The sequence below is a fragment of the Sciurus carolinensis genome, chromosome 8 (assembly GCF_902686445.1).
Source record: "Sciurus carolinensis chromosome 8, mSciCar1.2, whole genome shotgun sequence".
NCBI lineage: Eukaryota > Metazoa > Chordata > Mammalia > Rodentia > Sciuridae > Sciurus > Sciurus carolinensis.
The window spans coordinates 12,081,655-12,153,743 of NC_062220.1; the positions used below are offsets into that span (position 1 = coordinate 12,081,655).

A 72,089-nucleotide genomic window follows, 5' to 3' on the forward strand; every position below is an offset into this window, starting at 1 on the left:
GCCCCAAAGGATGCGCGGCAGGGGATTACTGTTGTTGGAGGAATGTTCGCCCTGAATATGGTTGACTGGAGACTTGAAGTTTGCTTTTCGCACAAAGGGCGACTGCAAATTTGCACCGATCCATCTCCTGCGAAGGGGGGCCCCTCCTCTTGCAGGCGCTTCCCAACCCCCGGCCCCGCCCAGGTGAGGTACAGCGTGGGCAGGGAGAGCAACCGCACAGCGGAGGTTCGACTTCGGTGCGGTGATGATCCGACTTCGAAAACTACCCCACCTTAAGTGAGAGCCCCTTACGGCGTGGCTCGGCTCCTGGGCCGTCGGCCGGTCACAGGATAACCCCGCCTCTGGACAGTCCCGCCTCTGGATAACTGATGTGTGGACAGCCCGCCTCTGGATGACCCCGCCTCTGGACAGCCCGCCTCTGGATAGCTGATGTGTGAACAGCCCGCCTCTGAATGACCCCGCCTCTGGACAGCCCGCCTCTGAATAGCTGATGTGTGGACAGCCCGCCTCTGGATGACCCCGCCTCTGGACAGCCCCGCCTCTGGATAGCTGATGTGTGGACAGCCCGCCTTTGGATGACCCCGCCTCTGGACAGCCCCGCCTCTGGATAGCTGATGTGTGGACAGCCCCGCCTCTGGACAGCCCCGCCCCTGGAACAGCCTCGCCTCTGGACAGTCGCGCCTCTGGATAGCTGATATATGGACAGCCCGCCTCTGGACAGCCCCGCCTCTGGATGACCTATGGCTGATCTATGGACGACAGATCTATGGACAGACCCGCCTCTGGATGACCCCACCTCTGGACAGCCCGCCCCTGGGACAGCCTACACTGCCAAAGGCTGACCACCAGAGGGCCCCAACTCTGGGTAGCTCACCCCGGAACCGCTCCGCCTCTGGACCGCCCTCCCCAGCACAGCCCGCCCCTAGGATAGACCCGCCTCTGGACACCACGTCTCTGGACATCGCCCCAGGACAGCCCAGCCTCTGGGTAAACCGGCCCTGTGCAGCCTACCTCTGGGCAACACCCTCCCGGGACAAGCAGGCGGGCTCAGGGAGCAGTCCCGCCCCAGAACAGCCGCGCCTTTGGGCAGCCCCGCTCCGCGACAGCCCCATCTCTAAATAGCTGGACCCTGGAATAGCCCTGGCCCAGGACAGCCACGCCTTTGGAAAGCCCGGCTGCGCCTCGGCAGCGACAGTCCTTCGGGTCCCGGGCCGCCGAAGTGTAAGTATTATCAGTCCAACTACCTCTTAGGGTGGAGGCGGGTGGCCAGCGCCTGGGGGACTCGAGGGCGTGCGCCCCAGGTGCCAGGAGGATGCTGGATGCTATTCCCAGTGGTCGGATGGCTGTTCGCTTAGGTCCACGTTTTTCTTTTCGTTTCGTTGACCTGGTGCCATTTGCCAGTTGTCTTAGAACATATTTCTGTCCTCTGAACTTAAGAACCACAAAGGTGTGCGTGTTACGTATCAAGCGCGGGGCGGGGTACGCACATGCTCGCGCGTTTAGTCGTAGAGTCGCGGGGTTGGCGTTCTAGGGCAGATTTGTTATCTGGGTTTTTTTGTTTATTTGTTTGTTTCTTTCTTGTCAAACTACGGAAAAATGAAAGACTGCTTGCCTTCTCAGAGGTAGTTAGCAGGATCTTGAACTCCGGATACTTGATCTCTCTCGGCTGCCCTTTTCCACTCTAAACCCTAGGTTGAGATGAGCCAAAGCCCTCACTCTCCTGGAAGCAGTTCTATTGAAAGAGGAGGCAGATGGGAAGCGGCACCGGGGAGAACTAGACAGGAAATGCAGGGCACGCTCAGGGAGGTCAAACCTGAGAATTCCTGAAAGTGACGGAAGAAAAAAAAAGTCTAGTAAACAATGGAGTGTCAGACCTGGAGGTCTCAAAAACCAGGGTGTCTCACAGCAAATCTCACCTCGGGGGCAGTGGACGCCACCTTGGGAGTTCCAGTTAGACTTCTCAAGGAAGAATATGGTAGATCAGAATGCAGCCTGGGGACTAGAGCCAGGTTTAGTCTAGAGATATTGGAGAGAGAAGATGGGCAGAAGGAACAAGTTGGAGACAAAGGGCTCAAGCTTTTGGCACCTGGTTTAGGTACTTCCCTCAAAGCAAAGCCTGACGCAAGGACTGGCCTACAGGTAGTTTATTTGGGAAGAGAGCCCAGAAAGCCCTGGTGAGGAAGTGGGAAAATGATGCAAGGAAAAAGGGAACCCAGCAAGGGGTTGTGGCTGAGCTCAGTTCCTCCAGGGGCCCTCTGAGGGACTCTGTGAGATACCCCTCAGGACAGATGCTGGGCATGTATCCACGGCTCCCTCCACTGGGTGAAAGTGCCTGAGATGTCCACTCACCACACTGTGGGACTGCCCTGTGCATCTGAGTGCACAGCAAAGTCCCCCATCGGGAGGGGCCAGAGAAACACCAAGGACTCCCAGAGCACCAACTGCATTGCTGGTGTTGCTTGGGGAAGCTAGAAAGGGCAGAAGCCGGATGAGCAATGTGTTTACTCAGTGTTCACTGTATACCATGTGTTCTCATCTTTAGAAACGGTCCTCCAAGGGTTGTTACTCCCTTTTTATAGATGGGAAAACTGAGGCCAAGTAATGTTATCACAAGGAGCTGCTCTAAAGAGGGCAGTGTATTGAGTTCAGTTTTAGGCATATCAAATCTTAAAGACTTCCAGAAATTACAGAATACCATTTGGGCAGATATGATACATTCACAGGCCTTTCCAACTCACGTAGTCAAAGCTCTCAGAACAAATTCTGTTTCTGGCAGGTCATGTGACCCTCCTGTCCAAAGAAATCAAACGTTAAGTCAAACCCATGCGTGTCACCTTAACCCTTGCCTTGACCTGAGGGGCATGGGAAGGAGCTGGATCCTGTCCTGCCTCGGTTCTCCAGCCACCCTGGTGCCTCTCTCGCTGTACTGCTGCTCCCCTGCCACATTTTGGGTTCTCACTTCAATACCACCTTCTCATAGAGGTCTTTCCTCTCATCCAATCTGAAATAGTCCTCCAGTCCCTCCATATCTCACTGCCATGCTTTGTTTTCATGCGAGTTATTACTGATTGCTGCATTGTATACCTCTATTTACCTTCCTGTTTCTTCATTGTCCTATTTGGGGTCCTCTTCTGTTTTCTTCCTGGATTTACCCCTAGTGGGAGAACAGTGGTTGGCCACAGTGGGGAACCTGGTAGAGTTTTGCAGGTGAATGCATTTAGTCCTTTGCTTCACTCCTCCCTCCATCTGTTATGACCAACCTGAGACTTTGCTTTTCTCTGCAGCAGCTGGTGGAACCATGGCAACAACTTCTGATGCTGCTTTTGAGGCCCTCATGAATGGAGTGACAAGCTGGGATGTCCCCGAAGGCCCCATCCCCAGTGAGCTCCTTCTTATTGGAGAGGCCGCCTTCCCAGTGATGGTGAATGACAAGGGCCAGGTTCTCATCGCTGCCTCCTTTTATGGCCAAGGCCGCCTCGTGGTCATGTCCCACGAGGGCTACCTGTTGCATGCGGGCTTGGCTCCATTTCTTCTCAACGCAGTGGGCTGGCTCCGTTCCTCCCCAGGGGCTCCCATTGGAGTGCACCCATCCCTGGCATCACTAGTAAGCCTCCTGCAGGACTCTGGGGTTGAGGCCCAGATTGAGCCAGAACCTAGAGAGCCCCTGGGGGTTTACTGCACCAGTGCCTACAATAACACCTTGCCTGCCAGGCTGGTCCAGTTTGTGAAACGTGGAGGGGGCTTGCTGATCGGGGGCCAGGCCTGGTACTGGGCCAGTCAGCATGGCCGTGACAAGGTGCTCTCCAGCTTCCCGGGGAACCAGGTGACAAGCATGGCTGGAGTGTACTTCACTGACATCTATGGGGACAGAAACCAGTTCAAGGTCTCCAGGAAGGTGCCCAAGATCCCCCTGCACGTCAGGTGAGTGTGCCTTCCCTAGTTAAGGAGTGTAACTCTTGTTAAACAATTGGGTTGATCCCCTCACCTTCGATGAGCTTCCATTTCAAGACAAGTGGTTTTCCACACAGGTTTGGAACCACCGCAAATCCAAAACAGGATAGTCAAAATGCACCAAAACACAAGAGGGGTTGGTCGTCATTACCAATCCCCCCCGGGACCAAAGTAGTAACCCACTTAATAGAAGGCTTGTCTTAGAGTCCATCTCCCTGTGCAGTGCCTGAACACAGGGAGTGCTTATCAACTTCCCTTCAGCCAAAGAAAGAAGTTTGGTTTGCTTGAGCACTTACCGTGGGTGGGGCCCGTTCTTTACAGCAGAGGCCTACTAGAGATCAAAAGAGTCAAACCACGCTGTCATGAAGCTTTATTCCAGTGAAGAATTAGACAATTAGGGAACCAATTAGAAGGTTCTCTATCAGGTGTTGATAAGAACCACAAGGGAAAATAAAGCAGGGCGCAGAGATAGCCTGCTGTGACAAGGAGCAGGTAGAGGCTCTTGTATTTAGGGTCCACGGGGAAGGCATATCAGTCAGGCTGAGCCAGGATTTGATGGTGCTTCAAACAGAAGGAATTGACTATACAGAACTGATCACACAGGGGACGAAAAAATTGAAATCCACACTCGGTCATCATAACATGAGGAAGAGCAGGACACACAGAGGAGGGTGGTGGTGTTACTGGAGCCCAGGAGCTGTGACCACCTGGCTGGCACTGCAGCCATGCTGCACCTGGCCAGTAGGGCTGGGTCCATGGATGCGAGGTCAGCGGGAGCTGGAGACTTGGAGCAGACGCAGTGGTTTTCAGCGATTTGACCTGGAGAGGACATGCACCTTGGGTTCTTCTTCCTTCCTGCTTTCAGCCAACAGTCTGCCAGTCTTGAGCTGAATCCACAGGATCCAGTGGGCATGGAAATCCAGGATATGTGTGCCAGCAAGCAAATGGCCAGCTTGAAGGGCTTCTCTGGAAGGTAACATGTGGAAAGACAAGTGAAGGAAGTAAAGGCATGAGCCATGTGGACATCTGTCAGAAGAGGAGTCCAGGCAGAATTAGAAGCAAGGGTGAAAACCTAAACCAAAGCCAGTTCAGTGTGTTCCAGGAAGATCCAGGAAGCCAGAAAGATTGGAGCTAAGTGAATAAAGCCTGGATCAATAGGAGATGAAGGTATCTAAGAACTGATTGTCCACCGCTAGAACCCTAGATGTTCATCATGAGATGGAGAGACGGTTTGGAATTTGCATAGAGGATTGACATGATGTGACTTTTATTTCCAAAGGAACCCTCTGCTTGATGATGACTATAAGAAGCCAAGGTTGAAGCAGGAGATCAATCAAGGGGCCCCTGAAATAGACCCTGTGAGAGGTGGTGGTGCCCTGACTAGGGTGTAGCAATTAAGCTACCAGGAAGTGGTTCACTGTTGGGTACCCTTCAAAGGTAAGCAACACGCATCTCAGCTGGTGTGCTGTATAAGGAGCAAGAGGGTTAAAAGAGCAGTTGAAATGTCTGGTCAGAGTGACTTATGGATAAGTATTTCCAAATGGGACATAATGAGAAGACAGATTGGAGGAGCTCAGGTGTTTAATTTCAGGTGTTTTGGAATCAAGATTTAGTGACTGTGTTTTTCCACCTTTAGCAAAGTCTGCCTACAGAGAATTAACCATGAAGGAGTATTTTTCTCATGTCACATCAAGTCCATGTAGGTAGTCCAGGCCTGTGGCCGTGCCTCTAGGATGTCCCTGATCCATTCTCTCTCTGTCTCCCCCCTGCTCCCCACTCCTGTCATGGAGTGTTGCTCTTATCCTTATGGCTACAAGATGGCCAGTGCTCCCTCAGGCACTGGAATTACACCCAAGCAATAAGCTGGCATGGGTGCAACTGCTGGGTCTGTCTTCTTTGGAAAATCATATTTTCTGGTAGCCCTAACCATTAGACTTCCATTTATATTGTAGTGGCCAGAATTAAATCATATGGCCAACCTTAGCTACTAGGGAAACTGAGGGTCTGAATGTTTTTAAATGGGCCCGAGTATCTTTGAAACAATCAAGATCCTGTATTAATATTGATTGAGGAACTAGCAGTGTCCTGGAGCCTCAGCCCCAAGCCGTGACACACTAGGAATTTCCTTCCTTCTGGATGGGTGGGGGTTGGGAAGTGATGTGATTACCAGGGACATTGGGGTGGATTTGATTTGCTCCAGCTTGTTTTTTATTCTGACATGAAGAGACAGATTAAATCAGATCAGCATAATTCCTCTTAATTGCTCCAAGGGACTCCCCTTTTCAACAAACTAAACCTGTTTGTCTTCATCTACAACTACATTTCCTATCTCTGCCACTGAATCTGAGTCATGTTTTGTGAATTTTTTAAGTTTTTAGTTATGGTAAACTTCAAACATAAGCAAAAGTTGAGAACAGTGCTCTGAACCGCACTACCCCACCCAATATTAGTCTTCTCAAGGTCAATGTCATTTCCTCTGCAGCCCCGCCCCTCCCCACCTCAGGTTATCTTGAGGCAAACAGCAGCCTTATCACACCATCTGTATTTCACTATGTATCTGTAAAGAAATGAACTCTGGAAAATAAAACCGTAAGGCACCATTAGGACACCTGAAAGAACAGTTCCTGAATGTCACCACTCACTTCCATGATTCTCTTTTATTATTTCAAAATTTGTTGGCATTTGTATTAAAATAAAGCCCAAGTACTTTGATTTCTTGATAGAACTTTTATGTCTCTTATAAAACTATGACTTTCCTTTCCAACTTTTGGGGTGTTTTTGTTTTTAACACACCAGGTACTCTGTCCTGAACAGTTTCCTTCAGTCTGAATTTTACTGATAGCGTCTCTGTGGTGGTGTTTGATGTGCCCACTTTCCTTCTCCATTCCTGGAAATTAGAAGTGAACTCTAAATTCCACAGAGGATTGACAAAGCCTGTGGCAAGTCCCCTGTTTTTGTAAATAAAGGGTTTTGTTGTTGTTGTTGTTTAACAGAGCCATGTCCATTCGTTCCCCAAATTATCTATGGCCAAATTGGGTCATTGTAGCAGAGACTTCATGACCCGAAAACCTAAAATATTTATCTGACCCTTTAAGAAGTCCCCCAGCTCCTGATCTAGAGGTTGGGTCCATGTTTTGGCCTGACCACTCTGTAGGTGGCAAGTGTACTTCCATTGGGTGGAACACAATTTCTGGCTTTTCTTCCTCTCTGTGAGGTTAGCAGGAGTTAGTGACCATTGCTTAGTCCTAGATCTGTTGATTCATTAGTGATTATAAAGGGTGAACTAATCTTCTCATATTCCCTTTATGTGATATTTAGAATAGTTCTATAAAACAAACTAATTCATCAGTGATTTGCTTACCCTGAGGTATAGTTTACATAGGAAGGTAAGACAACTGCCTAATTATTATTCTTCCTCATTTTGAAACCAGTTCTCAAAATATCAGATTGATTCCCTTATTTCTTCCAAAGGTCACCAATGTTTTAATTTGTTTCTTACCATGTTGAAATGGTGTTGGAAACATACTTTATTATCTTTATTGATCTGAAATTGTCCTATGTCTGGTCACAGTGAGGCAATTCAGGTAAACTCCTAAAGGGCTCTGACCTAGTCTTCATAAACTTCCTTGCTTTTTGGTATAATAGGAGGTCCCAGTCTTTTCTCATGTATTTCTCTGTCTATGCCCAGGATCAGCCATTTCCCAAAGATCTTTTAGTGGAAAATGGTATTTAGAAACCACAATCTTGGTGTTAGGGATGTTCATTGCTACTTAGTTGATCATTGTTTCTAGGAAATTTTTTTGGTTTGTTTTTTAAGATAAATACATCATAAGCTGATACTTCTCATTCTAATTCAGGGCTAAAGGATTTTTATTACTTCAACAATCTTGTGTCTGTTTCTCCTTTTTTTCTCTACAATGAAAAATCCTAGTTCTATAATACCAACATAAGGACTCATTTGCTTCATTCCACAATGTACATACAACAGTCAGAAAATTTAAATAACAATAAGTAGCCATATGATTACTGAAACAAGTAAAGATTATTTTCAGTGCTTTTTGCCTTATGCTGTATTTTATTAGGTATATATAAAGCCAAGTTTACCATTCTTTATAGTCCTTAGAACAGTTCCTCTCTTTGTGCTTATATCACTAGGTGGTTATAAATGTCAACTCATTTGTTTATTTTGCTTTGTGAAATTGCTTTTGTAATTTGTTTTATAAATATGCAGAACAGTTATGGATTCAAAATGAAATCTTATTTTTCTGTCCCTGTCCCCTTCATACAATTCCCTTCTTCCTGTTCTCCCCTGTTTTATGGATTAATACTTTATTATTTGTTTATATATAAGCAAACATATACACACATATTAATAGACTTCTCTTTTTTGGATAAGGCAGTAGCATGCTCTGTACCTTTTTCTCCACCTTACTTTTTGAATTCAACATTATCACATGCATATGGCTCCATAAAAGTATATAGAAATTCACTCAGTACTTTGTTATACTATACTGTATAGACATAATATAGTTTCTTCATAAATTTCTTATTGATAGACATTCGTGTTTCCACTACTTTTTTGTTTTTCCACTATTTTTGCTATTACAAGTATACTGCAATGAATACTTTGGTGCATAAATCTTCATGTTTTTGCCACATCACTGGAAATGGGACTTCTGAGTGACAGGGGAAGATCATGTGTAATCTTGCTGAGCATTGCCAAGTCCCCATTGTTGCAGACTGGCTTCCTAAGAAGCAGATTCAGAGATAGAGATTAGGATTCGGAAATGTTATTATGGAATATTCTTGGTAGGGGGGTGGAGGGGAAAGGAGGTTATGAGGCAAATATTTAATAACACATATTGATATTTTCACTTTTAAGTGAAGCACTAGAAGAAACACAAGTGTCTGTAATAGATTCTTAAATAATGTATGGTGTATCCTCCAGTTACAGCATATCTTTGATTACATAATATTTTGTTCAAATACCTCTTAAAAGGAAAATATCCGTGATACAGTAGACACCTATTAAGATATGAATCTCTGTTAAAATGATGCCAAATTCAATAAAACAATATATATAGGTAGCAATGCAAAATGCTAGAAGAAAATATAGTCAAATATTGACAGTGTGCTGCTGGTAATAAGTTGATAATGATTATTTCAAACATTTCTGTCCTCTCCAAATTTTATATCTTGAGAAGCAGCCATTTTTTACATTACCACTTTGCCTTCCTAAAACTTTCAAACTCTAGAAATGTGCTCTCCGGGGAGTTGTATTAATATATCTTTCTTGACTCAGTATCATTTATGTTGTTTTCATTGTGCAACGAAAAGAGTAAAGAAATCGATTTTCACAACAATTCCACTTTTCCCTCTTTCCCTGCCTGGCATCCATTCTTTCATTCTTCTGAAACACATGAATGTCTGTTAAATTCCACACACTGTTCTAGGCACTGGGAGATTTTTTAGGGCTGTACTCCCATGACTGACAGAAGAGCGGTGACTGCATGGGTAATATAATGTTCCACATCGCTGGATTTTGTTATCAGTAAATTTTTCATCCAAAAAAAGTATGGTATTAAAGTAATTGAATATTGCAGTTTCCATAATGTTTTACCTTTCTAAATCTTCGCTCTTCATGTACCATTTTCTCTAGTTATGATTGCATACTTGTACTTTATATTCTGTTTTAAAACATTTTTGTTCTTACAAATAATCTTTTTAATAAGATCTTTTAGTTACAAGTTACATAAGTTTATGTAACTGTCTTCTTTTAGGTATTTTCTAATTTATGCTATTTGGAGGGAAGGAGGCTATAATTGATAGATCATCCCTATATGTCTTTAAAGTATTTTAGAATTCTCCCTGTTACAGTTTGGATATGTGGTGTCTCACAAAATCTCCTGTGTTCGTGCAGGAAAGTTCAGGGTTGAAATGATTAGAGTTTGAGAGCTATAACCTAATGAATGAATTGATCCATGGGATGGATTAATAGTTTGAATGGACTAACTGGGTGATAATGCTAGGTAGGCAGGGTGTGGCTGTAGAAAGTAGGTCACTGGGGGTGTGCCTTTGGGGTTCATATTTCCCTGGCGCCTTTCTATCTCCCTCTACTTCTTGGCTGCCATGAGCTGAGTAGCTTATCTCCACCACACCCTTCCACCAAGATGTTCTGCCCTCCTCTCAGATTCAGCAATGAAGTGAGCCTTCCATTGACTGAACATTGGAAACTATGAGCCAGAGTCAACTTTGCCTCCTTTAAATGCTTCTTGTCAGATATTTTGGTCACGCCAGCAACATGCCAGCTATCACACTCCCTAGATGCAGAAAACACCATTAGATTGTAACATTAGATTTCCCGTTTAATAAGCTATCAAGATATTTGGACTCTAGTTCTTCAGAAGAAAGAAAGATCACTCATAGCTCAATATGAAGGAAACTGGTTCGCAAATTCCTCTTGCTATTTTGGATCTTCTCTCAACCTTTTAAAAGCCAATTTATCCTGCTTATTTGGTTTCAATTCAAATACCCTCCTCAGAGGAATCTCTATCAATGGCCCTATTAAAACTAGGACAGTCCTTCCAGTTTAACTTGAGCACATTTCTCCATTTGTTCCCTAGAAATCCATTCTCACAAGCTATACATACTTTACCTGTTCACTTGCTAATGCCTGTCTAGCCCACCAAAAGAAAGCACTCCAGGTATGCGTAGAACTTGCCAGTTGTATTTATTGCTTTATCCTCGCGGCCGGGTGTGTGAAGCAATAGAGATGAACACATATTTGAGAATAAGCTAGTGAAGATATAGATGAATGATTATAAGAGAAAGGGTGGTCTGCCGTCCTCAGGTTAGCCCTGCAGAGAACTCGGCGTTGTGCCACGTGGTGCCAGAGGGCTGAGTTTCAGCAGGAACAGAAGCTAACAGGGGCTGTTAACTCTAAACTCCCAATCTGTTCCTGCTGCATATTTCTGCCCCATAAGGAAGTCTCTGTGGAGGCTTTTAGTGAATTTTTCTGCCATTATTCTTGATCATAGGCCTCTGGACTGACCCAACAGGTTCTTTAACTTCAAATCCCTCCTGAAAGACACTGAATTCCTGAAGGGAGTTTTCTCTGCACACCCAAGCTTTGTCCAACAAGGGCAGGGGCCAACTAGAGATTCTCTCCCATCTTATCCCCAAGGGCAAGGCCTATTTGCATAACCGAGGCAAACGCTGGAGTGAGTTGACTTTAATATTCGCAGGCAGAATCTGGCTACTTGGACACCAAGACAAGAGTCTGGGGGAAAGTTAACCTCAGATCAACAGCTCCTTATGCTTATCTGTGGTATCATCTTCAAGGATATTGGAAGCATCTTGGAAGCTGCTAGTATAAAAGTAACTGTGCATGAACCTCTTGAAGACTGTGTATTATCTCCCTCACCACGGTCCTTCTTCAGTAGGGAGGTCTTTGTCCAAGGGCTTCCAGGCTCAGGGAAACACAGTTCTGTTTCCACAGTTCTGTTCTCCACGTGATCCATAAACGGAGAGCGCCCAGGTAGAGATTGCGTGAAATGAGGCAAGATCCTGGCCTCGCCTCTCCACCGAGTCTAATAAAATGAATGAAAATAGTGTATCAAGAGCAGAACAGACAGTTTTGATGATGGTGCCGTCCCTGGCTAAGCTCTGGCCGAGGCCTGTATAGCTTCCTAGGGCTGCGGTAGGTACCGGGGCAAATGTGTCATCTCATGGGTTCTGGAAACTGGAAACCCAAGGCCCAGGCTTCACCAGGGTGGGTCCCTTCTGAGAGCCATGAGGAAGAATGTATCCCGTGCCTCGCTGCTGGCAGTCTTTAGCATGGCTTGGCTTGTGGGAGCCTCGCCCTTGTCTCTGCCTCATCTTCGCACAGAGTTTTCCGGATGTGCCTGTCTGTGCCCAGGTCTCCCTCTTTTAAAGGACACTAGTTATATTGTATTAGGAGCCCTCCCTATTTCACTGTGAAAGGTGGGGGCAGTGTCAGGATTCCAATAACAAATGAATTTGGAGAGGAGAACACAAGTCAATCCATAGCAATAGTATTAAGGTCACTGTTTATCATCTGTAAAGTCCCTAATCATCAGATAAATTTTATTCTTTTTTTTTTTTTTTTTTTTTTGTGGTGCTGGGGATTGAACCAGGGCCTTGTGCTTGTGAGGCAAGCACTCTATCAACTGAGCTATCTCCCCAGCCTATCAGATAAATATTCTTTATGTGTTTATGTATGTTAAATAATCACTAAAGCCAGGCACAGTGGTGCACACCTGCAATCCCAGCAGCTTGGGAGACTGAGGCAGGAGGATCAAGCATACAAAGCCACCCACAGCACCGAGGCACTAAGCAACTCAGTGATACCTTGTCTGTAAATAAAATACAAAATAGGGCTGGGGATGTGACTCAGTGGTCGAGTGCCCTGGAATTTAATCCCCAGTACCAAAAAAGAAAAAATCACTAACATTTTAAAGATTTACTATGTATCAGGCACTATCTTAGCCAAATTACAAATGTTCATTTAATACGCCCAGAAATAAATAAGCCAATGGTGAGTTTGAAAGAACTTTTCATGGAGTTATATGACTGTTCTGCCAAGAGAGGATGCAGGATCACACCCTGACCAATCAAAATCCAGAGTCCAAGTGGGGACCCTCTGAGTGGATCATGGAGGTTAGACGTGTTTGCAACCCCAAGTGTGAGAACCTCCAGGTGAAAAATCTTCAACAGCTGCCCGCCATGTTGGGAGTGTTCTACCATTTGCTGAGATTTGCAGGGGTGTCAGGAGATGCCAAAGAACTCTTAGAGTGGAATGTTTTATTAGCAAGTCTTGTAGCTTAGTGTCATTACCCCCCAAATTAGATTTGTGTCTCTTCAGAGGAAAAAAAGGCCATAAGCAAAACTGGTAACTATTGCCTTACAATATCTGCCATGTTTAAAAATGGAATGACAAAGTAAGTTGTAACTTCTTTACATTTTCATGCTGAAAGGAAATTAAGGAGGAACTATCCATACAAGAGAGGTAATTTTTTTCACTGATGTTTTCCTTCTTAAATAAATAATCTATTTCCTTTTAAAAAGAACATGAGTTTTATTATAAAATAAATACACTAATTTTTATAATTGAGGCCACAAAGTTTTATAAATGTCATTAAATGACCTATAACCCCACTGGTCAAGATAACCACTGAAGATGTTTGATAACTATCATTTAGATACTGTTTACATGTCTGGTCGATGGTTTTCAGTATTTTTTTCAAAATTACACTTATTTAGAGAATAGCATCTTGGAATCTAGTTTTTACTTCCCATTAAGCCTTTCCCAATATTATCTAAAATATTTTAATTATGCAGTTTGCTCTGTATGGTTAACCATAATTTATTGAACCAATCTCCTATTGTTTGACTTTTAGTATATCTACAAATTCATTTTTAAAAAAACCTCTTGAAATATAAAACTTCTTTTGAATTCATCACATTTTAACCACTTCTCAGTAAAAAGTAATACATACTCCAGTGAGATTTAAATAGAATCTTTTAAAAGGATGTTTGTATAAATCGAACACCTGAGAGGTGTTCCTGGCTCCAAGTTAGCCCCATGGAGAGAGCAATTTGATGTGTTGTATAGCTTTCCTTTGCAGAAAATTAGCTCTAGGAAATTCATAAGCAGAACTATCTTCTCTAAACAGCCAAGTTTTCTAAACTTTTCCATATGTCTAATAATTTTAAAAGATACAAAATTCAAGCCAGAATATTCAATACTTAGCTAACTAAATTGGAAGAATTTCTGGAAGTGTTCATTTGGAGAATGTGGATCTTAAGATATGCAAATAGGGCCACCAACTCCCACTCCTGTGTTTCATCAAGTCTATGACACCAGCGATCAGAAGCAGCAGCATTTTATGTACCACTAAGAACAAACACTGCCAATTAAGCAATGATATGCCATCAGTTGTAACAAGTGAAAGAATATGTCTTAGACCTGATAAAGCAAATTGTGTTACATGCTAAAATCCTAAATGTTATTGGCAAGAATGAAAAACGGAATGAACCATGTGCTCTTTCTCTGTTCAGCAAGCTCTGGTCCGTGGTTCATTAACAGACTGTGTCCCTCTGTCTCCTGTGTCTCTCCCAGGTGTGGAGAACAGCTTAGGCAGGACCAGCAGCAGCTCCTGGAAGGACTCTCTGAGCTGGACATCCAGATGGGGGGCGTCCCCTCTCAGTTGCTGGTACACGGGGCCCTGGCCTTCCCTCTGGGGCTGGATGCCTCCCTCAACTGCTTCCTGGCAGCCGCCCACTATGGCCGTGGCCGGGTGGTCCTGGCTGCCCACGAGGGCATGCTCTGTGCTCCCAAGATGGAGCTCTTTCTGCTCAATGCTGTGCGCTGGCTGGCCGGAGACCAGAAGGGCAAAATTGGGGTGAACACGAGTCTAAAAGATCTGCATCCCCTACTGCTGAAGCATGGCCTGCCGTGCAAGCTGGAGTCCCATCTGACCGGTGACGTATGTGTCTACTGCTGCAAGGCTTACAGTGACAAAGAGGCCAAGGAGCTACAGGAGTTTGTGGCCGAGGGTGGGGGGCTGCTGATTGGAGGCCAGGCCTGGTGGTGGGCCTCCCAGAACCCAGGCCGCTCCGCCTTGGCCGCTTTCCCTGGCAATGTCGTCCTCAACCACTTTGGCCTCAGCATCCTGCCTCGAACTCTCAGCCCAGGCTGTTTCCCTGTCCCTACGCCTGAGATGAGGAGCTACCACTTCCGAAAGGCCATGTCTGAGTTCCAGACTGTGCTGAACCACGGCGGTGGGAACTTAGAAAAGAGCAGTCTGGCAAAGCTGGGAGCAGACGGTGCCGCCTTCCTACAGATTCCTGCACAGGGCGTTCCTGCGTATGTCTCCTTGCACCGGCTCCTGAGGAAGATGCTGCGACGGTCGGGCCTCCCAGCTGTGAGCAGGCAAAATCCAGTTGCCAGTGACTCCTGTGCAGCCACCATGCTCTGTCTGGCCACAGAGTTGGCACACTCTGGGACTGACTGCTCCCAGCTGGCTCAGGGCCTTGGCACACGGACCTGCCCCTCCCGTGTGCAGGCTTCTGAAGACCCCGTCACGGTGGAGATCAATGGAACCAATCCAGGTATGACATGAACAGAGTTCCCAGAGCATCCTAGACCAGGGGGCAGGTGGGCTGGGCTTCCTTCACAGGACCTGGCAGGTACTGACCCTCAGGAAAGCTGGCTCCATGCTTTATCAGGTACTTGCAAGAAGATAGAGGTTGGGGTTTTGCTTAAGGTTTCAGAGAGGTGAGTCTTGCTGGGAAAAGCCAGACCTGTGGTAGGGCTGGGAGGGTCCCGGAGGAGATGGAGTCCTGTAGGAACCAACGACTCAGTCTTCTCTTTGACCTGTCAGGCGACGGGGATTCCTGGGTGAGCACTGGGCTCTACCTCTTGGAAGGACAAAATGCAGAAATCTCCCTGTCTGAAGCTGCAGCCTCTGCCGGCCTGAAGGTAGGGCCAGTCCCCAACATCAACACCTCCCCAAACTGCCTCATCCTCACCCTCCGTCTTGATCAGCTCCCGGAACTGCACAGGGAAGGATTATCCTGCCCTCTTAGATTTCACAGCTGAAGCAGCCACATTTTAGGGAACCTAAATGAGGGACTGAGGTCTCTGCTCCTAATTTCAAGTCTGGAGCTCACGCCTAAGCCTTCTGACTTCCACATGTGGTGATTTTCCCAAGTGATGGAACGTGGAGGAGGAGGGGCACCTGTACCACGGTGGCGCTCACCCGTTTCCCAATAGCACAGGCCTCTCTCTGTTCCACCTCTTTACCTTGACACCCAAAGAATCTGCTTGATCCCGTCACCCACAATAACAGGCCCCACATTCCAAGTCTGAATGCTTCTGCCTTCCCGTCTAAGGGCCACTTCCCACCACAGTGAGGGTCTCTTGTTAACATCCTCTCTGGAGCTCACTCACATCAATCCTAAGAAAAGCAAACAAGGACTCCAGACAAAACGAGGAGGAGAGTTCTGAATGAAAGGGGCAGAAACGATCCTTTTGCACTCCACCCCGACCCCAGGCGTGATTTTGCTACCTCCAACTGAGCCTCCTGTCTGCTCCCAAGGGGCTGACTGGGATCCCATGGTTCATTGGCAGCATCAGAATCTCCGTTCTGCTTAGGCCTGGTGTGGACGGCCAGGACCTGCCTGATAAGAGGCCACTGCGAGCCCCTGCTCAGTTAGCCTTGGGCTGTGCCTGGCGTCTCAACAACTCAGGTCTGATGGAGATCCTCCATGGAACCTAAACTATTATTACCTGTGCCTTTTAGTCCATATGACTTTAGAGTGCTACCATTTCATAGGTTTCCATGCATCAATCATGGAAAAGGGAAGTTGGAGTTTTGTGCTGACAGCCTCCGTCCACACAGCCCCATGCACAACCCCACACCCACATCAGGAACCCTAGCTCCCCTAACACATGGTGGAATTGCCTGTCCAGGTACAGATCGGCTGCCACACTGATGACCTGACCAAGGCCAGCAAGCTCTCTCGAGCCCCTGTGGTGACTCACCAGTGCTGTATGGACAAGACCCAACGATCAGTCTCCTGCCTCTGGGGTGGCCTCCTCTATGTCATCGTGCCCAAAGGCAGTCGACTTGGCCCTGTGTCTGTCACCATCAAGAGGGCTGTGCCTGCCCCGTACTATAAGCTGGGTAAGTGGACTGGAAATTTAGGGAGGAAGGATGGCTGCAGGTACCATGGTGACTACGGACTGGTTGCTGGAAGGGCGGAGGGAGAAAGGTCAGTGGAGAAAAAAAGGAAGAACTATTAGAGATAAACTTGGAGACTGGAGATATGGACCACCTGTGTGTTCCCGGGCAGTAACCGAGAAAGGGTCTGGAAGCTTGTCCTTCACCTTCCAGGCTGTCGACCTGCATGATAATAGTTCAGTATCTGGGTATTTTTCCCCTGGAGTTCAAGTTGTATTTTTTCAGCTCCAAGGAAGTTGGGGTGGAGAGTGGCAGGTCCCGTGTCATGCATTCCCAGGTAAGACATCTCTGGAGGAGTGGAGGAGCTGTGTCCAGGAGAACCTGGCTCCCTGGGGAGAGCTGGCCACAGACAACATCATCCTGACGGTGCCCACTGCAAACCTCCGGGCCCTGGAGGACCCCGCGCCTCTGCTCCGCCTCTGGGATGAGATGCTGCAGGCCGTGTCCCGGCTGGCCGCCCAGCCTTTCCCTTTCCGCAGACCTGAGAGGATTGTTGCCGACGTGCAGATCTCAGCCGGTGGGTACCTGGGAGAATGTGCCTGGTCATCTGTTGTCATTTAACTTGTTATTTTGTCTATAATCCCCAAGATGTGTAAAGCATAATTTGATTAGTAAAATAAAAGGGAAGAAGACATAAAAGACACAGACCATGATGAGGATGAAAAGTGTTGACCTTGAAAGGTAAATTTGACATCTGTCAGGTGAGATTTCACACGTTGGTAGAGCAACCTCAGAAAATCGGTGCTAGGAGTTCAAGATGGCAGCCAGGGTCATTTCTAGGAGAGCATGCACCATGAACTGCTTCTTTCAGACCTAACAGGGAGTTGAAATGAAGAGGGGAAATAAATGAGTGAAGAGGTTTGTGTTATGTACTGAAAGGTTTAGAGCAAAGAAGACCAGGAAGAGAAATCAGGAACTCCTGTTCCTTCTTAGGGAGAATTCCTTTGGATCTCAATATTTTTACCTTTAAAAAAGGATAAAAATATTTCTGTCGTAGAGTACAAATCTGGACAATGGTGATTTACACGGGGGGAAGAAAAGCCATCACTGTGACAGCCTCCAGGATCTGAGATCCAGGTGCAGGACGCCATGTCAGAGATTTCGCAAGAAACAAAGCACTGAATCCTGGCAAGGATGATTATGTACAGTGTGTCCCGTTAGGGCCAGAGTGAGGAGAAGGGCCAAGCTCCAGGTGGAAGAGCTGGGCAGGGGAGCCCGTGCTTTAGCGAAGTATCTCCTTCCCAATCTGCACCGAAAGTTCCCCAGTCTGCAGAGGCGAAGAGAGCAGGCTCACCTCCATGCTCTGCCTCTTTCTTCTGTGTCCCTAGGCTGGATGCACTCGGGGTACCCCATCATGTGCCACCTAGAGTCGGTGAAGGAGCTCATTGATGAGACGGCCATGAGAAGCTCCGGCCTGTGGGGACCCATCCACGAGCTGGGCCACAACCAGCAGCGGCATGGGTGGGAGTTCCCGCCCCACACCACCGAGGCCACCTGCAACCTCTGGTCCGTCTACGTGCATGAGATGGTCCTGGGGATCCCCAGGGCCCGGGCCCACCCTGCTTTGAGCCCTGCCGAACGAGAGAAGAGAATCAAGGCACATCTGGCAAAGGGAGCCCCGCTGTGTGACTGGAACGTGTGGACAGCCCTGGAAACATACCTGCAGGTACGGAGCTGCCAGACCCCTCAGTCCTACAGCGTCCAGGCTCCCAGGAGCTCTCCAGGCCCTCTGTGACCCCACCCGCCTGGGATCACCCCCTCCTGTGTGGTGGTGCTCTTCTCGGGCTGTCCACCTGTGTGATGTGGAGGGAGTGACTCTGTGATGTCGCAGCAGTGCAGGAGAGAATGAAAAGTGTCACGGCGGCGTCAGCAGCCTGCCCATCTCCAGCACACAGCACACGGGTTAAGAGCAGAAGCTCTGGGCTAGGCATTCCTGAGACTGATCACGGCTGTCCTGTCCATGGTCCCCAGTAGGTGTCCCATCATGGTTGCTGCTCTGTCGTGCTGGTTTTCCTCACCTCCATTGTGTGGGTTAAGTGAGCGCTGCATCCCTTTATAAGAGCAGGGGCCTGTGACAGGTCACCTGCATCACCAGGAGGCCTTGGAGGAGACAGACCTGCTAACAAGGCTCTCAGACTTCCATTGCCCCCGTGGAACCGAAAACATGTTAAGAATAAATAACCAGCCAAGCCAGTAGAGCAGCAAAGTCATTGAGCAGGTCCCCGACCCCCTCCCCACATCCAGCTTTCTGCACTGATGTTTTCAAGCGGTCAAAGCTGTTGCTCACCTCAGATCTCTTGTGAGGTGGACCGTGGCCCCACGGACAGGTGCTGCCTGGCCCGCTCACCAAGGCACACACTGAGTGAAGGAATTAAGCAGCCTGTCCAGCAGCACCGGCTTCAGCGATGGACCTAGAACTTAAACTAGGAGTTGATGACAAGCCCCAGGCTTTTGTCCTGCCTCACCCTCTCTTTGACTTTGATTTTCCTTACCTCATTTTCTGAAGAGTGAACGTGAGCAGTCCCGCTGCCTCCCTCTCTGCCTTTCCGTAGAGCCCGCCGAGGGCCACAGGACAACTGGCTTTCAGGGTAGGCTGCCACTGGAGTGTGAGGTGAAACCCTAACTGTTCTCTGCCCACCTACCACCCGCTGTGGAGCGCTGCCCCTCAGTTCACAAAAGCACTGGACGGGCCTGCTTACCTCAGAGCCTGAGGTCGGGTGTCAGGACAGGCCGGCACTTCTCTTCCCCCTGCTGGAGGGCTCCCCGTCACTCCCTCTGCTCAGGTCCCCATTGTGTCCCCCTCAGTCTAGCTCAGTAGCCTCCTCCTCAGTTGCTCCTGCATCCTGCCTCAGTCCCCAGCAATCCCTCCCCAAGCAAGGTTAATAGTCCATCGTGAAGTATGTATTCCTTTTACGTACAGGATAAAGCTAAGCTGCTTAGTGGGGCACAGGGGGTCCTTCCCTAAGGGACATTTCCAACACCTGCGGCTGCACCTCCTAATTTCCTCACCTCCAGTCTCTCTTCCAGTGCACCAAGCCGCTTATGGTAGCAAGCAGGGCTCACTGTGTCAGGCTTCTGTGCCTCCCCTGTTTCCTCCCTGTGGCTGGAAGGGGCTTGAACATCTTGCCTGGTGCCTGTCAAGCACCTGTCAGAACCCGTCTGTGTTGTCCCCTTCCCCTGCCCACTCCCTCCTGGCAAGCAAAGGGATTTGCCCACATACACGTCTGTCTCTCCCCCCGATCTGTGTCCTCCAGTGGGACATGAGCCCTCCACCACTTTGGCCTATCGCAGTGTCGGGCACGTCCTAGATACCTCGTGCATGTTCTCTGTTTAATCATGTGGAGTGTGTTGATGCATTAATTAATAAGCTCCAGGCAGGAGGACTGCTAGGCCCGTGCTGCAAGAACAGATGACCAGCAATGAGGCCACGGTAGTGAGACTCCGAAGGGGCCCACCTGAGGGTCATCTTAACATTCCAGACTCAGAGAATTCTAATCCATCCCGTGGGGGTGGGGGGTACTGGGAAACGCCCAGATCCCTGCTAACTCCAAATTCCTCTTCTTCACCCCTCTGTCAAGCAGAAGTCACTCTCATTTGTAGCCCCTGGCAAAATGCCCAATTATTTCCTGTCCCCAAGGCAGGGTTCCACACAGTAATATGGTATCTGCCAGTAACAGTCCTGAGGCAGCTATTTAAAAAAAAATAAGGATTATCACCACATCTGGAATGTGTTGGAGGTCACCTGATTTGGGATCCCAGTAGGCCAACTGTGTAGGATGTGATGGTCCCTCATCTCAGTCTGGATCCAATCTGACCTGATACTAAGACCTGGGAATATTAAATTTTTAATTAAAAATAATGGTTGTAACTGTAGCTTAGTGAATGTCGACTTCTTTACAGATATTAAGTTTCCCCGGACCCCTCTACTAGGTTGATGGCGTATAGTTTCTTGGCCAAGAGCTGGAATGAGACCCCCAAGGCTGCATTTATGTGTGGGGGCAGGGTGGGGAGGGAAATAATAGGAGTGAAGCTAACGATGAAGGGGGAGAAATGGTCGGAGGTGAGATGTTCCTGTCAACACCTGATCTGCTGTTCCGTGGTGAACTTGACCCCCACTCTGCCCTTCTCTCTCTTTCCAGCTGCAGGAGGCCTTTGGATGGGAGCCTTTCATAGGGCTCTTTGCTGAGTACCAGACCTTCTCTGGCCTCCCCAAAGACAACGCTAGCAAGATGAATCTATGGGTGAAGAAGTTCTCTGAAAAAGTGCAGAAGAATCTGGTTCCTTTCTTTGAGGCCTGGGGCTGGCCTGTCCAGAGGGAAGTGGCTGAGAGTCTGGCCTGCCTGCCTTGTTGGCAGGAAAACCCCATGAGAGTATACAGTGGCACCTGCAGGTAAAGGGCATCTGCAGCCAGGAGGGAGACGAGGAACGATCATACCGCCATGTGCCGGGATCTCCCAGTGCCTTGACTGGTGTCCTTCTTCCCAGCCTGCCTTCCAGGTGGCGGTCAAGGCCACAAGACAAAACTGAACCGACTTTCTCAGGAACGTGCCTTGTGTTTTTTTTTATTTTTTATTTTTTATTGTTTGGTTGGTTTTTCCTCCTATCTCCACACTCAGGGGCAGACTCACTTAACCATCACACAGCTCCAGCAGAGGTTCTGGACCGTGGGTTACCATGAGAACCTGGTATGGCTCCCTCAAACCTGCTGTCCCTAAGTAGGGGACTTCTTCTTCTTTGGGAAATTTTCTGATAGCAACAGAGACAGGCTGGTGTCGTGGCGGGAGCCCTGAGCCCCTTGGTTCTATGCATAGACACCTGCCCTCTGTGTTTCTGCGTTCTCCTCCATGGCTCGGGGGTAAGAATGCCCTCCTACGGGCTCTGGTTGGATAGTGGTGGCCAAGTCTGTGCACAAACACATCCTGCAAATGTGAGGGTGGCCTTAGGTTTCTCCTGATCCCTCAGAGGTCTGTCAGTTAAGTTTAGTGTGGATATTCTGAGCACAGAATCTCACATTGGTGTCGACCCCCCAAGGTTAACATTCAGCCCTTGCAGAAGGACGTTTAGAGAATATCAAAGTTGCTCCCGGACGTGGTCTCAGTAAGGATTATTTTTGTTATCTGAACCCAGCCTACACTTTTTTCTCCCACCTCCGCAAAGATTCTCAGGTAAAACTAAACCAAAGAAAAATGGTATACACTCCAATAAAAGTTACAGAGCTATTGGTGTTTGATCTTTTGAGTTAGTTCCACCTTCTGATGCTTTTTAACTTCTACCAAACACCAATGTCACTTTAGCAGTCCCAGCCACGTTCCTATTTGTTCTTAGACTAAAGCAGGCATCTGAGTCCTCTGATTACCCTGGAATGGAGGCACCGTGTTGGTGGTGAGGCCCACAGACATGGTGGGCTTCCCTCTGGAACAAGATGCCTGGGGACAGCAGAACAAATCCTCAGTGAACCCCCAACCCAGCTCCTCCTGAGCCTTCTCTTGATCTTGATCTGACCTATCCTGACTCTTCCATTAGGGAGGCTTCTAATTGGAGATTTGCCTCTAGGATCAATGGGTGTATGCCTAGCCATTTTTTTTCAACCATGTCTTTGATTGTTTTGTAGATCATTTTGTCAGCTCCACCGAGAAGAGAGGAGAACTAACCCAGAGAAGGTCTCCTCTGAATTCCCTCAGCTCATCCTTCTCAGGTCGAGGATAACTTCCTTGCATATCACTGGTGTCCTTTGCCCAGTGCTTTGCATGTGAAATGTGCACAGAAAATACTTGTTAATTGAAAGAACAGTAGTGACCCCTGACACATAATGACCAGTGTTATGGTTTAGATGTGAGGTGTCCCCCAAAAGCTCATGTGTGAGATAAAGCTAGAAGAAATGATTGGGTTATGAGTGCCTTAACCCGATCAGTGAATGAATCCCCTGAGGGGGATTAACTGAGTGGTAACTGCAGGTGGGTAGGGTGTGGCTGGAGGAGGTGGGCCTTGCAGGTATGGCTCTGGGGTATATATTTTGTATGTGGCAAGTGGAGCCTCTCTCTGCTTCCTGATCATCGTGTGCGCCACTTCCCTCTGCCGCCATGATGTTCTGCCTCACCTTGAGCCCCAAGGAATGGAACCAGCAGTCCATGAACTGGGACCTCTGAAACCATGAGCCTCCAATTTAACTTTTCCTCCTCTGAAGTTGTTCTGGTCAGGTCTTTTAGTCACAGCAGCAAAAAAACTGACTAAAACAACCAGTGAATATGTCCTGGGCATTGTTTGAAGTACTTTTGATGAATTATCACACATACTCTTCCAGCAGACCCCTGAGGTAGGTGCTGTCCTCATCCCCATTTCATAGATCAGAAAACTGACGCTTAGGGATGTTAAATCACCTCCCGGAAGGCCCAAAGCTAGTAAGCAGAAGAGCCAGGGCTTGTCTGAAGCCCATAGAAGTGAAAAATTTTGGAATTTATCCTCCATGAGTGATTTACAATTTGAACAGAAATTTACCTGGAAAATAGATGAAAAGGAGGTTAAACAAAGTTCTGATCACATTCACTATTGAATTTTGATTAAATATCAAATCTAACCTGATTTTCTGCTTGCCTCAGCATGTGGTTAGTCTTCTTTCAAGTAATTAACTTTGGGTAGAGCAGGGTTTGGACCCAGGCAATTCAAATCCAGAACTGGCGTTCTGGGAGGGACGTTAGGGAGGATGAATGGATGGATAATGCTGGGTTCATAGGTTTCTCAAGTGACAAAGTCAACTTGTGTACCCACCTCTGTCTTAAAGCCCTGTGGTTCCTTCTTTCTTACAGACAGGAGGCTTTGCCTCTGTTTCTAAGTTCAAAGTTAATTCTTACTGTAACACCCAAGAGATTATTCTTGAATCCACAAAAATTAATTTGCTGCTTATGGTAGGGATAATCCATGATTCCTGAGATGCTTATTTCTAGATTTCTATAGTTCTGAATCTAGAAAACTTCAGAGAAGAAAAATACTTATGAACAATTGAATAGACACTGAATCTAGCTTGTGTAATTTGGGGCTTATTATGGTTTTCTTAAACCATGTATTTTTGCCCAGTCACATGGGTACAGAACTTTGGTTTGGTTTGGTTTTCTCTGTCATAAGTCACTTCATTACTTTGGTAAAAGCCCCATCAATTTTCCACTGGGATCACCAACCTCAACACAAAGAGTCCACTTGGTTTGGAAGGGGTCAACCCACACTGGCAGCAGGAGTGGGGACAGAATCCAGGTCTAGCTGACGTTGTCATCTGTATCTTCTGACTTGGATCAGTTCAAGTGACGGAAGGGTGGTCCATGTCAGGCAATGAAGTGCTTGCAGTGGATTTTTACTGGAAATACTAGGAAGTCCACATTTCTGTCAGTACTGGGGAATCAGAAGAAGGTGCACTGAGATTGCCAGACATCACTAATTATTACAAGCCAGGTGAAGGCTCACTCGAGGGATCATTACTTGACTTTGAATATGTTTGAAATTTTTATAATAAAATTGTAATGGTGTAAGCATACTATTTGAAGTTATAGAAGTAAAGAAAATGTAAAAAGAAAAATTTGGAAATAACCTCTTAGGAAGAGTTGTACCAAAAGAGTGGCGAATGGAGAGGACAGAGGGAGAAGCGTTAGGGCAGACTGCTATTGTTTTTCTTTTAAGCTCTTCATTAATATTTTATTATTATTTTTACTTCTACCATAGACAACCTTGACATTTTAAAAAAATGAGCTTAAACTATTTCAACCATTTCACATTTTCACAGTTCACATTTTCAACCCAGCGTACGTGCTGATGTGTGTGTCTTCTGGCTCTCTCCTTTCCTCTCCTCTCCTGGTCATGGTGTGTACCCTCCTTTGATGCTTCACCCTTCTTCTTCCACAGAGACTGCTCTCTTGCCCTGGATCATTCTTTACTCCCTCCCGGCCTTCCCTCCAAAATATGGTAGAGAGTTTCTGGACTTCCTCTCTGATAGAACATCAGCCAACTAAACACACATTATTTTTTAGAATTATATTTTCAGATATAAGGAATCACAGTATATCATTTATGTTTATCATAGGAAATTGAAATACCTTCATTTTTTTGTTACATATTCAATTATCTTTAAGCTGACTTTAAACATGAACGGTCTGCAATCTTTTTGAAATCTCAATCCTTTCAACATATTTTACCTGTTAATGTCAGCAAAAAAGAAAAGTACTGTTTAATGTTTCATTTAATAAATAAAATCCTGTGCTATGAATGAAGGACACTGCATATGTGTCCTTTGGGCCATACACAAAGAAGACAGTATTCAATATCTTTAGCAATCAGGGAGATATAAATCAAATCTACACTGAGATTTCAGCCCACTCCAGTTAGAGTGGCAATCATCAAGAATGCAAATAACAATAAACGTTGGCAAGGATGTGGAGGGAAAGGTACCTTACATTACATTCTTGGTGGGACTACAAATTAGTACAACCACTCTGGAAAGTAGAATGGAGATTCCTCTAAAGACTAGAAACACCATACGCCCCATTTGCCCCACTCTTGTCCAAGAAAATTAAAATCAGCATACTCTAGTGAGAAATGCATACCAATATTTATAACAGCACAATTCACAATAACCAAGTTATGGAACAAAATAAGAAGTCCATCAACAGTCCAATGGATTTTTAAAAATGTGGCATATGTACAAAATGGATTTTTATTGGACCACAAAGAAGAACGAATTGAGTTATTTGCTGGTACGTGGATGAAACTGGAGAATTTCATGCTAAATGAAATAAGCCAAACCTAGAAAGTCAGGGTCAAGTGTTTTGTCTCATATGAGGAAGTTAGAGAAAGAGAGTTGGGGAGCCAGGGGAGGTATTTTGCCTCTTCACGAAAGCGTATTTTTCCCCTTCATAAAAATAGAAGGTAAACCTGTAAAATCTACCAAATTATGCTATGTCCATGTATGACTATACCACAATGACTCCTGCTTATGTATGATTATTATGTAGTCATTGGAGGAATAATAATAATAATAATAATAATAATGGGAGATCAGAGGAGGAGAAGGGGGGAAAAGGGAAGGTAGTGGAAAGTGAGACTGATCAAATCATATGCATGTACGCATATGACATAATGAATCCCACTATCATGTAAAATTATAATGCACCAATTTTAAAAGAAGAAAAATTAGCGCTGAACTAAAGGGACACTAGGGGGCGCCAAGCAGCTAGCAGGGCTGAGAGGCTTTCCCTAATGGACCCAAAGGCCCTGTGAGCTCTCAGTCCCTGTGCGGAAAGGGCTCTGTTAATTCGGATTGGTGTGTCTGAATTCTTAAAGTTTTCTTTTTGTTTTGCTACTCTTGACCGAGCGGCCATTCCACCTGGCCATGCCCTTGTGGTCCATGCTCCCTCACAACCCGTGATTCCCCTCATACCCCAGCCATTGTGTGATTACGTGGGCAAGTTCGCTTTCCCACTGCAGAGAGACCTCATGGGAGCAGAGATTGTGTCTGATCCACAGCTGCCGGCCCAGCCCCAAGCACGGACCTGTCTCGCGTTAGTCTCGCTGGCTAGTTCTTGCACTAACACATTCCTAACAAGACTGCATAGTAACGGGAAAAGACCAGAAAAGGAATACTGACTGCTGTACCTATTCACTGTCCTCGATTATTATCCTTATTTGGGATACTTTTCCACAAAACTTCAGTGGGATGATAACCATCCTCTGTATCTTCTGAATATAGGCTGCATTGTGGGGGTGATTTTTCCATTGATTCTTGTTTCCCCTTTTATCAGGACCCCATTTTCCAGAGTTTCTTCTGTTTTTGAGAAATAATTGATTGTTTTTCTAAATTTTCAGGCCCAAATTTTCTTTTTGGCTTCATCTGTCCTGTATTTGTGTCAATCCCTCTCTACTAATTAACATTTCTTGCCAATGTGAACTCTGATGTAGATACTTTATTTTGAATGAACATTTTCCTTGTTCTGCCATATTGTTAGGTTCTGGAACAGATATTTATCCTACCGTAAGAATCATGCCAATGTTTTCTCTCATATAAAAATTGAATGAAATCTGCTGGGGAAAGAAAAGGGGGAGGGGGATGAGTGGAGGTTAAGAAAGGGTGATCAGGAGGTTGGATATGATCAAAGTTCATTTTGAGGATGCATGAAATTCTCACAATGAAATCCACTATTTTGTACAATTAATATACATGAATAATCATAATTTAAAAAGCAATAGGAGGGAATGAGGACAAGCCCAGCTGGACTGAAGCATGTATTGGGAAATCACACCACCAACACCAGCTACTGTGATGCTGTGGAGAGCCTTGGACGCTGATGCGAATACACTATAATTGCTCACATCCATACTTTCTTTTTTTCTGTATATTAACTTAATTTTTTTAAAGTAGAGTGTATTTTGACATGTATAACATGGAGTATAACTTATTCTAGATGGGATCCCATTCTTGTGGCTGTCCATGGTGTGGAATTTCCCTGGTTGTGCACTCACATACTACACAGGAAAGTTGTGTCCGAGTCATCCTTTCACATCAGTGTTTTCATAGTTAAAAAAAATAAAAGTCAGTCCTTTTATAGTTACAAAGAAAATCATGCCAAATTAAGAACAAAAACATCCAATCCTTTTATGTGTCTCCCCAACTGTACAGCCAGACAGCGGAGATGCCTATTAATAGCAACTTCACAAAGGTACCTCGGCTCTGATTTGTCTCCTTTTCTGTAGAGGAGAACAAAAAGATGCTATTAGCCTAAATTCAAATTTTGTCTGCTCATTGAACACAGATTCCTTTGATGAGTAGTTTTTTTTTGTTTTGTTTTGTTTTGTTTTTTTTTTGGCCCTTTGGATTTTCTCAACGAGGAGCTTGTAAGTAGAAACCTAAGCTACTTCACTGACATGCTAATTCTTCTGCAAGCAAAAGTCCCAGAAGATGTCTCAGCATTAGCAGCCAATGCAACGACAAGCAGTCAGTCCAAACTGAGGCATGGCTGGGATTTCCAAGGAAGGGCAGCTACTTTTCAGTTGATGCCATTTGCTGACAAGCCTCTCAGGAAACCCCCATTCTCAGAATGCTCTTCTCTCTCACTTGTCCCTGTTCCGGTCTTTGGCACCATGTCTGGCTTCCATTTTGAAAAGCCCTGTTGTACGAGTACTTCCTGGTTCTGTAGGAAGATAGCTTGGTTTCCACAGGAGAACTCCGTTTTGCACACACAACCCTTCAAACTGATTTGCTTTTTGTTTGGGAAAGCCATGAAAACGTTTTCATAAAAAATTAAAACGTCACTTCTATAACCTTTTAAAGATGATGAAAAGAGAGCATGTAATTTTGAATGTTAAGTGGAGGGTGGAAATCTGGGATTATAAAAAAAGATGTAGAATTGAAATTGTAAGCTATCTCTCAAGTCAGAGATATAAGGAACAAAATGGAGTGAGACATCCAACAGGCAGAGAATTTAAAAAATGTCCTCACCCTGGAGAGTAATGAAGAGGCCACCCTGAGGAAACAGCTGCCCAGTGACCACTTGGACTGTCACACTACTCATATCCAGGGGACAGTAACCCACGTCAGCCCAGAGGAGCTATTCCATGAGCCATTTCCATCCTAGAAGTCAGAAGGACCCCTATTTTCTGATTTTCCAACAAACTTATGAACACTGGTTGAATTTATTGTCCTTTCACCGAGAATAACCCATCCTTTCTAGTGAGGGCTTCAGGTTAAAGGGAGATTTAGACAATGACAGAGAAAAACTACTACCTGTTGTTCCCAGTCTCTTAAGACCCCCGAGACACTAGCTCTCTGTTACTGAAATAACAAAACTTAGGTGGAGATGGAAATTCATCCAACACAATTGGCCTCACTAAGGGAAACTAAGCCATGCAAGCACATCCAAAATAATTAAAAATGAGGTGTCCACACTTAGAAATGTTATTCAAGCAAACCAGAGCTTTCCTGGGCTGGTGGAGATTGGAATCTAAGGTGCTGTGTACTTCAACCATATAAAGACGACCTTACTCTCTTTACCATTACCATGCAGGCGGCCCTCAGCTATGTTCCTTGTATATAATCTTGGAATAACTCATAATTTAAATAGGTAGTTGAAATTTATGGACATTGAGAATCATTCAGAATTGACTTAGTTGTTATAGATGGGAGGAGCTGGTGAACTATCAAAACAGGGTTGTTATAACAAAAAAGAAATAAAGAATACCGTGCAACTGTATCGTCCCATTGACCGCAAGCACCTAGCGCTCCATCCCAGAGTGCATTTGCTCCCGAGGCTGCCACTGCCGGTCTGGCGAACATCAATGAGCTATTTGCCAAGAAGAGTTCGAAGTGCTTTTTCTTTATTTGTGCTCACAACAGTCCTGCGAGGTAAGCACTATTACTGTCCTCACTTTTCAGAGAAGAGAACGGAGCTATGGAGCTGGTAAGTAGCGAGCTGCGTTCCAGCCCTGGAAGTTGGTGCCTGCGCTCTTGGCCTGGCCTGCTCTGTGGTGTCTCTGTCATGACCTGCAGCTCTATTGCTCAGAACTCTGTATGGCTCCTGGATGAGAGGGCCAGCTGCAACCTGCTAAAACCAAACAGATTACTTGTAGTTACCAAAAAAATAGTTAAATGAATGATACAGGTCCTCATCCAAGGCTCACATACCTTAGGTTACATCACTGATTTCCAATACCAAGACTCTGTCCCACCTGCAATGGAGGACGTCAATGACCCCATGTTTCAAAACAAGAGCGTGGAGGCATCCTGGAGGAAGCTGGCCTAAGCTCAGGGCTTTTGTTCTTAAGGATCTCCCATCTCCCTTCACCAGGTCGAGGGCACTGGGCCAGGAAACACAACTGCTTACAGGTTATTAGATCCAGTATCCTGCAAACCTCTATTCCTAGAAAACTGGATGAAATTTAAGAGAAAGAAGACACCCTAGGGAAACAATAATGGTTACTTTTAAGAACAGAAGAGTCTGCCTATATTTCCTTCCCTGGATACAACCTAGCCACTCACATATCTGAAGAATGGGTCATAATTCCAAAAAATATTAGAGCATTAGTGGTGGATCACACTAAATAGACACTAAAGGCTGGAAAATACTGTTAAAATGGAATGACCAACACTGCTAAAAGGAACAGGTTGATTTCCCTCTTGAACGAACCGAGACCCTGTGGGTTCTGTGTCAGCAATGTCCTGTGCCTCTCCCTGTGGCCAGTGAGAAAACCCTGCAGCTCCTGCCCATCAACCACAACAGGGAGATTGTTCCCATCCTGGCAAACCCAGTCTCTAGTTCTAGTTTAGTCAAAAGGAAACATCCACCTTTAGCCTTCCCTTGAAGCAACTGTTCAATATGCTCTTCGATTTTGTTCTCCATAAAAATCTGCGGAATCAATTTGCTTTTGGTGGGAGGTAAACTTTCAGATACTCTTTAGTTCTTACTATGTGCTGAGATGGATGTAGATGCAAGGCTTATGCCAGAGTTTCGCCTTCGCCATTGACTTACATGAAGTTTTAATTAGCCTCTTGTTCAGTTTATGACTTCTATAAAAGAAATTACTATTCCAAGTATAAGGCCCAAGAACCTTCCAGAGCTGACAGCTTTCAGCCACAGAGAACTAGATTGTAGAGAAATATCCCCCCAAAGCAAATGTTGCCTTTCTCGCTTACACCTCCTCTCCTAGAGGAAGAGGACTAGTGGACTCTTCACTAATCCTTCTCCAGTCTAATCCTCTGACATGCATAGATTAGTGACCTCCCACCTGAGAAAACAAGGAGCCCAGAAAGTCTCCAGGACATGGTACAGCCTGCCTTCTCCTTTGACTCATACTACACAGAAAAGGACACTTGACCTCTTGAACCTCCTCTTGGGCTGAATCATGTGCCTCCAGCTCTTGTTTAAAAGAACAAAACATAAAAAAATTTAAAAATTTTTAATAAAGAAGAAAACAACTCTAGTCACAGAAGGACATTGAGAGTTATTAGTCTATTTTTCATTACTCTAACAAAATACTGGAGGCAGCTACTCTAAAATGGAAAGAGGTTAACTGGCTCACAGTTATGGAGATGCAAGAGCAGTAGTTGAATTTTATTTCTGCCTAATATTCCATTTTATGAATAAAATACCCATAATCTATTTTTCTGCTGATAACATATTTGATTGTTTTAATCTGGGGACTATTTGTTACTATAAACCTCTTTGATGTGTCTCCTGGTGTTTATGTACAAGCGTTTCCCTGGTTTACCTCAGAAATGGAATTCCTGCGATGCTTCAACTGTGATAGATAACAAAGTTGTAGCTAAGTGCAAATTAAATTGTACCACTTTGAATATATGCTTTTCTATCGCTCTAAGTTTTCATGAACACAATGTTATTACCTTCTTTTTGCCAAAGTTGTGGCAGGATAAGGGTTTATTACTGTGATTATTTCTTTTCCCGATTATGAATGCCATTGAGCAGCTTTGCATATATGAATTAGACATCCGATGTTGTGTTTTTGAAGTGCCCATGCAATCCTCTTGAGCATTTTCCTGTTGCATTTTCTGTATGCAATGATATTTTGGCTATGTAGTATATAACTGACCAGCTACGTGTGCTGCCAATGGCTTCTCCCATTCTGTGGGTTGCCCCTGCTCTCTTCTTAGGGAGTCTTTTCATGAAAGTAATTTCTTAATTATAATGTAGTCAAAGTTATCCATCTTTTCTTTATAATCAATGCTTTTTATATCATGAGTAAAAAATTTTTATCCAAATTTTATTCAGATATTTTTCTACATTATCTTCCAAGAGTTCTATAATTTTCCTTTCAAGTTTAGACCTTTCCATGAATCTTGTGTCGTGTGAACTAAGAACGTAATTTCAGCGTTTGAAGATGAGGATTCCTAATTGTAGTAGTGTTCATGGAGAAGTTCACTCTCACTCATCCTCAGGGTCAAGTATCTCCCACTTGTGGGTCTTTTTGGAGTCTAATCTTCTCTACTGATTTGTTTCCCTGATTCATTTATTGTATCTATAAATAAATCTTGTTATTCGTTCTACTTTATTTTTCTTCAAAGATACACAATTATTCTTGGCTCTTTGGCTTCCACTTAAAATTTTTAAATCTCCTCATGGTTTTCCACTAAAGGACCTGTAATAGCAAAATTTTTGGAATTTTGATTCTAAGTGATTTTTTTAAACTTACATAAATCAATTTATGGGGAATTTATCTTTTAAAAATTAGTTTTCACATTATATCTCCACATTTATTTTGGTATTCTCTTTATGCATATGTAATTTTTTCCAGAAAAATAAAAGACATTTTCTAGATTTATAATTTTACTCTTAAGTCATTCATACCTTTAATGCAATTTTTCCATTATTATGAATTAAAATTTTATCACAACTGCTATATTGCTCCTATAGAGGAATAGAGTTGATTTTATATATTGATTTTAATTCCAGCAATATCGGTAAACCTTATTACTATTTCTCATAAGAGTTGCTTCATATTTTTCATGTACACATATCACCTATAAATATTAAAAGCTCTTTAAAATTCATTTCCAGTCCTTACAACATTTATATGTTTGTTGATTTGTTGCTTTACTTATTTTGGCCTTACTGTTCTACACTGGCTGGGAACTTTGGTAGTAGTAGTATCATTTTCCTTTCCTGTCATTACTTCTTTCTGGGATTTTTTGTTTGTTTGGGGGTTCTGTTGACCTGGAGTCTCTCCATCCATCCTTCATTTTCAGTCTGTGTCTGTCCCTAGAGCTGAGGTGAGGTGAGGTTCTAGCAAGCAATGCATCCCTGGGTCTTGTTTTCTTATCCATTCAGTCACTCCGTGTCTTTTAATTAGAGAATTTAGTCCATTTACTTTTAAGATGATTATTGATGAGTAAGTTCTTACTACAGCCATTTGGTAACTCTTCCAGTTTTATCTTTGCTCCTTTCTTTCTCCCTCCCTGATAATCTGACTTTGTATTCAGATTATTTACTCTAATACTAGATTTTGATTCCTTATTATTTTTGTTTGTCTGTTATAGATTTCTGCATTGTTGGTAGCATGAGGCTTCCAAAAAAAATCTTGATTATAACAAGTTATTTTGAAATGATAGCAATTTAGCAAGATTATAAAGATAATAAAAGAAACATGGACTGGGGATAGCTCAATTGGTAGAAAACTTGCTTCTCATGCACAAGGCCCTGGGTTTAATCCCTAGCACTTCAGGGGAAAAAAAAAAAAAAAAAGAGCATATCTGTATGGTTTGGATATGAGATGTCCCCTAAAAGTTTCTGTAGTGATGCAGGAATATTCAGAGGTAAAGCGATTAGGTCGTGAGCTGTAACCTGATCAGTCCATCCTAGTAGGAATGGACTGATGGTAACTTGTAGGAAGGTGACATGGCTGCCCCATGGGTCACTGGGGGCATGTCCTAGAAGGGTTCCTCTTCCCTGTGAACCCTTCCCCATTCTCTCTGCTTCTCTGCTGCCATGAGCTGAGAAGCTTTCCTCCACTACACCCTTCTGCCATGATGCTCTGCCTCACCTCAGGTCCAGAGCAGCGGAGCTGGCCAAATGTGGACTGAACCTGAAGCCAGGAGCTCAGTGAAGCTTTCCTTCTCTAAGTTTGTCTTGTCAGGTATTTTGAACACAGCAATGAAAAACTAACAAATGAAATACACTAATTAAAAAATTTCCACTTGCACTTCATTCCTTGTGGAGTGCAGTCATCTGGATCAGAGACTTTGTCTCGTGGCTGTGGTGCACTTGCAAACACTGGGAACTTCCTGTGCAAAAAGTATGGGTCAAGATTTCCCAGTCACTACGGTTGCACCCTGTCCATGAAGGTTCTGTGCAAAGCACAGAAACTGTGTCAGTCCTAGTTAGATCTGCCACACCAGCTCCCAGGGATAGAGGATTCTGTGCATAGCAAGATAACTACAATGTTTCACCAGTGCTCTAACCTAAAAGCCTGCTGGCTTAGTAGATACTTTGGATAATTGGCTTCCAGGGTGCTACAGGAAGGTCCTAGCATTGCAACAGTGGAATGGCTACAAATATGTTTCTAGTCCTGTAACTTTCTAGTGCACAAAGAACAATGCCTTCATAGTCTTTAACTGCCTGATTGCAAGACCCTGAATAATAAACGTGCTGAGCCAGCTCTGAGTCACTGCTTCTCTACCCAAGATCAGTGTCCCACCTGATCCTGCTTTTCTCTCTACATGTTTCTGTGGTCCTTCTTAATCTCCCATCACCCCTCACTGGTTTTGTGAATTAACAGCCATGCAGGTCCTGGCGAGCACTCCATTCCCCTATACATTTTGAATTTTTGATGTTCCTTTTCACATCTTTCTATATTGCCTCTCTTAATATATCAGTGTATTTATTATTATTATTAACTATTTTAGTTTTCATAATACAGAATTTGAACTGTTTCCACACCATGTTTACAATACTGTAGAATATTCTGAATCTGTCTGTATGGTTTACTCTTATTAGTGGGTTTTGCTTACTTACTCTTTAATGTCTCTCCTGTTGAAAGAACTTCCTTTAACATTTCTCCAAGGACTGGTCTGGTGGAGATACATTTTATCAGTTTTTGTTTCTCACGAAAAGTCTTATGGCTCCTCCATTTCTAAAGGGTAGCTTTTCTGAGCACAGTGTTCTCAGTTCATGGTGTTTTTTGTGTTTTCTCCTCCAGTACTGTGAAAATCTTGTGTGACTCTCTTCTGTAAGGTTTCTACTGAGAAGTCTGTTGTCAGATGAATTGGGATATGCTTGTGTTTTTTCTTTTCTCTTGCAGCCTTTAGAATCTTCTCTTTCTCTTTACCCTTTGAGAGCTTGATTATATACTAAGTCCTGGGATAGACTTGGTTGAGTTCACTCTCACTGGTCATCTTTGACCTTCTCATTGTGTCCTTTGCTATGTGTTGGGATGTTTTCTGTTATTATCTCTTTAAATAAATTCTCTACACCTTTAGCATCCTCCAGTCGATTTATTTGCTTCTTGAACATCAATATCACAAATATTCGGCTTTTAATGCTGTCTCAAAGTTCTAGCAAGTTTCTTCATTCCTCTTCATTGTTTTCTTTTTTTCTTCTCTGAACGTATATTTTCAAATAGCTTGTCTTTGATCTCACTAATTCTCCCCCGCAAGTCGATATTAACTCTATGAATGTTGTGCCAGTGTGTTTGGGGATGAACGAGGTAAGCAGTCCTGTGGCCATCAATACCTCAATGGGGATGTCACATACTGAGCCCACAGCCCACCAAGACCAATGCAGCACTGGGTAAAACCAATGCCCACAACTTGAGGGCTGATTACTAATCGAATGGACTCAGGGCCCAAGACTACTGCAGCCAGCCACGGGTGATGCTGTCCAGAATAACAGTCAGAGAGACTGGGGCCACTTGCTTCCACCTGGCACTGCGCCATTCCAGAGTCTCTGTCCAGCGTCACTGACCCAAAGCTGGGGGCCGGGGATCTGCTCAGCACTAGATTTCACCAGCCCAACACTGAGTCCCAAGGCAGAGTCCTGTGCTTATTATTCTGTCCTATCCTGAGAATGCAGCCTTGTTCCACGCCATGATGCCCAAGGTTGGGTAGTGTGGTAAGCACAGTCCCCGGCCCACTGAGGCTGATGCTAATCTGTGTCACACCTGGTTCTCACAGCTGTAGGTAAGTACCTGCCCAGTCTCAGGGGTGCCCTCGGGCTCATGCCATAGCCAGTGGTGACGTAGGCTGAAGCACAACTTTGTCAGGACACAGGTCTCCACTAAGTGCTGGCTCCATCTGCAGGCATCTGCCCGAGGTATCTGTGCAGACCAACATTGGAGGGGCTGGTGGAGGCAGCCCCTTGGTGACACTAAGCTGGGTCATGCCTGAGTCTCAGAGCTGCAGAGACCTTTGCAGAATGAGGAGTGGAATACCAGGGCCCACTCCAAGACTGACGGTGGTCAGGCCTGCACACGAGTCAGTCCTTTCAGGGCACAGGTCTCTGCCTGGTGCTGCAGGGACAGGTGTAGAGGCCCCTTCTGTCTGCCTCGTTCTAGGTCCTTGAGTTTCTGCTTGCTACTGGGTCTCACTGCGTTGGGCTATGCTGAGTTCCAAAGCAAGTTCCCGTGCTAGCTTTCACGCCCTGCTTCCCCATGGGGGGAGTCCTGCCTCCACCTCTGCTGCCTGAGACAGGGGTTGGGCTGGGCAGTGGAACCACTCCCTTGGCTGCCTGTCCAACAGAGTTCCAGAGGCTCCACCTGGGGACACCGGTCTGAAGGTAGGGGTTGTGGAACTCGGAGCAGCACCTAGTTTCACAGTGGCTCCTGTTGGGTTTTAAGGCTAAATCTTGGACTTAATCCACTCTCCCTCCCCCCAAGCAGGATGCATCTCTCTCCACGCTGAGCGTACTTGCAGTAGGGGTGAGAGGTGACAGGGGCAACTGTTTCCTTCCTACCTTTTTCAATGTGTCTTTTCTTGTTATTCTATTTACAGCTCTTCATGCACCAGAATACCTGCACAAGAATTAAGGAGCACCGTGGTCTCTCCCCTGGCTTCCTTAGCTCTTGTGATAGTAGTGATGGAGGAACTGCTGTTCAACTTGCTGTGCCCGTGGAGAGACAACCTCTGCAGGTCCTGACTCAGCCACCACTTTGCTCCTCCTGGCTGGGGCCTTGGATGCAATGATGAATAAAAGTTGGTAGTTGTGCCTCCTATCAGCGACTTAGAATCTTAGTAATAAGTGTTGACAAAAGACAACGAAAGGCACTCAGGCATTGCTGGTGGGAATGCAAATTGGTGCAATCACTCTGTGGTCGCAGTGTGGAAATTCCTCAGAAAACTTGGAATGGAACCACCATTTGATCCAGTTATCCCACTCTTTGGTATATACACAAAAGACTTAAAATCAGGATACTACAGTGATGCGGCTACGTCAATGTGTATAGCAGCTTAATTCACAATAGCTAAGCTATGGAACCAACCTAGATGCCCTTCACAGATGAATGGGTAAAGAAAATGTTGTATGTATACACAATGGAATATTACTCAGCCTTAAAGAAGAATGAAATGATGGCATTTGCCTGTAAATGGATGGAACTAGAGACTATCATGCTAAGTTAAATGAGCTAATCCCCAAAAAATCAAAGTCCAAATGTTTTCTCTGATATGTAAATGCTAACACAAAATAAGGGAGGTGGGGGAAATAGAAGTTCATTGAATTAGACACAGGGGAATGAAGGAAAGGGAGAGGGATAGGAATAGAAAAGACTGCAGAATGAATCAGACATAAATTTCCTATGTTCACATATGAATACATGACCAGTGAAACTCCACATCATGTACAACTGCAAAAATGGGATTCTAGTTGGAATAAGTTATATTCCATCTATGTAAAATGTGTCAAAATACACTCTACTGTCATGTATATCTAAAAAGAACAGATTTTTTAAAAGACAAAGAAAGGGAGGAAGAGAGTGAAATACTACAGGAAATGACCTGACAGAGACTAGAAATGAAAGGTCATGTTCCCGTTTTTCAAAAAGAACAGAATCTTTATTGAGACAGGGAGTTGGAGATAAAACCGGAAAGAACTCAACCAGGCAAAACCCCACAGGCCTTCGCTCTCAGACCGAAGATGTGTTTTACCTGTGGTGAAGTTGTGAAGGTTTCTTAAGGGCGTCAGTGTGAGAATCAGAGATTCTAGACTGGTTTGGTCCAAACATAAAGATTTGTGATCCTGAATGACCTTGGTGGCAAGAGGAACGAGAGCTGATGTAACAGACTTGATAAAGCTCGATGACTCAGAGTTTGAAGAGAGGAACAGGCAAGCGTGATGCTAAGGCCCTGGCGTCTGCTGTCATTCTGAGAAACCAGGGAGAATGTAAAAGCACAGGAGTTTGCTCTTGAGATTCTCTGAACAAACCCTTGACATGTGTTAATTCCATCAATCTTCACATCGAAATCCTCAGAGGTGGACATTATCTTCCCTACAGAGGCAGGAAAGTAAGCTTAAGTGTTTGATCTAAGAGCGACTTATGAGAAGGTAGAGATGAACTCGATTCCCACCAAAACAGTTTGAGCTGACAACCATGATGCTCCACATGCTAATGAAGATCAAGGGTCTAGGTCCACTAGAGAGGTCCAGGCTAGGACAAAAGATGGGCACATCACAGCCGTGATAAATGAAGGGCAACTATGATTGTGACTCCTGAGGTTCGGCCTGGGGCTGGAGTAGAGGAGAGCCAGGAGAAGGCAGAGCCATGGAGGATATGGGGCTGACAGAGGTAGGAAGGGACAGGAAGTGATGTCGAAGTGATGAAATAAATGAAGCATGTGACACTCCTTGGAAAGCATGTGTTCATGAGTTCTGGAGCCTGGGGATCAACAGAGAGGGACAACGACACTCTAGGGACAAGGGGAACTCTGCTTGTATCCACCTAGTTTTTGCTCATCTGAGTCTTTGCTCCGCAGCAGCTGATAGCACCATGGCAACAATTCCTGATGCCGCTTTCCAGGTCCTCCTGAAGCGTGGCAAGCTTCTCACTGGCGGCCACCTTCCCTGTGGTGGTGAATGACAAGGGCCGGAGTCTCACCGCTGCCTCCTCCTGTGTTGGAGACCCCCTGGTGGCCATATCTCCTGAGGATACCTGTTGCATGTGGCCGGGCTCCATTTCTTCTCAACGCAGTGGGCTGGCTCCGTTCCTCCCCTGGGGCTCCCATTGGAGTGCACCCATCCCTGGCACCACTGGTAAGCCTCCTGCAGGACTCTGGGGTTGAGGCCCAGAGTGAGCCAGAAACCAGAGAGCCCGTGGGGCACTACCACTGTCTATGATTCAAATCCCAAGAACTGATAAGTCAGTGCTTCCTCATTTAATTCCCCTGTGTTTAAAAACATTCCTCATCTTTAACACAGACGAACAGTACTGGATGGGGTGTTTCTGGCATAGTTTACTTAAATATGGAAATTTGGATTACAGCTAATGTTTGCTGTCACTTAAAGTTTCACAATGAATATTTACATATCATTGCCTACAGTTTTTTTGGAATGCAGTCTAAGAAGGTGAATAGCTATTTTCAAAACTTTTGTCTTTGAAATGTTGATGGATACTGACAAACTGCCATTTTTTAAAATTCATTTTTACTGTAAACAAATGAGATACATCTTGTTTCTCTGTTTATACATGAAGTAGAGGCATACCATTTTTGTAATCATACATTTACCCAGGGTAATAGTTTTTGATTCATTCTGTTATTTCTCCCCCACCCCTCTTATCCCTCTATACAGTCCCTCCTTCCTCCATTCTTGCCCCCCTCCCACCTCCCATTATGTGTCATCATCCACTTATCAGTGAGATCATTTGTCCTTTGGTTTTTTGAGATTGGCTTATCTCACTTAGCATGATATTCTCCAATTTCATCCATTTGCCTGCAAATGCCATAATTTTATTATTTTTATGGCTGAGTAATATTCCATTGTTTATATATATACCACAGTTTCTTTATCCATTCATCAATTGAAGGACATCTAGGTTGGTTCCACAATCTGGCTATTGTGAATTGAGCAGCTATGAACACTGATGTGGCTGTATCTCTGTAGTATGCTGATTTTAAGTCCTTTGGGTATAGGCCAAGGAGTGGATAGCTGGGTCAAATGGTTCTATTCCAAGTTTTCTAAGGAATCTCCACACTGCTTTCCAGAGCGACTGCACTAATTTGCAGACCCACCAGCAATGTATAAGTGTACCTTTTTCCCCACATCCTCACCAACACCTATTGTTGCTAGTATTCTTGATAACTGCCATTCTAATTGGGGTGAGATGGAATCTTAGGGTAGTTTTGATTTGCATTTCTCTTATTACTAAAGATGGGGAACATTTTTTCATATATATGTTGATTGCTTGTAGATCTTCTTCTGTGAAGTGTCTGTTCATTTCCTTAGCCCATTTGTTGATTGGGTTATTTGTATTCTTCGTGTAGAGTTTTTTGAGTTCTTTATATACTCTGGAAATTAGTGCTCTATCTGAAGTATGAGTGGCAAACATATTCTCCCACTCTGTAGGTTCTCTCTTCTCCTTGCTGATAGTTTCCTTTGCTGAGAGAAAGCTTTTTAGTTTGAATCTATCCCAGTTATTGATTCTTGCTTTTATTTCTTGTTCTATGGGAATCCTGTTAAGGAAGTCTGATCCTAAGTCAACAAGTTGAAGATTTGGACCTACTTTTTCTTCTATAAGATGCAGGGTCTCTGGTCTGATTTCAAGGTCCTTAATCCATTGTGAGTTGATTTTTGTGCATGGTGAGAGATATGGGTTTAGTTTCATTCTGTTGCATATGGATTTCCACTTTTCCCAGCACCATTTGTTGAAGAGGCTATCTTTTCTCCATTGCATATTTTTGGCACCTTTGTCTAGTATGAGAAAATTGTATTTATTTGGGTTTATGTCCGTGTCCTCTATTCTGTACCATTGATCTACCTGTCTATTTTGGTGCCAATACCATGCCATTTTTGTTACTATTGCTTTGTAGTATAGTCTGGTATTGTGATACCCCCTGCTTCACTCTTCCTGCTAAGTATTGCTTTAGCTATTCTGGATTTCTTATTCTTCCAGATGAATTTCATAATTGCTTACTCTACTTCTGTAAGGTACGTCATTGGGATTTTAATTGGAATTGCATTGAATTTGTATAGCACTTTTGGTAGTATGTCCATTTTGACAATATTAATTCTGCCTATCCAAAAACATGGAAGATCTTTCCATCTTCTAAGGTTTTCTTTAATTTCTTTCTTTAGTGTTCCGTAGTTCTCACTGTAGAGGTCTTTCACATCTTTTGTTAGATTGATTCCTAAGTATTTTATTTTTTTTGATGCTATTGTGAATGGGGTAGTTTTCCTAATTTCTCTTTCTGAAGATTCATCACTTATGTATAAAAATGCATTGGATTTATGAGCATTGAGCTTATATCTTGCTATTTTACTGAATTCACTTATGAGTTCTAAAAGTTTTCTGGTGGAATTTCCAGGTTCCTCTAAATATATAATCATGTCATCAGAAAATAGGGATAGTTTGAGTTCTTCTTTTCCTATTCATATCCCTTTAATTTCCTTGGTCTGTCTAATTGCTCTGGCTAGAGTTTTGAGGACTATGTTGAATAGAAGTGGTGAAAGAGGGCATCCCTGCCTTGTTCCAGTTTTTAGGGGGAATGCTTCCAGTTTTTTACCATTTAGAATGATATTGGCCATGGGCTTAGCATAGATGCCTTTACCATGTTAAGGAATGTTCCCACTATCCCTATTTTTTCTAGTGTTTTGAGCATGAAGGGATGCTGTATTTTATTAAATGATTTTTCTGAATCTATCGAAATAATCATGTGATTCTTGATTTTAAATCTGTTGATATGGTGAATGACATTTATTGATTTCCATATGTTGAACCAATCTTGCATTCCTGGGATAAAACCTGCTTGATCATGGTGCTATCTTTTTAATGTATTTTTGTATGTGATTTGCTAAGATTTTGTTGAGAATTTTTGCATCAATGTTCATTAAGGATATTGGTCTGAAATTTTCCTTCCTCAATGTGTCTCTGTCTGGTTTAGGTATCAGGGTGATATTGGCTTCATAGAATGAGTTTGGGAGGGTTCCCTCCTCTTCTATTTCATGAAATACTTTGAGAAGTATTGGAATAAGCTCTTCTTTTTTTTTATTATTGTAAACAAATGGGATACATGTTGTTTCTCTGTTTGTACATGGCATAAAGGCATACCATTTGTGTAATCATAAATTTACATAGGGTAATGGTGTTTGATTCATTCTGTTATTTTTTCCCTTCCCCCCACCCCTCCCACCCCTCTTTTCCCTCTATACAGTCCTTCCTTCCTCCATTCTTGCCCCCTCCCTAACCCTAACTCTAACCCTAACACTAACCCCTCCCACCCCCCATTATGTGTCATCATCCACTTATCAGCGATATCATTCGTCCTTTGGTTTTTTGCGATTGGCTTATGTCACTTAGCATGATATTTTCCAATTTCATCCATTTGCCTGCAAATGCCATAATTTTATCATTCTTTATGGCTGAGTAATATGGAATAAGCTCCTCTTTAAAGGTTTTGTAGAAATCAGCTGAGAATCCATCTGGTCCTGGACTTTTCTTTGTTGGTAGGCTTTTGATGACTTCTTCTATTTCATTACTTGAAATTGGTCTATTTAAATTGTGTATGTCCTCCTCGTTGAGTTTAGGTAATTCATATGTCTCTAGAAACCTGTTGATGTCTTTGAGATTTTCTATTTTGTTGGAGTATAGATTTTCAAAATAGCTTCTAATTATATTTTGTATTTCAATTGTGTCTGTTGTGATATTTCCTTGTTCATTCCAAATTTTAGTAATTTGGGTTTTCTCTTTCCTTGTCTTTGTTCTTGTGGCTAAGGGTTTATCAATTTTTTTTTTTATTTTTTCAAAGAACCAACTATTTATTTTGTCAATTTTTTGTATTGTTTCTTTTGTTTCAATTTCATTGATTTCAGCTCTGATTTTAACTATTTCCTGTCTTCTACTACTTTTGGTGTTGCTCTGTTCTTCCTTTTCTAGGGCTTTGAGCCATAGTGTCAGGTCATTTATTTGTTGATTTTTTTCTTCTTTTATTGAATGTGCTCCATGAAATAAATTTTCCTCTAAGAACTGCTTTCATAGTGTCCCAGAGATTTTGATATGTTGTTTCTTTGTTCTCATTTACCTCTAAGAATTTTTAAATTTCCTCCCTGATATCTTCTGTTATACATTCATCATACAATAGCATATTATTTAATCTACAGGTGTTGGAGTAGTTTCTGTTTTTTACTCTGTCATTCATTTCTAATTTCAATCCATTATGATCTGATAGAATACAAGGTAGTATCTCTATCTTCTTGTATTTGCTAACAGTAGCTTTGTGGCATAAAATATGGTCTATTTTAGAGAAGGATCCATGTGCTGCTGAGAAGAAAGTGTATTCACTTTTGTTGGATGGTATATTCTATAAATGTCCATTAAGTCTAAATTATTGATTGTGTTATTGAGATCTATGGTTTCTTTATTCAATTTTTGTTTGGAGGATCTGTCCAGTGGTGAGAGAGAGAGGTGTGTTAAAATCATCTAGTATTATTGTGTTGTGGTCTATTTGGTTTCTGGAATTGAGAAGGATTGTTTGACATACATGGATGAGTCACTGTTTGGGGCATAGATATTTATGATTGTTATGTCTTGCTGATTTATGCTTCCCTTAAGCAGTATGAAATGTCCTTCTTTATCCCTTCTGACTAACTTTGGCTTGAAGTCCACATTATCTGAAATGAGGATGGATACTCCAGCTTTTTTGCTGTGTCCATGTGCATGGTATGTTTTTCCCATCCTTTCACCTTTAGTCTGTGGGTATCTCTTTCTATGAGATGAGTCTCTTGCAGGCAGCAAATTGTTGGATCTTTCTTTTTGATCCAATCTGCCAGTCTATGTCTTTTGATTGATGAGTTCAGGCCATTAATATTCAGGGTTATTATTGAGATATGATTTGTATTCCCGGTCATTTGGTTTATTTATTTATTTATTTTTTTTGACACAACTTGGTTTCTCCTTTATTTGGCTGTTCCTTTAGGCTAGTTCCTCCCTTTGATGATTTACATCGTTGTTTTTCATCTCTTCCTCCTGGAATATTTTGCTGAGAATGTTCTGTAATGCTGGCTTTCTTTTTGTAAATTCTTTTAGCTTTTGTTTATCATGGAAGGATTTTATTTCATCATCAAATCTGAAGGTAAGTTTTGCTGGGTATAAGATTCTTGGTTGGCATCCATTTTCTTTTAGGGCTTGAAAAATGTTGTTCCAGGCCCTTGTAGCTTTTAGAGTCTGGATTGAAAAATCTGCTGATATCTGTATTGGTTTCCCCCTGAATGTAATTTGATTCTTTTCTCTCATAGCCTTTAAAATTCTGTCTTTATTTTGTATGTTAGGTATTTTCATTATAATGTGCCTTGGTGTGGGTCTGTTGTAATTTTGTGTATTTGGAGTTCTATAAGCCTCTTGTACTTGATTTTCCATTTCATTCTTCAGATTTGGGAAATTTTCTGATATTATTTCATTGAATAGATTATTCGTTCCTTTGGTTTGTTTCTCTAAGTCTTACTTAATCCCTTTTCATGATGTCCCATAATTCTTGTAGATTCTGTTCATGGACAGAATCTTACCATCTTCTCTGTTTGGTTTACTTTGTTTTCAAGATTAATTATTTTGTCTTCAATATCTGAGGTTCTGTCTTCTAGGTGTTCTATCCTATTGGTTATGCTTTCTATGGAGTTTTTAATTTGGTTTATTGTTTCCTTCATTTCAAGGATTTCTGTTTGTTTTTTTTCAATATCTCTAATTCTTTATTAAAATGATCTTTTGCTTCCTGTATTTGCTCTTTTAACTGTCGATTGGTGCAATCATTCAATGCCTGCATTTGCTCTTTCATCTCATCATTCAATACCTGCATTTGCTCTTTCATCTCCTTGTTTGCCTCCCTGATCATTTTAATCATGTAAATTCTGAACTCCCTTCTGACATTTCTTTTGCCATGCTGTCATTGGATTTTATTGCTATACCATCTAGGTTTGTTTGGGACATTTTCTTCCCTTGTTTTCTTATATTGCTCAGGTATCTACTCCTCTAGTAATGAAACTGGGATATTGCAGATTTCCTCTATTGACTAATATTGTCTCTGTAGATTTCCAGTAACTCACCTCTTAGCCTTTAACCTGAAGTCTTGGAGGAACTTGATAATGTGCTCCACAAGGAAGCTGTCCCCTAGGGGTGGTGGCCTTCAGGTGGGGTATATTCCCTGTCAGTGGGCAGAGGCACCTCCACTTGTTGACTGATGGTCAGTCAAAGGGGGACTAGACTGCAGACTGGGACATGTCTGATCTGGGCTGTGTCTCTGGTTCTATTGCCCTGGTGGGAAAGCCTCACCCAGCGGGGAAGACTTACCCAGTGGGGAAGTTTCCCTGGGCAGCTCTCCTCCGAGAAGTTCCCTTCAGTTCAGAACTACCACCTGGACTGGGAAGCCCTCCTCTGTGATGTTCCCAGGGGTCCTGACCTACCACCTGGGCTGGGGAGCCTGTCCCTGTGAGGACTCCCTCTCTGAGCAGCCCTCCTCTGCTACATTCCCTGGGGACCGGAGCTACTGCCTGGGCCTGGGACCCTCACTCTGCGTTGAAGCTTCTTGCTGTGCAGCCCTCCTCTGCAATGCTCCTGGTTGACTGGGTTCTTGGCTCCAGCAGGGGAGTCTCACTGGGCCACTCTACTCCACGAAGTTCCCTGCGTTTCAGGACTATGGTCCCATCTGGGGAGACTGCCAGTGGGAGAGACTCATCTGGTGGCTCTGAGTTGGTCCCGAGTCTCTCAATACCTCCTCTTCTTGGCTCCTGGCTCTTGTCACAGGTCCTCTAACCTCCTGTAGGTGTCTCAGGAAGGGAGCTGCCCTTCCAGTGATGATGACCATGGCCTCAGGAATAATTTAAAATGCCTGCACCAGCCTATAAAGAAACCTCTGGCTACCTCTGCCATGCAGACTGACTGGCTGGTCTACCAGCTTGCGCCGCGATGACAACATACCTCGAAGTGGTGGTCGGGCAGGTGGCTCAGTGATGTCACTGACCTAGGTGCAGGGGTCAGGTGGGTCGCTCAGTGATGGCGTCTGTCTTCGGCCTGGTGGTTGGGCGGGTTGGCTGCCCGCCACCCAGCTCCGCAAGACAGGCGGGTTGGGAGTCCGTCAGGTATCCCCGTGATGCAGGCGTCCTGATTCGCCCACCACCTCGCTCCACAACTGCGACCGACCAGTGATGGCGCCATCCTGGGTCCAAATTTCCATTTCTTAAAGGCTGTAGTAATTTGCACTCATAACAAAAATATATCCTCAAACTACTGCCAGGACTGGATGTTACTGAATTTGTACTTGATGTTATTGTCAGTGTGGAATGTAAAAAATGTTATTTTAATTTGTGTTTCTCTGATTACAAATGGAGAGAATATTTTTATGTATTTATGGTAGTTCACAGTTCTTTGAAATGTCTATTGATGCCCTTTTCTACTTAGTTTTTGTCTTTTTCTTTATTTTTGATCATTAAGTGATTTCTCTATATTACGGATATTACTTTTTTGTCTATTTTACATGTTGCAAAGAAATCCTTGCATCATTTGTTCTTTACCTTTGTTTTTGTCGTTACAAATATTTGTACATCTGCTGTGGTCAAGTCTGCCAGTCTTTTTCCTTTGTATCATCCTTTATTGTTAAGAAAATCTTTTTCCATTAAAATTTGTTAAAATATTTTCTTATATTTTCTTCTAGTGCTTTTATGTTGCATGTTTCACATTTATATCTTTTCTATCATATCCTATATATTATTGCTTAATATATGACAATTATGACCACATTTATTGAAGTCATTATTGTACTTATTGATCTTAAAGGTTACTTTCTCAAATAATTATCTTCCATATGTATGTGAATTTGTTTTTCAGTCCTCTTTTCTGGATGCTTGACCTATGGCTTAATTTTGCACCAATCATACAGGGTTTTTTACTGCAGCTCTGAAGTGAATTTTGATCTGTGGAAACAAATTCCCCTCCATATTTCTATATTATACCTAAACATTTTCAAAATTTCTCTAGGACTGAGAGTGTGGTTCAGTGGTAGAGTGTTTACCTAGCACGTGTGAGGCCCTGAGTGTGGACCCCAGCACCACACACACACTAAAAAATTTTCATGTGTGTGTTCTTAGATTAGGCTATACAATCAATGTATTGAGTTACTTTAAAATACATTGGGATTTTGAGGATTATACTCAATTTAGAGATTATTTGGGGATAATTAGCATCTTGAAATAATCTATTCAGCTAAAAAAATGTATTTTTGGTTATTCAAATATTCCTTTATATTCTTTGTCAAGTTTTAAAGATTTTGCCAAAAAGTGTTTATCCAATACCTAGTCACATTATTCTTGGAACTTTTATATTCTTATCATTATAAATTATAAAATTATCAGTATTTAATTATCTATGTCTGATTAATAGGCCAATCATTTAATTTGGTGTTTATCTTGAATTCAAACACCTGGCTGAACTCTTCCATTAGTCACCGTTGTCTCGACTTGTGGGCCGGGTCCCCGGGAAGGAGGCCTACATGGCATTCTGTCGAAAGACGAGGCACCAAACAGGATCCTCGGGGAGTTGGGCTCCACCCGTCCCCTGGAGCGAGGCTGACACGGCGTCAGCCACACAGGATGACTTGGGGACGAGGGCCCATCCTCGTCTCCTGTGTTCTGTGAACAGGATGTTCTTCTGCAGTCTGTGAGACTGTCACCTTCTGTGTTCACACGGCTGTTTTTTTACTTTCTGTTATCAACCTGTAATCTGCCAAATAGGCTGGTAGCTGCTTACCCGAGGCCTGACCTTGAAGGTGTACAGCTAGCTTAACTGCAAGCGTATAAAAGACGGTGTTATACGCAGTAAAGACAGAGCAGCTTCCTCTGTGACAAGTGCTCCACTCCCAGACCTTGGTGCACAGAGACTGAGTTCCTTTTCCATGCTTTGCCCCCATGTTGCAGGCTAAGACAGTGCAACATAACTAATTCTCTCAAATTTTCCAGTAGATATAATTTTTCAGCAAATAGTATAGTATTTTTGCTCCTTCCATTATAATTTTTTTTTCATTATCTAGGTCATCCATTAAAATACAACAGGCACCAGTAACGGGAGTTAGTAGGAATCCTAATGTTTCCACCTTGTATATTCAAATGGATATATTTTATTCAGATAAGCAAGTTCCTTTTTCACTTATGACTGACTTTGTTTCATATTTTAAAAATCAAGATAAATTTTGTCAAATGTTATGTGGACCAGTATAGAATTGAGAAAAGTGATTTCTTTAACTACTAATGACTGCAACGCCTGAACATCCGCGTCAGAGCTCTTAACCACCATGACACATAGATGGAGTTCAGAAACCTCTCCCCGCTCCAATTAATCAAGGGTTGAAATTACAGGAATTGTGCATAATCAGGATTAATGTTTTGTTAATTGCAACATCCCTTTCTCTAGATGCTATAACTTGATCTCTGTGGTTTCGTAGTGAAGCCAGGGAATAAAAGACAGTCCGTGTAGGTAATGAATGATTGGGTCAGAAAGACGGGGCTGATTCAGGAGGAAATAAAATGTTAATACCTTCAGGACACTCCCTCCTCCACCTGTTGCCAGGGTAACCTGCCTCCAGGGATTGTTCCTCCCCACAAGGAGCTGTTAATGAATGAATGCTTTCCTTTCCTGCCCAGGATCGCTCCACCTTTGGCCCACCTTTAGGCCACTGATCACTTAGGCAGGATGGGGGGAGGAAAGAGCTTGAGAACAAAGGAAATCTAAAAAGTATAAAAGGGGCAGGACGCCCCCACTTCCTCGGACACCCAGCTCTGGAGCTGCTTCTCTGCGGAGAAGCCTATCTCTGTTTTATCCTTTAAGTGAAACTTGATTTCTCTGCTTGCCTGGGCAACTCTCAGGTGTTCAGTCTTCAACATCTGGAAAAATGGAACTCATCCCTGATTTATTCTCATCGCCAGTATCAACAGTAGAAGCAGCAATGTGTGTTCACTCATAGGAAACTTCAACCACAAAGCTTTTCTTTAGGGTTGACATCAGCCTGAAAAATAGTTGTGAAATCTCTGTATGGCGAGAGAAACCTATAGGTAGGCTTCATGCATAAATGAAAGGCTACTCAGTAATTTGAGAAAGATGATAAAAACTATCAAAATGTTTCTTGATCTTGATCTAATGTTGAAAATGAATTAACTTACGGCAGTCATTATCATGGTATTTGATGAAATCAACATATGAAAAACTTTAAATATGAAGATGATTATTTTTCTAATTATGAAAATCTAGAAAAATGTAGGGAAGTAAATAAATGGGTTATGTTGCCGAAAGCTTGGTCCTTGTCCCTGAGGCCAATCCAACAAGGAAGATGTGGTTTTGAGAAAAAGATAAAAGATGGTTTACTGCTTTGCTAGCAAAGGAGAAACAGGAACTCCTGTCCCAAAGGCTATGGTTCTGCCCTTCAACAAGAACACAGGGCTTTTATAGTGGTGATTCAGAGAAAAGAGATTAGGGAAGAGACAGCAGGAAGGAGAAGATCAGAGAGGAAAAGATCAGGAAGGAGGAGAAGGTTAGGGAAAAGAAGATCAGGGAGAAGATCAGGGAGAAGAAGGCGGGGGAAAAAGAAAAAAAAATACATGTAAGTTTCAAAGCCACAAGGGATATAGTCAAAGCATCAAGTGAACCCCTGTTACAATTCCCCACTGTCAATTTCTATGGAAAATGGACATCTCCAAGCTACTTTCTGCTGAAAGGGGGTTAAGTTGGGGGAAGTAACCCAAAGTCCTTGTTCTCCATCAGGTGGGGCGTGGACAGTTAAGGGCACTCAGCATCAGAGCAGCCCAGAGGTCCACATGGCAGGGGACTGGACAAGGCACACATAGGGCAGGGATCATGCTAGGACAACAAGAAACAAGACAGCAAAGCATTAGTTTTTTGTAAACCAGTAGCACAAAAACAATTAGTATTTCAGCCCTTCTCTGACAACCAAGAGGATCGTAACTCATAATCTTATCAGTGAAAAACAGATCGAGTTCTTCAATGTAGGAGGTTAGGAAGATTTGTAGGTCTATGAAATCAGACTCAGATTAACTCGGGACAAATTTGCAACTCTTGTGATCATCATTATTAAGCACTCATATACAAGATTCTTTCTTTATAGCCTCCAGCTTTACTTACTTTTGGTAGGGCTGACACAAGTGTACATCTTAAGTTACGTTAAAAAAACAAAAAAATAAAAAGCATTGTATTTCCTTCTAAATGTCCATGTGGGACTGTGCTCAGGCTATACCCTCCTACCAGGTGTTTAAGACCAAGTTGGTCAAAACTGACCTTGTTCCTATCTATTCTTAAGAGTCAGCTGAGAGTCCTCAGAGATCACTCTTGGGGACATGTGCAAAGCCTCCTGACTCCTGTAGCTTTCCTCTACCACTGGTGCCACCTGACAGAGTGGGTCAGGGTCCGACTGACCTTATGTGACTTCTCTTGGAAGCATCAGGGACATTTCCATCTCCACTGACCCTCCTCTTTGCAGAATGTGCAAAGAAAGGCTTCCTGTTCTCTAGGGTCCTCCCGATCTCACTGATCAGCAGATCCGGGGACTCAGAGTTGCAGGGCCCAGAAAGGGGTCCCGTCATTCTCTGCATCCTGGCTGACCTGAGAGGGAAAGGCCCAAAACGTTGGCTGCTTTTCCCCTTCCACTTCCTTGACTTTGGTCTCCAGTTTTTGGTTTCAAACACCCAGCAAGCCAGTTTCGCCAGTCTTAAAGAGGGAGTAACAGGTTATAACTTCAATACCTATAATTTTACAGATACCCTTTTCATTTAATTGGAATTAGTATTAGTACTGGAAGTCAGCGTTGCATAACAAAGTCATCCTGTGGATGATGACTTATTATCTCAAATTAACCCAGGATTTTTGTTTGTTTGTTTTGTTTTGTTTTGTTGAAGCAGTACCTCTGCAAAACACTAACAGGTAACAGTTAAAGTTTACAAGGAAAATAAAAATGAAAAATGAAATTAACAGAGCAAAAACATATTCAGTTTGTATAATAACTATGAATAAAAAAATGACTTTTATAAACTTGAACCTTTACTTAGTTATACACTATATTCCCTGTTTGAAGTCACAGTAATCCTTACAACAAAAATCAGTCTTTTGAATACAACTTTAAATAAGCTGAAGTCTAGTTATTTTGGAGCCATTTTAACATGAAGTAAGGTAGGAAACACAGCCTTATCTCCAGTAAGGCAGGGATCTTTACAAATAACGCAATACACCATTACATCTGAAACATGAATCAAAGAAAGGCTAAGAGAGATTTTAACTTTCTTTCGGTGGAAAAAGTGGCAGAATGCTTCCGTGTATTACAGTGTCACCTTTAAACAGAGCAGGATCACCTTATTATCTTCCAAAAATGCGTTTCAATTCCAACTCCAGTGTAAAGAGTAACACAAAATTGTATATATACCTTATCAGCAACAGGTTACTTTATTATCAAACATGAAATGATGAATAAATACCAACCAAATTTATCATTTTTATACAAATCTGAGGTGTTTGCAGCACATAGTTTTAGTTTGGATAACACCAAGTTGGCAAAATGTTCCCCTAAGCTTTACATTTAACTAAGTTTTAAAGTATAATTTAGAATCAAGAGTATATGCAACAATAATCACACGTCTGCATGGATTAACAAAAATCAAAGGATAGCCTTAAATCTCTTATACATTTAGCAAATAGTGTTAACCATCAGAAATTGATTTACTCAAAGCAAACAGATATAAGGCAGGTCTTCAGATGACAGTGTGGCCCTTCTATGTCAGATGCAAGGTACAAAAGAAAGCACTTGTTGGTTATCTTTCCAGTAAACTTACATAAACTTTGATTTTATAGACTTTTACATAACACTCAGACAAGGCTTAGACAGATGGTTCTTAGATGCACACATATATCTAGTCAAATATATTTTGGGTGGCAGTTATATTGTTATAACCTAAATAACAGTTGTTTGTTTAACCGGTTACAAAGTAATCATTTAAGACTTTAAAACAGGTACAAACCCCAATTCCTTTAAGACTTAGCTTCCCCAAGAAATAAAACCTGACAAATACAAGAAAATTATCTGTAGGTAAGTGATCAATGTTTCAGACTTTGCTTCATATTAGTGCATTAAAGTTCTAATAACTTTATCTGACTGTGCTAATTATAGGCAATTTAATTAAACTCAAACTTCTTGAGATTTACCATCCACAAACCTTCTTCAACTTACTTAAACATTCACAATTTCTTTACATCCTTCCTTTTGCCAACTTTCATCTTGAACTTTAGTCCAAGAATATTACTTTGCCAGACAAAATACTTTCTCATCCAGAAACATTTCTTTTACCTTTTAATTTTCCATACTAAAATATATTTCCATACCTATAACTTTCTTTTATCTTTTCTACTTTTGGACTCTTTCTTACATTCTGAAACAGACCTTATGAATGTTATCTGCACATTGAATTAACACAACATGTTTTATAATAGGAGAGGGTTGAACAACCCAGCGTATACAAAAAACTGTGCCTTCACTTTTGTCCCAGGTTGCATTCAAGGGACCAGAACCCAGGCTGTTTCTGAGCCTGACCTGTCTCCTGTATCATTATCACAATGCCATCAACTTTAAGTGAGCTCCTCACTGTCCATTGTGCCCAGACTCCTTTGGGGCCTTTTTCCTATACTAGGCATATTAATATGCAATGGAGGAGGCCCTTCCTACCCTTTTCTTTAGGCTTCCTTGAAGATCCCTTTGCAGAGGCTGCCTACAAAACACAGGTTGGCCTTAGTTTCTCTTTTTCTAGTCTGGGTGCGGATGTTTATTCTGCTGCTCTCCCCAGGCATGGAGTCGGATGGGATACTATTACAGCAAGAATTGCTTTGCCCCAGTGATGGATATCCCCTGGCCAAATGGGGTCTCCTCTCAGATCTTAAAAGGGGAGACTATTCCTGTCCCCAGGTCATACACTGACGGTGCTGGAACCCACTGTCACCTCCTCTGTGGCCAGCAGGCTCCATCCCCCAGGGTCAAAAGGGACCGGAAGGCAGGGCAGAGACCAGGGTCTTTGTGGCCATTGTTTCTACAGCCCAGGGAGCTTTGGTGGGATATTTTCCCCTCAGTTAAGGGCTGGTGTCCTTGACCACAGTGAGATGATCTGCAGCTGCCTGGGGCCAGGCTGAGAAACAGTGCTGCAGTGTGAGCACTGGGTTTAAAAGATTGAGGCCTTTCAACCCTTTCTTCTGGGGTCCTGCCATCCTTGCACACCAGGGGCTGTGCCTTTTGGCACCTTCAACTCAGTTCCTGATGGTTTAGGACCCTTATCATGCAACTGCATAAATGCCTGTACATACAGGATCTTTCCTATACTTTACCCCTGAGAGACCAACTTCAGTGTCAAGATTGTATAATAATCCAGAAAAACCATTTAAAGGCCAGATTGTGTTACAGTAAACCCTCTTTCTCTCAGACAGGCTTATCCCTATAGGTGGCCCATTCAGCCAAGATCTCTCTGTTCAAGAAACTACTGGTAAGATCAACACAGCCTGGCCCTGTCTTAAAGGGTCAGTAACAGACAGCGCATGCACACACACACACACACACACACACACACACACACACACACGCGTGCGAGGGAGGATGACCGAAACCCGGGTTGACAGACGGGAACCTTTTGAGAAGACAGACCTGAATGTCCGGATTTCTTCCACTTCCTTTACCTTTGAAAGACCAACTCCAACTGCAAGATTGTATAATAATCCAGAAAGCTATTCAAAAGCCAGATCATTACAGTAAAACATTATCTTAGGCTTATACTTGTAGGTGGTCCTTTCTTCAACTCACTTTACCTGTGACAGACCAACACCAATTGCAAGACTGTACAAAAAAGAAACAGAGAAACAACCAGAGAGGATCTCCAAAACCATGGTCAAGAGATGGGAACCCTTAAATTGACCAGCCAAGATCTTTCCCAGGAGACTACCTACAGAATCAATGCAGTACTGGTCATGTCTTAAAAGACATCCAGACGGAATTCCCAAGCCCAAGGCCAACAAACAGATGAGAACCTAGAACAGATCAGAAGGGAGTACATATCCCTAGGGTCTCCAGTCCCACTTAACCATGCCTCCTATACCACTGCACCACAGAAATCTCCAGAAAGAGGGACAAGAGGTTTCCACAAAGAGGAACTAGGTGTATGGAATCAAGGGTCTTGGCATGCACATGGGAGGATTTATCAGATGGCCAAGGGTATCACAACGTTTCTGAGTTCACTTTCCTTTTTCTCAAAGTGGACCATGATGGAGTAACCTCTAGTGTTCAGGGAGAGAAAGTGGGAATTCCTGGAAGTACTTGGGCAGTTGCTGGGATGGTCCCTCAGTCCCTCTCTTTACTCACAGGAACAGCTCCTCTGCTTCAGTCTGAGGCAAACTCACAAATCACCCAATTTCTCCAGCCATCTGCTCTCCACAAACTCACCAGCCACCTTACATCCTCAGCATGGAAGTGGGGGTTGCTTGGAGTGTCAGATCTGCCCGGGAAAGCTGGAGTGGGGGCTGCTCTTGGGTCCCATCTTGGGTCCTGTCTGGGTCCTTGTCCCCAGTGCCAATCCAATAAGGAAGACATGGTTTTGAGGAAAAAGGGGAAAAGATGGTTTATGCTTTGTTAGCAAAGGAGAAACACAGGGACTCCTGTCCCAAAGACTGGTTCTGCCCATCGGCAGGAACGGGGGATTTTTACAGAGGTGATTCAGAGAAAATGAGATCAGGGAGGAGAAGATCAGTGAGAAGAAGATCAGGGAAAAGATCAGAGAAGATCAGAGAAAAGGTTAGGGAAAAGAAGATCAAGGAGGAGAAGATCAGGAAGGAGAAGGCTGGCAGGAAGAAGAAAACATGTAGGCAAAGCACCAGGTGAACCCTGTTACAGTTATACTTGATTTTATTCAGAGTTAATTGCAAATAACATTGCAATATACACTCTTCTAATAATTTTTTGTACTTTCAATAATATTTTAAATATTATTTTGGGTTTTCCTGTGCACATTGTTTTTATCAGTTGTCTTTTTCACTTAGTTTTTTAATTTTGTTTCATTTGCCTATACCAAAATGTTTTATCCACACAATCCCCAAGCGTTGGATAGTTCTGTAGAATACAATTTAATACAGTACTGAAATATTTTATCTGGCAATTTAAAAAAGCATTTAGCTAATAAATTGATGAAACATTTTTCTCCACTTTCTCAATATAATATTTCCAGAAGTTTCAGTTTAAAACTACAAAATTTTTGGACTGCATGAGGCCCTGGATTTGACCCCCAGCACCACAATAAATAAATAAGTAAATATAACAAAAGAAAATCCAGAACTCTAACAAGGATAGCTTGAGAATTTCACAGAATTTTTTTTCTTTTTCTTTTCTTTTTCTTTTATTAAAATCTTTTTTATTTTTACAGACTGCATTTTGAGTCATTGTATACAAATGGGGTACAACTTTTCATTTCTATGGTTGTACACAATGTAGATTCACACCATTCATGTAATAATACATGTACATAGGGTAATACTGTCTGTCTCATTCTACTGTCTTTCTGTCCTCCACCCCCTTCCACCGCACTTTCTTCTACACCTTACAAAGTTCCTTCATTCTTCTCTTCCCCCCGGCACCCTCCCTCATTATACATTGTCATGCACTTATCAGAGAAAACATTCAGCCTTTGGTTTTTTGGGCTTGGCCTATTTCACTTAGCATGATATTTCCAACTCCATCCATTTACCAGCAAATGCCATAATTTTATTCTTTATGGCCGAGTAATATTCCATTGTGTGTATATACTACAGTTTCTTTATTCATTCATCAATTGAAGGGTATCTAGGTTGGTTCCACAATCTAGCTATTGTGAATTGAGCTGCTATGAACATTGATGTGGCTGCATCACTGTAGTATGCTGATTTGAAGTCCTTTGGGTATAAACTGAGGAGTGGGATAACTGGGTCAAATGGTGGGTCCATTCCAAGCTTTCTGAGGATTCTCCACACTGCTTTCTAGAGTGGCTACACCGATTTCCAACTCCACCAGCAATGTATGAGTGTTCCTTTTTCCCCACATCCTCGCCAACACTTATTATTGCTTGTGTTCTTGATAATAGTCATTCTAATTGGAGTTAGATGAACTCTTAGGGTGGTTTTAATTTGCATTTCTCTAATTACTAGGGATGATGAGCACTTTTTCATATATTTGTTGATCATCTGTATATCTTCTTCTGTGAAGTGTCTGCCCAGTTCCTTAGCCCATTTATTTATTGGGTTCTTTGTATTTTGGGTGTAAATTTTTTAAGTTCTTTGCAAACTTTGGAGATGAGTGCTCTGTCTGAAGTGTGTGTGGAAAAGATTTTCTTCCACTCTGTAGGCTCTCTTTTCACATTATTGATTGTTTCCCATGCTGAGAAAAAACTTTTTAGTTTGAATCTAACCCATTTATTGATTCTTGCTTTTATTTCTTGCATTATGGGGGTCTTGTTAAGGAAGTCTGATCCTAAGCCGACGTGATGGAGATTCGGGCTTACTTTTTCTTCTATTTGATGAAAGGTCTCAGGTCTAATTCCTAGATCCTTGATCCATTTTGAGTTGAGTTTTGTATAGGGTGAGAGATAGGGGTTTAATTTCATTTTACTGCATATGGATTTCCAGTTTTCCCAGCATCATTTGTTGAGGAGGCTATCTTTTCTCCTTTGTAAGTTTTTGGCACCATTGTCTAGTATGATATAACTGTACTTATGTGGGTATGTCTCTGTATCGTCTGTCCTGTACCATTGGTCTACCTGTCAATTTTGGTGCCAATCCCATGCTGTTTTTTCATCACTTATGTGTAAAATGCTTTAGATTTATGCGTGTTGATTTTATATCCTGCTATTTTGCTGAATTCATTAATGAGGTCTAGAAGTTTTCTGGAGGAGTTTTTTGGATCCTCTAAATAGAGAATCATGTCATCAGCAAAAAGTCACAGCTTGAGTTTCTCTTTTCCTATTCATATCCCTTTAATTTCTTTAGTCTGTCTAATTGCTCTGGCTAGTATTTCAAGGACGATGTTGAATAAAAGTGGTAAAAGAGGGCATCCCTGTCTTGTTCCAGTTTTTAAGGGATTGCTTTCAGTTTTTCTCCATTAAGAATGATGTTGCGGGGCTGGAAATATAGCTCAGTTGATAGAGTGCCTGCCTCGCATGCACAAAGCCCTGGGTTCAATCCCCAACACCACACAAAAAGAAAAAAAAAAAAAAAAAAAGAATGATGTTGGCCATGGGCTTAGCATAGCTAACTAGCTAACCTTTACAATGTTGAGGTATGTTCCTACTATCCCATTTTTTCTAGTGTTTTGAGCATGAAGGGGTGTTGTATTTTGTCAAACATTTTTCTGCATCAATTGAAGTAACTATATGATTCCTATCCTTAAGTCTATTGATAGGATGGTTTACATTTATTGATTTATGGATATTAAACCAACATTGCATTCCCAGGATGAACCCCACTTGATCATGGTGCACTATATTCTTAATATGTTTTTTGATAGGGTTTGCCAGGATTTTGTTTAAGGATTTTTGCATCTATATTCATCAAAGATATTGGTTTAAAATTTTCTTTCCTTGATGTGTCTTTGGTTTGAATGTGAGGGTGATATTAGCCTCATAGAATGAGTTTGGTAGTGTCCCTCCTTTTCTATTTCCTGAATTCTTTGAGAAGTATTGGAATGAGTTCTTCTTTGAAGGTCTTGTAGAACTCGGCTGAGAATCCGTCTGGTCCTGGACTTTTCTTGGTTGGTAGGCTTTTGATGGCTTCTTCTATTTCATTGCTTGATATTGATCTGTTTAAATTGTGTATGTCCTCCTGGTTCAGTTTTGGAGGATCATATGTCTCTAGAAATTTGTCGATGTCTTTGGTATTTTCTATTTTGTTGGAATATAGATTTTCAAAGTAGCTTCTCATTATGTTATGTATTTCAGTGGTGTCTGTCTAATATTTCCTTTTTCATCACGAATTTTAGTAATTTGAGTTTTCTCTCTCCTTCTCTTTGTTAGTGTGGCTAAGGGTTTGTCTATTTTGTTTACTTTTTTCAAAGAACCAACTTTTTGTTTTGTCAATTTTTTGAATTGTTTCTTTTGTTTCAATTTCATTGATTTCAGCTCTGATTTTAATTATTTCCTGTTTTCTAGGATTATTGGTGTTCTGTTCTTCTTTTTCTAGGGCTTTGAGCGTAATATTAGGTCATTTAGTTGTTGATTTTTCATTCTTTTCTTGAATGCGCCCCATGAATGAATTTTCCTCTTAGTACTGCTTTCATAGTGTCGCAGAGATTTTGATATGTTGTATCTCATTCTCATTTACCTCTAAGAATTTTTTTATCTCCTCCCTGATGTTTTCTGTTATCCATGCTTCATTCAATAGCATATTATTTAGTCTCCAGGTGTTGGAGTAATTTCTGCTTTTTATTTTGTCATTGATTTCTAATTTCATTCCATTATGATCTGATAGAACACAAGGCAGTGTCTCTATTTTTTTGCACTTACTAAGGGTGGCTTTGTGGCATAACATATGGTTTATTTTTGAGAAGGTTCCATATGCTGCTAAGAAGAAAGCGAATTCACTCATTGATGGATGGGATATTCTATATATGTCTGTTAAGTATAAATTATTGATTGTGTTATTGAGTTCTATGGTTTCTTTGTTTAGTTTTTGTTTGGAAGATCTATCCAGTGGTGACAGTGGTGTGTTAAAGTCACCTAGAATTATTGTGTTGTGGTCTATTTGATTCCTGGAATTGAGAAGGATTTGTTTGATGTACAGGGATGCACCATTGTTTGGGGTATAAATATTTATGAGCATTATGTCTTCCTGATTTATGGTTCCCTTAAGTAGTATGAAATGTCCTTCTTTATCTCTTCTGACTTTGGCTTGAAGTCCACTCTATCTGAAATAAGGATGGAAACCCCGCTTTTTTTACTGAGTCTGTGTGCATGGTAGGTTTTTTCCCATCCTTTCACCTTTAGTCTGTGGATGTCTTTTTCTATGAGATGAGTCTCTTGCAGGCAGCATATTGTTGAGTCTTTCTTTTTAATCCAATCTGCCAGTCTCTGTCTTTTGATTGATGAGTTTAGGCCATTAACGTTCAGAGTTAATATTGAGATATGATTTGTATTCCCAGTCATTTGGGCTTATTTTTGACTTTTAACTTGACTTGGTTTCTCCTTTGAATGGTTTTTCCTTCAAGATAGTTCTACCCTTTCCTGACCTACATTGTTGATTCTCATTTCCTCCTCATGGAATATTTTGTTGAGAATATTCTGTAGCACAGTCTTTCTATTTGCAAATTCTTTTAATTTTTGTTTATCATGGAAGGATTTTATTTCGTCTTCAAATCTGAAGGTTAGTTTTGCTGAGTATAGGATTCTTGGTTGGCAACCATGTTCTTTCAGAGCTTGAAATATGTTGTTCCAGGCCCTTCTAGCTTTTAGGGTCTGGGCTGAGGAATCTGCTGCTATCTGTATTGGTTTCCCCCTCTATGTAATCTGATGCTTTTCTCTCACAGTCTTCAAAATCCTATCTTTATTTTGTATGTTAGGCATTTTCATTATAATGTGCTTTGATGTGGATCTGTTGTGATTTTGTGCATTTGGTGTTCTGTAAGCCTCTTGTATTTGATTTTCCATTTCATTCTTCAGGTTTGGGAAATTTTCTGATATTATTTCATTGAATAGGTTGTTCATTCCTTTGGTTTATATCTCTGTGCCTTCCTCAATCCCAATAATTCTTAAATTTGGCCTTTTCATGATGTCCCATAGTTCTTGGAGATTCTGTTCATGATTTCTTACCATCTTCTTTGTTTGGGCAACTTTATTTTCAAGATTAAATATTTTGCCTCCATTGTCTGAGGTTCTCTCTTCCAAGTGGTCTAATTTGTTGGTGATGTTTTCCATTGAGCTTTTTTAATTTGGTTTATTGTTTCCTTCATTTCAAGGATTTCTGTTTTGTTTTTGTTTTTTGTTTTTTTTAAAGAATCTCTATCTCTTTGTTGAAATGATCCTTTGCTTCCTGCAGTTGCTCTTTCAATTTCTTATTGGTGTGATCATTCATTACCTGCATTTGCTCTCTTATCTCATTCTTTGCTTCATGAATCATTTTAATTATGTGTATTCTGAAATCCTTTTCTGACATTTCTTCTACCATACTGTCACTGGATTCTATTAATATAGAATCTAGGTTTGTTTGGATCATTTTCTTTCCTTCTTTTTTCATGTTGTTCATGTATCTTCCCCTCTAGCAGTGCAGATCTGGGGTTATTGCACTTTCCCCTCTATATGCTTATAGCGACCCTATAGGTTTCCAAAACCTTTTCTTTAAGGGGGAAATCAATATTAGCAGTGCCCAGTTCAGACAGTATGCAACCCTAAACCAAAAGGCCCCTATGAAGACATTAACAATATTGTCATAGTAAACAGAATGAGTTCAATTATTATCTACAGTATAACAAGTAGATTTGCAATAAGGTCTGCAGTTTCTAATGGAGGACAAAGAGGATGGGGAGGGGTGTAGGATGTAGCTGTTAATGGAATAAGAAAAGAGTATATAGAAGTTCTAGAATGTAGAAAGATTGAGAGAGTAATCAAAAGAAGTTGGTTGTTAGCATGAGGAAAGGGAGAAAGAGACTCTGAGGGAACAGGTAAACAAAAGGAATGAGAAGAGTAAAGAAATAAAAACTTAAAATTTTTCAATAAGGAGAAAAAAAAATCGACACTCTAACAGTGTATAGTATTATAGTATTCAAACCTCCCAGTCTTCAGTAGCCTGATGTATGAGAGGTACCTGACAATGAGCTTTCAGTCCCCAGCAGGCATCTCAGGATGATATTTGCCCCAGCTAAAGATGGGAGCTACCACTTCCAAGATAATCGAGATGGCTACTCTGGCTTCCAAATGTGTTGGCAAATGGGGAGCTGCAGCTTGGGGGTATGGGTGTGATCAGCTGAAAGTTCTGAAGGCGGGGTGCAGTTGGTCGGGCAGGAGTCCTGGAGGCAAGGTGTGGTTGGTCTGGTTGCAGGATCCTAGAGGTGAGGCTCAATCAGTTGGTCTGGGGGTCTTGGCAGCAGGGAGCAGTCAGTTGATGTGAGGGCCCCTGAGGCAGGGAGTGATCGGTGGGGCTGAGGGGTCTTAGAGATGGCACTCAGTCAGTTGGGCCAGGGGTCTTACAGGTCCTGGCTGTTGTCTCAAAATGGCGGCAGCCACGTGTAACCAAGCCTGCAGGTACTGTGACAGTGAACTTTCAGGCAATAGCAGGCAACTGATGCTCCACTGGCGGTCTGTGGTCAGTCTGCTGGCAGCTGTTAAACGATTGGCAGGTGAACCTCGGGTGGTGGGTGATGGGTAAGTGAAAGGCAGGCGATGGACAGGCAAGAGGCAGGCAAATGGCAGATGGTAGGCGTTAGACAGCGAGCAATCTGCACTCAAAAAGTAGTCGATATGCAGACTGCAGGTGATCACAATAGACAAATGGGGTAAACAGCAGGGGATCGATAAGCAGCATAAACTGCCTCACCAAGAAACAGATATTCTCTACTTGAAACCCAAGTTATGGAGCAACAAGGAACACAGCCTCCCTCTAGTCCACCATCTTGGATCTCCCGTCACAGAATTTTTCTATGTGCACATGTGTATAAGTGCACATATATGTAGAAGCAGGACTACTCTTTACAGAAATCATAGCTATTTATTAAACTTGTATTTTTAATGATTCAAATAATCAACTTATAAATCAGAATAGTCCACAAAATGTTGACTGAGACAGTAGTTTATCCTGGAAATTTTGACTAGGAGAATTTAAAGGAACATTTGAAGATACATTGTATCCATAAATGAAAACGTCAAGGTTTGTGATGTTGAATATTTCCAGTTAAAACTGATTCAAAAACATTGATAGACACAAAATATTAAGCTATCAATTTGAAAGAATTAGATGAAAACACTGCAGTTTAGTTGACAACTTTGGAAAAAAATCAGAAAGATTTATGTTGGGGAAAAAGACATATCAGATAATATAAGTGTTAGTTAGATGTAACGGGGAGTAGTTTTGGTTCGTCGATAACTCCCAGAAAAGACGCTCCACAGATACAGGTCTCACACGAGGAACTTTTATTTAAGCGGACAAAACGTGTCCGCTCGGGGGAAAGGGGAAAGGGAAAAAGAGAGAGAAGATGGCGCACTGTTCTTTGTATTGGAATTTCGCGGGCTGGGAGGAACCAATCACGGAGGAGGATTATTACAGACTGACTGATGGACCAATGACATATTGGAACGTAATGTGGGAGGCAGGAAGGTTACAGTGATGTAAGCCGGAAATTCCTGTAACGGGAAAGGTGGGCTTAACGGCAGATTGACAGGTGGATTTGGGAAGCTGGATTACCTAACATTCCCCCATTTCCTTTTTTATAAAGAAAATAAAATTTTTTGGGAACATGGATGAAGGTCAGTCTTCTGTAATTACTTCCTGCTGGGGTGTGGACGTAGAGCTGGTATCATTGTGACAGGGAGAACTGGAGACTTGATAGTTTCTCTGGAGGCACATCTGCAGCTAGGCTCCAATCCTGGAGGCACACCTGCAGCCAGGCTCCAATTTTTGTGAAATCCTGATATTTCTGCAATACAAGTTGATTAATTGACATGGAAGTAAAGACAGGGGGTGGAAGAACTGAGAAGTTGTTCCCATAACAAGGCTTAGCAAAGGCTGGAGAGGACAGGCCTCCATTTGGGAGTTTTAACATTGTCTAGGTCATCAGGAATGTGAACACAACTTTTAGTACTAGCAAACATAGATTAAGCCTATTTGTGTCTGTAGGCCTTAAACTGACTAAAAACTTCAGATTCTAGCAGTTTCTCTTGATAGTTACTATTATTTTTAAATGCCCAAGAATGGCTATACTTTGGTTTTAACTGATTTGCTAGGTGTTTAAGATCAAACTGGTCAAAGTGACCTGTTCCTGTCTGTTAAAGAGTCAGCTAAGTTTCCACAGGGGTCACTCATAGAGAACTTAAGAGCAGTTTCTTAGCTCTATTAGTGCAATGGTTAGGCAGGGTCTTTTCGATGACGTGACTTTCCTTGAAAGCACCAGGGATGTCTCCCTTTTTCTGTGACCCTCCTCTGCAGCAGATGCACTGAGTCGCTTTTTCTCTAGCAGTCTCATCAATCTCCTTGCTCAGGAGGTTGTGTGACCCAGAGTTGCAAAGCTCTTTGGAGAAGTCCTCTTGTTTCCTGGGTTCAGGCTGACTTTGAGGGCAAGACCCAAATATGGAGTTTTTTCTTGGCCTCTGTATTTAATTTCTATCTTTAAGTTTGATCTTAACCATCAAGCAAGTCAGTCTCACCAGTCATAGAGTAAGAGTACTGGGTTTTAGCTTTAATGTCTATAAATTAATTAGATGTCTCTAACAAACACATTTGAGTAATTCCATACATGTTGACTCCAATTCACTCATCTTATTGTAGAAAAAACAAGATATTAGACAAGTGTACCAATAGTATTTGCTGTCTCTTTTCTGTTGAAGAAAATTCCTAGAAAAGTTGATGTTAGACATTTTATAAACATTAATATTTCATTAGTTTGACCACTTGGAGACTTGTGAGTTAATTTTAATGACATTTTACTTTTATTAATATACCCAATTTAAATTGAACCTCATTAAATCACGTGAATTAAAAATATTTGGATCCATTTTTTAAAATTTAATTTTTATGCGCGCTTATATTTAACACAAAAGTAAAGGCCTTGTAATATTCATCTCCATTGCAATGTAGCAGATGTTCAAAAATAACTCGAGTTGGATAAAAAGAACTGATCAAAAATCATTAACCTAGGTCTGTAGGATCAAAATTGTGAGCTCAAAAATACAGCATTTAAGAAAAACAAAGTCCTGGAAGAAAAATGATAATGGTTATTAATTAAAGCATGAGAAAATGAGAAGAAAAGTAAAGGTGAAAGGGAGAAAAGAACTCTGAGTTGTAGCCCAGGAGAAATTTAAAATGGACACTTTTTTTTTTTTTCTTGGGCTTGAAACTGGTCTCCTACTGAGCCTTTCTACATTTACATTTCAATGTAACCCTTGACTGAGATCTGAATCTGAAAGGGGCTAATATGTTCTAGCAGAAACTTGATGCTTAGGACATTTTAATTTCTTGAATCTGTAGGGAGAGCTAAGATAAGAAAGAAAAGATTTGAAAATAAGGAATTAGCCAAGAGAATGTGTTCAGGTTTTACTCCCTCCATGTCAGCCTCCTCCAGTAAAGGAGTTAGAATGTGTGTAAGAGACCGCATGGTTGGGGAACTTGGAGGGCTGAATGGAGGAGTGGAAGGAGAAACAGAATGAGGTGAACTCGGAAGGGAAAGAAAGGTTAAAAGGTGGGGGAGAAGCCAAGAGAGGTTTAGCAAGAAAGAAAGGGAAAAAAGAAGGGGAAAAGTTCCTTTCCATTCACCAGGTTGCCCATATATGTACTTAATTATAACTAGCATAATTAGGCATACAATTTTACTTAGTATAAAGCTAGAATTTAGGGTGTCATAAATAGACCATTCTGATTTACCATTTAAAGGACAATTTAACTCTGATTCAGGGAATAGGTAAAGGGGTTTGAGATGATTTAATAAACATCTCAGGGGCGAGTTTGCTGGGTTGGATGTTTTGAACTTCATGGTAATCTGAGACCCACCTGGGTAGTGGATTTGGCGTCCCAGAATCCACGGTGCCAGGCAACGAGAGGTTAAAAACAATGATTAGGTCGTCACCCAAAATCACTGTTTAACCGGGCAAAAGCCGAGAGGGTTTGAAGACCTGGCCAGGATTTCAAGAAAGAGCCGCGAGGGGGGGAAGAAGCCGCAGGTTGAACAGCGAAAGGCTGCAAGCCGGCGGAGAGGGCTGGGGACTGGCCGCTTTATAATAAGGAGGGAGACTGCAGCGGACTGCAGTGGGGGTGCGGCAGAAGTGAGTGAACTTCAAACCCTGAGAAAGAATCTCAGCACCATAAAATTCAGACATCCACCCAACAACTAAGACCAATTATGAGGACCAAGGAGGTACCCCCACACCTCGGCAGTTGAGTGGCAGGAGCCACGAGGGGTGAAGCCGCAGGGCGGCGAGAGATGAAGCCGCGGGTTGAACAGCAAAAGGCTGCAAGCCGGCGGAGAGGGCTGGGGACTGGCCGCTTTATAATAAGGAGGGGGCCTGCAGCGGACTGCAGGTGGAGGTGAGGGTAGCCGAGATGTGTTTAAATGGTCAGGGGCCTGCCTAAGGGGAACTCACCAATTTTGGAGTCCGGTGTTGTATGCAGAAAACTGGGCATCCAGGTAAATGGAAGGTGAGCCTGAATCTGCGGGCGCAGGAGAAATCTGATGGGGTTCCGCTTGCTTAGTCAGCGGAAAAAAAACACCCATCCCGGGTTTCTCGGCACCAAATGTTAGTTAGATGTAACGGGGAGTAGTTTTGGTTCGTCGATAACTCCCAGAAAAGACGCTCCACAGATACAGGTCTCACACGAGGAACTTTTATTTAAGCGGACAAAACGTGTCCGCTCGGGGGAAAGGGGAAAGGGAAAAAGAGAGAGAAGATGGCGCACTGTTCTTTGTATTGGAATTTCGCGGGCTGGGAGGAACCAATCACGGAGGAGGATTATTACAGACTGACTGATGGACCAATGACATATTGGAACGTAATGTGGGAGGCAGGAAGGTTACAGTGATGTAAGCCGGAAATTCCTGTAACGGGAAAGGTGGGCTTAACGGCAGATTGACAGGTGGATTTGGGAAGCTGGATTACCTAACAATAAGGGAAGACGACACAGTCAAGGATCACAAATACATTCAGGTCCTAAGTCCAGACCTCTAAAATGGCAGACTTTATCTCCAGGAAAATGCATTTTCCTCCTTTTTCCTAAGGAAAGCATGACATAAAATGGAATTATTCATACTTACTATAGAAAGTATTTGAAATTTACACGTTTGTTTGTATTCTATATAATTCTGTGTATCTTCGTTGGATTCTGCAAGTTTTCCTAAGTAAATGTACCTTTTTCCTAGAGTAAATATGAAAAAATAAATTATTTTAAAAAATAAAACCTTATTCAAAGATGTGCAAAGTCAGCCTAAAATAGCAAAGTCCCCTCTGCTTCCTGTTGAGGATTTTGTGCCAAATGAGCTCAGGTCTTGGGTGTCCTTTGCGGTCCTATTTAACACTTCTCCCACAAACACTGATATGGGAAATCTTTTTTTCTAGGTATATGGAAGATCCCACTCAGGACCAGCAGCAGCTCTGGGAAGGGATCTCCTAACTGGAGAAGGGAGGGTCTCCTCACAGTCCCCTCAGGACAGGGAGTCCCCTGGCAGCTCCTGGTGCCCAAGAAGCTGGCCTTTCCTCTTGGAATAGATAGCTCATTACACTGTTTCCTTGCAGTGGCCCACCAGGGTCCTGTGGTACTTAACCAAAGGATGGGCTCATTTGGGTTCAATGCTTTGTGCTGGGTGGCAGGGAATCAGAAACTCAGGTTTGGGTTGAGTCCAACAATGAAAAACTGGGGTCCTGTGTTATCAGGAACAGGGCAGAACTTCTCATCAGCAGCTAGGGTGTCTTTTGCTGTTCCTCACTCAATGACGTGTATGTCCAAAAGGTGGAGAAATTTGTTGCAGAAACTGTCAGATTGCAGATGGGCACACAGGTCTGGTTGTGGGACGTCAGGAACCCAGAGTCTAACTGCACATCTTGGAATCTGAATCAAGTTCCTTAAGTGTTCTGACCTTGGCACTGTCAATCAGGCAACCAGTGGAGACTGCTTCCTAGTCTCCCAGCCTGAGGCAATAAGCTACCAGGTCTGTAGAGCTTTCTCCCACCTTGAGTCCCTGCTGTACAGGGGACGGTTTAGGAAAGAGCCGGAAGGGGAGACTGATAAAAGACCACATGAGGGGAATCCCACCTATGAGTCGGAGAAGGAAAACGTGAAAATGATTCAACGAGAGGGCTTCCCCCAGTGAGTAAGGAAAACCCGTCCCCAGCGGCAGCTCGCAGGCCTTACTGATATCCTGGGCTCAAGAATCGGTCAACTCAGAGTTCTCTGCCACTCCATAATCCCTCCTTCTGTCTCCCGTGGAACCTCCCAGCACTGCTGAGATGGGCATAGCTATGGAATGGAGAAGGGGCCCAGGCCACGTAGGGAGTGGGGAAACGAGGAGTGGCCAGCGCCAGCAGCAGCCCAGGGCCTTTCCTTTCTTCCCCATGACTTTTAAGAAGATGGAGCTTAGGAATTCTAGATGAGGCATGGGAGACAGGGGTGAGGGCAGGGCTAAGGACTATCCCGGAGATCTCATAGCCTTGGAAGGGACTGTGGGAATTCTGTCTGGAGGTGGAATTGTGGGGATGGAAAAATCTCAACCTTTATTATGTCTCTTAGCAGAAAATCGCAGTCCCTGGGAGAACACTGGACTCTTCTACCTGAAGGGAAGTGTGTAGAAGTGATGCTGTTACTGCTAATAGGGAGCATCTAGCTCCCTTAAGTGAACTTTGACATCCCCTTAGAGCTTTTACTTCTTCTTTCTATAACCTTTTGACTTCTCTCAACAGTCCTTCCAGGAATCTAGGTGTAGTTACCACCCTCATTTCGTAGACAAGAAAAGTAGCCACAAAAAGCTGAAGCTAAAAAAAAAAAAAAAAAAAAAAGCTGAAGCTTGTCATGGGTACAGAATATGAAGCAACTGCCAGAGCCTGGCACATAGTAGATGCTCAAGAAACATTATTTTCATCTATCTTCTCCTCCTCTTTTGCCTGGTATAAAATTGTCCTATTGTTTGTTCCTGTAGCATCTGAAACATCATCCAAACTTTGTTCAAGTTCCAACCCCACTGTAGATACAAGAATCACTTCTATGACCTTCTACTATCTGAGACCCCCTAGGAAATACCGGAGGAGCAATCTATGTTCTCTTAAGTCAATAGTTGTCTTGGAGATGGTTTTCTTTCTCAAAAGACTTCCCAAAACTCGATAGAGAACAAGGAATAATTTTTAGCAGGAAGGGATGCCCTAGAGAAAATGGACAAATAGAAAAATTCTCCACTCCTTCACCTGAGACTTGTGGTTCTAGAATGCTCTTCTTTCTATCCCTGCTAGGGACAAGGCAGGACAGAGTCTTGGGATAGTGGGGGAGATGGTGCATAGTGACCCTTAGGACTGTATAAACCACATTTACATGAAAACAGGTAAATTATCATTTCTTGAAAGAAATGAGAAGTCACAAGATCATTAGAATGAAAAACGTAAGTATGGACTCTTCGCATATGGCCACATGGAAGACATAAATATTGAGTAGGGTGTGAGTTGGTGATAGAAAGAGAAGAGAGATGCTCAATAACTTTGAGCAGAGATAAGAAGGCTTGTCAAGGCTTGAGAACACTGGAGAAAATAAGGACATTTAGGAAAAAAAAAAAAAGGAAGCCTGATTTCCAACTTCATGCTTCCTCGGTGATTCCACAGAAGGGGTTGAGAGACTCAGCTGGAGAAGGGAGAATCTTGCTGTTGCCTTCAGAGTCCCACACCCCGACACAGGACGCAGAGGATGGACACAGCACCACCTAAACATGGCGGAACATGTGGATGATGACACTGAGCCACATTCCATGTGCACCTACCCCTCAGGGTCAAGTTTGCACTCTAAGGAACTGGGAAGGTGACCAATTAGGCTACAAATAAGCTTGGGTGAGAGGTACCCAGATGCTCCTCTGATTAATATGGGATTACTCGTGTCTTCCGGCACGGTGGGGGAGATGTCATCTACAAGGAACACCACACATCGCCTCATCTCCTCTTGCCTGTGGTTTTCTTCACTCTGGATGTCCCATCATGGACCAAGTGCTGAGCTGGAAGGCGGGGTCCACTGGTGTTTGGGGTTCCTCCCACAAGTGTGCTGGATGAGAGTTCCCTCCCCACATTACAGAGGCCCTCTGTACCCTCTGGGCAGTCTAAATGCTTGAGATGGTTCTACACAACCCCACGGCTCAGGCCCACCCTTCTCTGAGGCTTGAGAATCAGTAGCAGAGGATCAAAAAGCACCTGGACCAAGGAGACCTCCTGAGTTAACTCCAAAAGGCAGAAAGCTCTGGAAGCATATCTGTAGGAACTGAGCATAAGTGGGGGAGATGGGAACCACCAGGTCCCACAATTATGTAACTTCCTGGTGATCCCAAGAGCCCTACAACTCCTTCACCAGCCCCACTGGTCATAGGAGGTCCCCCCTGGACACAAGAGACAGGGCAGCATGTCAGAACCTTCCTGTGGCTCAGGGGTTCTACATCTGAGGCAGATAATGTGTAAGTAATGAACCATGTCCCTCTCCTCTCCTCCACCTCCCAACTTTATGGAAAAAAATAAAAATAGGTGGAATCATTGTGAAAAAGAACATAATTCATGGCTCTGGTCAGACAACCTTGCAATAAAACCTCAGCTTTGCCAATTACAAATAGTTTCTCCTGGGCTGCTTTAGACCTCCAGAGACAATGACATCACCTCTCCCTAACGATGTATTATGAGGACATGTAGTGGGAGTGACCTGGGAGCAAGTTATTCTAAAGGGCACCTTCTAACTCAAACCTCAAATGTGGGCAGGTTCTGGTTTCATTATAAAATAAGTAATATGTGAGGTGTTTTACAGCTTCTCAGGAACTCCCCTTCCATGCTTTTGCTAGCTGTGTGAAATCCACTGTAGCCTGTATTGCAGGTCCAGAAACCCAAGGTTAAAACATTGAAGTTTGCTGTTGACTTTATAATTAGTTGGAAAGGACAGACCTGGAGCCCACTTTCAGCGTCAGACCCCCCCATGCTTTGGACACGATGGCACACTGCCTCTGGACTTTGTCTTCTTCATCCCAAAGAGTCTGAGAGGACTTTTTAACTATGCCAGGCTCCTTACAAAAATGTAATCTGAGAGTCTTCATGAAATGGCCAGTGTCAGCCAGAAGCTTGGCATCCAAGTTCAAGTCAAAGACCTTGGAGAGGGCTGGGGATGTAGCTCAGTAGAGTGGTGGAGTGCACAAGGTCCTGGGTTCAATTCCCAGCACCACAAAAAAAAGAAAAAAGGCCCTGGAGACAGACCCCGTTCTCTGCTCTCCATGAAGACTTCCGTTGCTCTGGGTCTGAGCAGATGACCACCTTCCCGGCTCCCCTTCCATTGGCCAAAATTCAGCTCCCAGCAGCCCAGCCTTCATCCTGACTGACCTGTCTTCCAGAATGCTGCCAAATAAACCATAATGTTCCGCCTATAACCCTTCAGTAACTCCTCGCTGCCTTCAGGTGGAGCACCAAACCTTTCATTACCTGGCTCTGCCTTATCCTCCTGCCTCCGCTACCAGGGCCCCACCCGCTGGCTCAATCTCCTGCAAATACAGACTGATCAGAGTTGACAGCAGCTCACCAGGCTCATGCTTCTGTGCACTAACAAATACTGTTTCTTCTTACTACAATGATTTTTCCGTCTTGGTACACGGGGAAAGCACCCGTTCAACTTTTAAAGTCCGTCCCCTCAGGAAAGTCTTCCCAGGACATTGTCCTTTGAGGTATCATTTACTTTGTCCCCCACGTTAACTTTTGTGTTCTAGCATGGCTCCTACGACACCACACTCCAGCTGCTTGTTGGGCACTTTGCCTCCCTTGTCATCCCTGGGCCTCTGGTGTTTACACAGCGCCGACGCCACACAGACCCTGGATAACGGCTGATTGTAATTAGAGTTAGACACTTCCTAGTGGTACAGGCTGTGATCACATCTGAGCAAGAATGGAAGCAGGGTGCTGGTGCGGATCGAAACACCCGAACTTGTACTCAAGGTTGATGTTTCCCAGGGTCGTAGATTCCTAAGTGAAGGACCAGGAATCTGTCCCTTCTAGACGTACAGCTCTACAATTCCAGCTAGCCCTTTCTAATTTTTAGCAACACAATGTGAGAGGGTATGCTCTCCTCAGTCAGGTTCAAATCTGTATCATTAAGCTTAGGAGTGAGGGAAACAGCAATTCTGATAGTAAAGACCCTTTACTGAGAACCTGCTGGGAGCAAGCGATGTGGCCTGAATTCCGACTCTGAGATTGACGGAGGCAGAATAAGATCCAGCGCCAGTCACAGAAACAGGCTAATAGATGATAGAGAAGGAGATGGCCATGGAAGAGAAAAATTAATGTTAAAATGTGGATTGTAACAAAGCATGGCTGTGTAACTTTATGTGTGCGCTGGGGTGGGGTGACTGTTGCAAGCAATGTACCTCATTTTACCTCTTCTTTCCCTTTCTGACTCCAGGGGGCCTTGGAGAACCATTTACCCAGCTCTTTGCTAACTACCAGACCCTCTCTGATCTCCCCAAAGACAAGGCTGGCAAGATGAACCTATGGGTGCAGAAGTTCTCTGAAGCAGTGCAGAAGAATCTGTTTCCTTTCTTTGAGGTTTGGGGCTGGCCCATCCAGAGGGAAGTGATCAATAGCCTGGTTTGCCTTGTTGGCAGAAAAACCCTGTGAAATCACATGCTCTGATGATGAAAAATGGGGAATTGTAAAACATGTTGTCTCTGAACAAGCTCATTCATCAGAAGCAACAGACCAATTCTCACTTAAAGTCAACAACCATTTCTTCTCAATCTTATTCGGAATCATTTCAATTCTTATGCAAAGCAGAGATTAGACAGTGATTTTTCAAAATGAGCAACATATATAACTCAACTGTTTTCCTCTAGATTAATTTTTTTAAGCTGATTGATTTCTTTGTTTAGCATTTTGTGTTTTTCTTATTGAGTTAAGAGGAGATATTCAAACCCAGAGACAATCCCAGGAATGTCTTCCTTTGGCTCCATTTTAGAATATCTTTCTCCTAATTCTAAAATATATTTAACAAATATCACTTGTCCAGGTGATTTGAACAGAGCAGGAGATCAGCAAATACTTCTCGAAAATGAATTCTAATACTACTTGATGGGAACGCACTATGTGCCAACTCAGGGCACAGCCCACTTGAACTGGGTTACATCATTCCCCTGGTGCAGGGACCTTAGGAGTTAAGACCTATTTCAGGCAGACCTGCTCTAAGTGAGTTCCTGAAATTAATGCTCTACTGTAATAGGATAAGCTTCAGGCAGATCATTTCATGAAGTACTGGGGGTGTTGATTCATATTTCCACCCTCACAGTATGTTGTGTGTGGGTACTTGGTGCTGGGGATTGAACCCAAGGCCTTGGGCATGCGGAGGCGAGCACTCTGCCAACTGAGCTATATCCCCAGCCCGGTCACAGTACTCTTCAGGATTCTTCCCTTAACACAGAGGAACATCCATCCATCTCGCCACTGCAGGTGGGAGATGCCTTGCAACCTACCGAATGTTCCACGCTGTTCCTTTGGGAAATAAGCAAATGATTTTCTGACAGTTCAAAGTCTGTTAATCTAGAAAAATTCTTGTTGATGTCAGAAAATTAAACTAGGCAAACAGACAAAAATCAATGTTGTCTGTGCCACAAGCCAACTCAAGCTCCGCGGGCTGTGCTGTGTGTTTTGATGGTGACTTGTGCTGGGACCTACTGCTCTACAGGATCCACGCCATTGCAGATCCATGCTGCTGGTGCTGCCATGCCATGCGTACCTGTGCAGCCTTCACGGACACACTTAGAGGACAAAACTC

The 72,089-nt window shown here is 43.1% G+C and overlaps 1 protein-coding gene across 3 annotated transcripts; it reads left to right on the forward strand.

The window, feature by feature from the left end:
• Positions 1 to 549: 549 nt before the first annotated feature.
• On the forward strand, positions 550 to 22,648 carry LOC124991159 (TRPM8 channel-associated factor 2-like). Of its 3 annotated transcripts, none has more exons than XM_047561960.1 (8): positions 550 to 1,221; positions 3,285 to 3,921; positions 14,093 to 15,084; positions 15,357 to 15,454; positions 16,448 to 16,661; positions 16,996 to 17,235; positions 18,047 to 18,384; positions 20,858 to 22,648. In XM_047561960.1, exons 2-8 carry the CDS (start codon positions 3,299 to 3,301, stop codon positions 21,110 to 21,112), a joined length of 2,760 nt encoding a protein of 919 aa, XP_047417916.1. In that variant the 5' UTR covers positions 550 to 1,221; positions 3,285 to 3,298; the 3' UTR covers positions 21,113 to 22,648. The 3 variants fall into 3 exon arrangements, with proteins under 3 accessions (XP_047417916.1, XP_047417917.1, XP_047417918.1); XM_047561961.1 differs by having other exon boundaries at positions 3,288 to 3,921; XM_047561962.1 differs by lacking the exons at positions 550 to 1,221; positions 3,285 to 3,921 and adding an exon at positions 3,960 to 5,388.
• The last annotated feature ends 49,441 nt before the right edge of the window (positions 22,649 to 72,089 follow it).

Excerpts from the sequence above, each read along its gene's own strand:
- LOC124991159 (XM_047561960.1), top strand. The coding sequence starts at position 3,299 with ATGGCAACAACTTCTGATGCTGCTTTTGAGGCCCTCATGAATGGAGTG. Across the intron at positions 16,662-16,995 it reads TGCCCCGTACTATAAGCTGG|GTAAGACATCTCTGGAGGAG; the intron begins GTAAGTGGACTG and ends ATGCATTCCCAG. Across the intron at positions 18,385-20,857 it reads CCCTGGAAACATACCTGCAG|CTGCAGGAGGCCTTTGGATG; the intron begins GTACGGAGCTGC and ends CTCTCTTTCCAG.